The sequence below is a fragment of the Chiloscyllium plagiosum genome, unplaced genomic scaffold (genome assembly GCF_037043375.1).
Source record: "Chiloscyllium plagiosum isolate Xiang-an unplaced genomic scaffold, Cpla_swu_hap1 HiC_scaffold_24, whole genome shotgun sequence".
In the NCBI taxonomy this organism is placed as follows: domain Eukaryota; kingdom Metazoa; phylum Chordata; class Chondrichthyes; order Orectolobiformes; family Hemiscylliidae; genus Chiloscyllium; species Chiloscyllium plagiosum.
Window position 1 is genome coordinate 63,329,305 of NW_028270162.1, and position 64,090 is coordinate 63,393,394.

Below are 64,090 nucleotides of genomic sequence, written 5' to 3' on the forward strand. Positions count from 1 at the left end.
GGTGTGTGCTTGTGCGTGCGTGTGGTGTGTTCGTGCGTGTGGTGTGTGCTTGTGCGTGCGTGTGGTGTGTGCCTGTGCGTGTGGTGTGTGGTGTGTGCTTGTGTGTGTGTGGTGTGTGCTTGTGTCTGTATGTGTTGTGTGTGGTGTGTGCTTGTGTCTGTGTGTGTTGTGTGTGGTGTGTGCTTGTGTCTGTGTGTGTTGTGTGTAGTGTGTGCTTGTGTATGTTTGTGTTGTGTGCTTGTGTTTGTGTGTGGTGTGTGTCTGTGGTTTGTGTGTGTGGCGTGTGTTTGTGTGTGTGTGTGTGTGTCTGTGGTGTGTGCTGGTGTGTGTAGTGTGTGCTGTGTGTGGTGTGTGCTTGTGTCTGTGTGTGGTGTGTACTTGTGGCTGTGTGTGTTGTGTGTACTTGTGTCTGTGTGTGTGGTGTGTACTTGTGTCTGTGTGTGTGGTGTGTACTTGTGTCTATGTGTGTGGTGTGTACTTGTGTCTGTGTGTGTGGTGTGTACTTGTGTCTGTGTGTGTGGTGTGTACTTGTGTCTGTGTGTGTGGTGTGTACTTGTGTCTGTGTATGTGGTGTGTACTTGTGTCTGTGTGTGTGGTGTGTACTTGTGTCTGTGTGTGTGGTGTGTACTTGTGTCTGTGTGTGTGGTGTGTGCTTGTGTCTGTGTGTGTGGTGAGTGTTTGGTGTGTGGTGTGTGCTTGTGTCTGTGTGGTGTGTGGTGTGTGCTTGTGTCTGTGTGGTGTGTGGTGTGTGCTTGTGTCTGTGTGGTGTATGGTGTGTGCGTGTGCGTGTGTGTGTGGTGTATGGTGTGTGCTTGTGTGTGTTTGTGGTGTGTGCTTGTGTCTGTGTGTGTGGTGTGTGTGTGTGTGGTGTGTGCTTGTGTCTGTGTGCGTTGTGTGTGGTGTGTGCTTGTGTGTGTGGTGTGTGCTTGTGTGTGGGTGTGTGGTGTGTGCGTGGGTGTGTGGTGTGTGCTTGTGTGTGTGGTGTGTGCTTGTGTGTGTGTGTGTGTGGTGTGTGCTTGTGTGTGTGTGTGTGTGGTGTGTGCTTGTGTGTGTGTGTGTGTGGTGTGTGCTTGTGTGTGTGTGGTGTGTGCTTGTGTGTGTGTGGTGTGTGCTTGTGTGTGTGTGGTGTGTGCTTGTGTGTGTGTGGTGTGTGCTTGTGTTTGTGTGTGTGGTGTGTGCTTGTGTCTGTGTGTGTGTGTGGTGTGTGCTTGTGTCTGTGTGTGTGTGGTGTGTGCTTGTGTCTGTGTGTGTTGTGTGTGGTGTGTGCTTGTGTATGTTTGTGTTGTTTGCTTGTGTTTGTGTGTGGTGTGTGCTTGTGTCTGTGTGTGTGGCGTGTGTTTGTGTGTGTGGTGTGTGTGTGGTGTGTGCTTGTGCATGTGTGTGGTGTGTGTGGTGTGTGCTTGTGTGTGTGTGTGTGGTGTGTGCTTGTGTGTGTGTGTGTGGTGTGTGCTTGTGTGTGTGTGGTGTGTGCTTGTGTGTGTGTGGTGTGTGCTTGTGTTTGTGTGTGTGGTGTGTGCTTGTGTCTGTGTGTGTGTGTGGTGTGTGCTTGTGTCTGTGTGTGTGTGGTGTGTGCTTGTGTCTGTGTGTGTTGTGTGTGGTGTGTGCTTGTGTATGTTTGTGTTGTTTGCTTGTGTTTGTGTGTGGTGTGTGCTTGTGTCTGTGTGTGTGGCGTGTGTTTGTGTGTGTGGTGTGTGTGTGGTGTGTGTGTGGTGTGTGCTTGTGCATGTGTGTGGTGTGTGTGGTGTGTGCTTGTGCGTGTGGTGTGTGCTTGTGCGTGTGGTGTGTGCTTGTGTGTGTGCTTGTGTGTGTGGTGTGTGCTTGTGCGTGTGTGTGGTGTGTGTGTGGTGTGTGCTTGTGCATGTGTGTGGTGTGTGTGGTGTGTGCTTGTGCGTGTGGTGTGTGCTTGTGTGTGTGGTGTGTGCTTGTGCGTGTGTGTGTGTTGTGTGTGCTTGTGCGTGTGGTGTGTCCATGTGCGTGTGGTGTGTGTGTGGTGTGTGCTTGTGCGTGTGTGTGGTGTGTGCTTGTGTGTGTGGTGTGTGCTTGTGTCTGTGTGTGTGGTGTGTGCTTGTGTCTGTGTGTGTGGTGTGTGCTCGTGTCTGTGTGTGTGGTGTGTGGTGTGTGCGTGTGTGTTGTGTGCTTGTGTGTGTGTGGTGTGCGTGTGGTGTATGTTTGTGTGTGGCGTGTGTTTGTGTGTGTGGTGTGTGTTTGTGTGCTTGTGTGTGTTTGGCGTGTGTTTGAGTCTGTGTAGTCTGTTGGTGTATGTATTGTGTGTGCTTGTGTCTGTGCGTGTTGTGTGCTGGTGTGTGGGGTGTGTGCTGTGTGTGGTGTGTGCTTGTGTCTGTGTGTGTGGTGTGTACTTGTGTCTGTATGTGTGGTGTGTGCTTGTGTGTGTGGTGTGTGCTTATGTGTGTGGTGTGTGCTTGTGTGTGTGGTGTGTGCTTCTGTGTGTGGTGTGTGTCTGTGTGTGTGGTGTGTGCTCGTGTCTGTGTGTGTGGTGTGTGGTGTGTGCGTGTGTGTTGTGTGCTTGTGTGTGTGTGGTGTGCGTGTGGTGTATGTTTGTGTGTGGCGTGTGTTTGTGTGTGTGGTGTGTGTTTGTGTGCTTGTGTGTGTTTGGCGTGTGTTTGAGTCTGTGTAGTCTGTTGGTGTATGTATTGTGTGTGCTTGTGTCTGTGCGTGTTGTGTGCTGGTGTGTGGGGTGTGTGCTGTGTCTGGTGTGTGCTTGTGTCTGTGTGTGTGGTGTGTACTTGTGTCTGTATGTGTGGTGTGTACTTGTGTGTGTGGTGTGTGCTTGTGTGTGTGGTGTGTGCTTGTGTGTGTGGTGTGTGCTTGTGTGTGTGGTGTGTGCTTGTGTGTGTGGTGTGTGCTTGTGTGTGTGGTGTGTGCTTCTGTGTGTGGTGTGTGTGGTGTGTGTGGTGTGTGTGGTGTGTGCTCGTGTGTGTGGTGTGTGCTTGTCCGTGTGTGTGGTGTGCGCTTGTGCGTTTGTGTGGTGTGTGCTTGTGCGTGTGTGTGGTGTGTGCTTGTGTCTGTGTGTGTTGTGTGTGTTTGTGTGCTTGTGTGTGTGTGGTGTGTGCTTGTGTGTGTTTGGCGTGTGTTTGAGTCTGTGGTCTGTGTAGTCTGTTGGTGTATGTATTTTGTGTGCTTGTGTCTGTGCGTGTTGTGTGCTGGTGTGTGCTGTGTGAGGTGTGCGCTTGTGTCTGTGTGTGTGGTGTGTACTTGTGTCTGTATGTGTGGTGTGTACTTGTGTGTGTGGTGTGTACTTGTGTGTGTGGTGTGTGCTTGTGTGTGTGGTGTGTGCTTGTGTGTGTGGTGTGTGCTTCTGTGTGTGGTGTGTGTGGTGTGTGTGGTTTGTGTGCTTGTGCGTGTGTGTGGTGTGTGCTTGTGTCTGTGTGTTGTGTGTGGTGTGTGCTTGTGTGTGTGTGGGGTGTGTGCTTGTGTATGTGTGTGGTGTGTGCTTGTGTATGTGTGTGGTGTGTGCTTGTGTATGTGTGTGGTGTGTGCTTGTGTATGTTTGTGTTGTGTGCTTGTGTATGTTTGTGTTGTGTGCTTGTGTTTGTGTGTGGCGTGTGCTTGTGTCTGTGTGTGTGGCGTGTGTTTGTGTGTGTGGTGTGTGTTTGTGTGTGGTGTGTCCTTGTGTGTGTGGTGTGTCCTTGTGTGTGTGGTGTGTCCTTGTGTGTGTGGTGTGTCCTTGTGTGTGTGGTGTGTGCTTGTGTGCGTGTGGTGTGTCCTTGTGTGTGTGGTGTGTCCTTGTGTGTGTGGTGTGTCCTTGTGTGTGTGGTGTGTGCTTGTGTGTGTGGTGTGTGCTCGTGTGTGTGGTGTGTGCTTGTGCGTGTGTGTGGTGTGTGCTTGTGCTTGTGTGTGTGTGCTTGTGTCTGTGTGTGTTGTGTGTGGTGTGTGCTTGTGTATGTTTGTGTTGTGTGCTTGTGTTTGTGTGTGTTGTGTGCTTGTGTTTGTGTGTGGTGTGTGCTTGTGTCTGTGTGTGTGGCGTGTGTTTGTGTGTGTGGCGTGTGTGTGTGTCTGTGGTGTGTGTTTGTGTGTGGTGTGTGCGTGTGTGTGTGGTGTGTGCTTGTGCGTGTGGTGTGTGCTTGTGCGTGTGTGTGAGTTGTGTGTGCGTGTGTGAGAGTTGTGTGTGCGTGTGTGAGAGTTGTGTGTGCGTGTGTGTGAGTTGTGTGTGCGTGTGTGTGTGTGCATGTGTGTGTGTTGTGTGTGCTTGTGCATGTGGTGTGTGCTTGTGCGTGCATGTGGTGTGTGCTTGTGCGTGCGTGTGGTGTGTGCTTGTGCGTGTGTGTGGTGTGTGCTTGTGTGTGTGTGTGGTGTGTGCTTGTGTGTGTGTGGTGTGTGCTTGTGTCTGTGTGTGTTGTGTGTGGTGTGTGCTTGTGTCTGTGTGTGTTGTGTGTAGTGTGTGCTTGTGTATGTTTGTGTTGTGTGCTTGTGTTTGTGTGTGGTGTGTGGCGTGTGTTTGTGTGTGTGGCGTGTGTTTGTGTGTGTGGTGTGTGTGTCTGTGGTGTGTGCTTGTGTGTGTGGTGTGTGCTTGTGTGTGTTTGGTGTGTGTTTGTGTCTGTGGTCTGTGTAGTCTGTTGGTGTGTGTATTGTGTGCTGCTGTGTGCTGGTGTGTGTAGTGTGTGCTGTGTGTGGTGTGTGCTTGTGTCTGTGTGTGGTGTGTACTTGTGTCTGTGTGTGTTGTGTGTACTTGTGTCTGTGTGTGTGGTGTGTACTTGTGTCTGTGTGTGGTGTGTACTTGTGTCTGTGTGTGTGGTGTGTACTTGTGTCTGTGTGTGTGGTGTGTACTTGTGTCTGTGTGTGTGGTGTGTACTTGTGTATGTGTGTGTGGTGTGTGCTTGTGTCTGTGTGTGTGGTGTGTGCTTGTGTGTGTGTGTGTGGTGAGTGTTTGGTGTGTGGTGTGTGTGTGGTGTATGGTGTGTGCGTGTGTGTGTGGTGTATGGTGTGTGCGTGTGCTTGTGTGTGTGGTGTATGGTGTGTGCTTGTGTGTGTGTGTGTGGTGTGTGCTTGTGTCTGTGTGTGTGTGTGGTGTGTGGTGTGTGCTTGTGTGTGTGGTGTGTGCTTGTGTGTGTGGTGTGTGCTTGTGTGTGGTGTGTGCGTGTGTGTGTGGTGTATGGTGTGTGCTTGTGTCTGTGTGTGGTGTGTGCTTGTGTCTGTGTGTGTGGTGTGTGCTTGTGTCTGTGTGTGTGGTGTGTGCTTGTGTCTGTGTGTGTGGTGTGTGCTTGTGTCTGTGTGTTGTGTGTGCTTGTGTGTGTTTGTGTTGTGTGCTTGTGTGTGTGGTGTGCGTGTGCTTGTGGTGTGTGTTTGTGTGTGGTGTGTGTCTGTGTGTGTGGCGTGTGTTTGTGTGTGTGGTGTGTGTTTGTGTGCTTGTGTGTGTGGTGTGTGCTTTTGTGTGTTTGGCGTATGTTTGAGTCTGTGCTCTGTGTTGTCTGTTGGTGTATGTATTGTGTGTGCTTGTGTCTGTGCGTGTTGTGTGCTGGTGTGTGGGGTGTGTGCTGTGTGTGGTGTGTGCTTGTGTCTGTGTGTGTGGTGTGTGTTTGTGTCTGTGTGTGTGGTGTGTGCTTGTGTGTGTGGTGTGTGCTTGTGTGTGTGGTGAGTGTGTGGTGTGTGCTTGTGTGTGTGTGTGTGTGTTGAGTGTTTGGTGTGTGGTGTGTGCGTGTGTGTGTGGTGTATGGTGTGTGCTTGTGTCTGTGTGTGGTGTGTGCTTGTGCCTGTGTGTGGTGTGTGCTTGTGCCTGTGTGTGGTGTGTGTTTGTGTCTGTGGTCTGTGTAGTCTGTTGGTGTGTGTATTGTGTGCTGCTGTGTGCTGGTGTGTGTAGTGTGTGCTGTATGTGGTGTGTGCTTGTGTCTGTGTGTGTGGTGTGTACTTGTGTCTGTGTGTGTTGTGTGTACTTGTGTCTGTGTGTGTGGTGTGTACTTGTGTCTGTGTGTGGTGTGTACTTGTGTCTGTGTGTGTGGTGTGTACTTGTGTCTCTGTGTGTGGTGTGTACTTGTGTCTGTGTGTGTGTGGTGTGTACTTGTGTCTGTGTGTGTGTGGTGTGTACTTGTGTCTGTGTGTGTGGTGTGTGCTTGTGTCTGTGTGTGTGGTGTGTGCTTGTGTCTGTGTGTGTGGTGTGTGCTTTGTGTGTGTGTGGTGAGTGTTTGGTGTGTGGTGTGTGTATGGTGTGTGCGTGTGTGTGTGGTGTATGGTGTGTGCTTGTGTGTGTGGTGTATGGTGTGTGCTTGTGTGTGTGTGGTGTGTGCTTGTGTCTGTGTGTGTGGTGTGTGTGTGTGGTGTGTGGTGTGTGCTTGTGTGTGTGGTGTGTGCTTGTGTGTGTGGTGTGTGCTTGTGTGTGGTGTGTGCGTGTGTGTGTGGTGTATGGTGTGTGCTTGTGTCTGTGTGTGGTGTGTGCTTGTGTCTGTGTGTGTGGTGTGTGCTTGTGTCTGTGTGTGTGGTGTGTGCTTGTGTCTGTGTGTGTGGTGTGTGCTTGTGTCTGTGTGTTGTGTGTGCTTGTGTGTGTTTGTGTTGTGTGCTTGTGTGTGTGGTGTGCGTGTGCTTGTGGTGTGTGTTTGTGTGTGGCGTGTGTTTGTGTGTGTGGTGTGTGTTTGTGTGCTTGTGTGTGTGGTGTGTGCTTTTGTGTGTTTGGCGTATGTTTGAGTCTGTGGTCTGTGTTGTCTGTTGGTGTATGTATTGTGTGTGCTTGTGTCTGTGCGTGGTGTGTGCTGTGTGTGGTGTGTGCTTGTGTCTGTGTGTGTGGTGTGTGCTTGTGTCTGTGTGTGTGGTGTGTGCTTGTGTCTGTGTGTGTGGTGTGTGCTTGTGTGTGTGGTGTGTGCTTGTGTGTGTGGTGAGTGTGTGGTGTGTGCTTGTGTGTGTGTGTGTTGAGTGTTTGGTGTGTGGTGTGTGCGTGTGTGTGTGGTGTATGGTGTGTGCTTGTGTCTGTGTGTGGTGTGTGCTTGTGTCTGTGTGTGGTGTGTGCTTGTGTCTGTGTGTGTGGTGTGTGCTTGTGTCTGTGTGTGTGGTGTGTGCTTTTGTGTGTGTGTGTGGTGTGTGCTTGTGTTTGTGTGTGTGGTGTGTGCTTGTATTTGTGTGTGTGGTGTGTGCTTGTGTTTGTGTGTGGTGTGTGCTTGTGTCTGTGTGTGTTGTGTGTGCTTGTGTCTGTGTGTGGTGTGTGCTTGTGTCTGTGTCTGTGTGTGTGTGGTGTGTGCTTGTGTCTGTGTCTGTGTGTGTGGTGTGTGCTTGTGTCTGTGTCTGTGTGTGTGGTGTGTGCTTGTGTCTGTGTGTGTGGTGTGTGCTTGTGTCTGTGTGTGTGGTGTGTGCTTGTGTCTGTGTGTGTGGTGTCTGTGTGTGGTGTGTGTGTGTGTGTGTGTGGTGTGTGCTTGTGTCTGTGTGTGCTTGTATGTGCTTGTGTCTGTGTGTGCTTGTATGTGCTTGTGTCTGTGTGTGTGGTGTGTGCTTGTGTCTGTGTGTGTTGTGTGCTTGTGTGTGTTTGTGTTGTGTGCTTGTGTTCGTGTTGTGTGCTTGTGTGTGTGGTGTGTGTTTGTGTGTGGTGTGTGCTTGTGTCTGTGTGTGTGGCGTGTGTTTGTGTGTGTGGCGTGTGTGTGTGTGGTGTGTGTTTGTGTGTGGTGTGTGCTTGTGTGTGTTTGGCGTGTGTTTGTGTCTGTGGTCTGTGTAGTCTGGTGTGTGTATTGTGTGCTGTAGTGTGCCTTCTGTGTGTGGTGTGTGCTTGTGTGTGTGGTGTGTGCTTGTGTCTGTGCGTGCTGTGTGCTGGTGTGTGTGGAGTGTGTGCTGTGTGTGGTGTGTGCTTGTGGTGCGTCTTTGTGTGTGTTGCGTGTTTGTGTCTGTGCCTGTGTGTGTGGTGTTTGCTTGTGTCTGTGTCTGTGCCTGTGTGTGGTGTTTGCTTGTGTTTGTGCCTGTGTGTGTGTTTGCTTGTGTCTGTGAATGTGTGTGAGGTGTTTGCTTCTGCCTATGCCTGTGTGTATGTGTGTGTGTGTGTGTGTGTGTGTGTGTGTCTGTGCTTGTGTGTGTGGTGTTTGCTTGTGTCTGTGCCTGTGTGTGTGGTGTTTGCTTCTGTCTGTGCCTGTGTGTGTGGTGTTTGCTTGTGTCTGTGCCTATGTGTGTGGTGTTTGCTTGTGTCTGTGCCTGTGTGTGTGGTGTTTGATTGTGTCTGTGCCTGTGTGTGTGGTGTTTGCTTGTGCCTGTGCCTGTGTGTGTGTGGTGTTTGCCTGTGTCTGTGCCTGTGCGTGTGTGGTGTTTGCCTGTGTCTGTGCCTGTGTGTGTGTGGTGTTTGCCTGTGCCTGTGTGTGTGTGGTGTTTGCTTGTGTCTGTGCCTGTGTGTATGTGGTGTTTGCTTGTGTCTGTGCGTGTGTGTGTGGTGTTTGCTTGTGTCTGTGTCTGTGTGTGTGTGTGTCTATGTGGTGTTTGCTTTTGTCTATGTCTGTGTGTGTGTGGTGTTTGCTTGTGTGTGTGTGTGGTGTTTGCTTGTGCGTGTGTGTTGTGTGGTGTTTGCTTGTGTCAGTGCCTGTGTGTATGTGGTGTTTGCTTGTGTCTGTGCCTGTGTGTGTGGGTGTGTTTGCTTGTGTCTGTGCCTGTGTGTGTGGTGTTTGCTTGTGTGTGTATGGTGTGTGCGTGTGTGGTGTGTGCTTGTGTGTGTGTGTGGTGTGTGTGTGTGTGGTTTGTGTGTGTGTGTGTGGTGTGTGCTTGTGTCTGTGTGTGGTGTGTGCTTGTGTCTGTGTGTGTGGTGTGTGCTTTTGTCTGTGTGTGTGGTGTGTGCTTGTGTCTGTGTGTGTGGTGTGTGTGCTTGTGTGTGTGGTCTGTGTGTGTGCTTGTGTGTGTGGTGTGTGTTTGTGTGGTGTGTGCGTGTGTCTGTGTGTGTGGTGTGTGGTTGTGTCTGTGTGTGTTGTGTGTGTTGTGTGTGGTGTGTGTCTGTGTGTGGTGTGTGTCTGTGTGTGATGTGTGTGTCTGTGTGTGTTGTGTGTGTCTGTGTGTGTTGTGTGTGGTGTGTGCTTGTGTGTGTGTGTGGTGTGTGCTTGTGTGTGTGGTGTGTGCATGTGTCTGTGTGTGTGGTGTGTGCTTGTGCGTGTGGTGTGTGTTTGTGTGGTGTGTGCATGTGTCTGTGTGTGTGGTGTGTGCTTGTGTGTGTGTGTGGTGTGTGCTTGTGTCTGTGTGGTGTGTTTGTGTGGTGTGTGCGGTGTCTGTGTGTGTGGTGTGTGCTTGTGTGTGTGTGTGGTGTGTGCTTGTGTCTGTGTCTGTGTGTGTGGTGTGTGTTTGTGTGTGTGTGTGGTGTGTGCTTGTGTGTGGTGTGTGCTTGTGTGTGTGGTGTGTGTTTGTGTGGTGTGTGCTTGTGTCTGTGGTGTGTGCTTGTGTCTGTGTGTGTGGTGTGTGCTTGTGTCTGTGTGTGTGGTGTGTGCTTGTGTCTGTGTGTGTGGTGTGTGCTTTTGTCTGTGTGTGGTGTGTGCTTTTGTTTGTGTGTGTGGTGTGTGCTTTTGTTTGTGTGTGTGGTGTGTGTGGTGTGTGCTTGTGTGTGTGGTGTGTTCTTGTGTGTGCTTTTGTCTGTGTGTGTGGTGTGTGCTTGTGTCTGTGTGTGTGGTGTGTGCTTGTGTGTGTGTGGTGTGTGCTTGTGCGTGTGTGTGGTGTGTGCTTGTGCGTGTGTGTGGTGTGTGTTTGTGGTGTTGCTTGTGTTTGTGGTGTTGCTTGTGTTTGTGGTGTGTGTTTGTGGTGTGTGCTTGTGTTTGTGGTGTTGCTTGTGTTTGTGGTGTTGCTTGTGTTTGTGGTGTGTGCTTGTGTCTGTGTCTGTGCCTGTGTGTGAGAGTGTGTGTGGTGTTTGCTTGTGTCTGTGCCTGTGCCTGTGTGTGAGACTGTGTGTGGTGTTTGCTTGTGCCTGTGCCTGTGTGTATGTGGTGTTTGCTTGTGTCTGTGCCTGTTTGTATGTGGTGTTTGCTTGTGTCTGTGCCTGTGTGTGTGTGGTATTTGCTTGTGTCTGTGCCTGTGTGTGTGCCTGTGTGTGGTGTTTGCTTGTGTGTGTGCCTGTGTGGTGTTGCTTATGCCTCTGTGTGGCGAGTGCTTGTGTGTGTGCCTGTGTGGTGTTGCTTGTGCCTGTGTGTGTGTGCGTGTGTGTGATGTGTGTGTGTGGTGTGTGCTTGTGTCTGTGTGTGTGTGGTGTGTGCTTGTGTCTGTGTGTGTGTGGTGTGTGCTTGTGTCTGTGTGGTGTGTGCTTGTGTCTGTGTGTGTGTGGTGTGTGCTTGTGTCTGTGTGTGTGTGGTGTGTGCTTGTGTCTGTGTGTGTGTGGTTTGTGCTTGTGTCTGTGTGTGTGTGGTGTGTGCTTGTATCTGTGTGTGGGGTGTGTGCTTGTGTCTGTGTGTGGGGTGTGTGTGGTGTGTGCTTGTGTATGTGCATGTGGTGTGCGCTTGTGTCTGTGCATGTGATGTGTGCTTGTGTCTGTGTGTGTTGTGTGCTGGTGTGTGGTGTGTGCTGGTGTTTGTGTGTGTGGTGTGTGTTTGTGTGTGTGGTGTGTATGGTGTGTGTGGTGTGTCTGTGTGTGTGGTGCATCTTTGTGTGTGTGGTGCATCTTTGTGTGTGTGATGCATGTTTGTGTGTGTTGCGGGTTTGTGTCTGTACCTGTGTGTGTGATGTTTGCTTGTGTCTGTGCCTGTGTGTGGTGTTTGCTTGTGTCTGTGCCTGTGTGTGGTGTTTGCTTGTGTTTGTGCCTGTATGTGTGGTGTTTGCTCGTGTCTGTGTCTGTGCCTGTGTGTGTGTGTGTGTGTGTGTGTGTGTGTGTGGTGTTTGCTTGTGTCTGTGTCTGTGCCTGTGTGTGTGTGGTGTTTGCTTGTGTCTGTGCCTGTGCGTCTGTGGTGTTTGCCTGTGCCTGTGCGTCTGTGGTGTTTGCTGGTGTCTGTGCCTGTGTGTATGGGTGTGTTTGCTTGTGTCTGTGCCTGTGTGTGTGTGTGGTGTTGCTTGTGTGTGTGTGGCGTGTGCTTGTGTGTGTGTGGTGTGTGCTTGTGTGTGTGTGTGGCGTGTGCTTGTGTGTGTGTGGCGTGTGCTTGTGTGTGGTGTGTGTGTGGTGTGTGTTTGGTGTGTGCTTGTGTGTGTGTGTGTGTGTGGTGTGTGTGTGTGTGTGGTGTTTGCTTGTGCCTGTGCCTGTGTGTGTGTGGTGTTTGCTTGTGCTTGTGCCTGTGTGTGTGTGAGTGTGTGGTGTTTGCTTGTGTCTGTGTGTGTGGTGTGTGCTTGTGTCTGTGTGTGTGGTGTGTGCTTGTGCCTGTGTGTGTGGTGTGTGCTTGTGTCTGTGTGTGTGGTGTGTGCTTGTGTCTGTGTGTGTGGTGTGTGCTTGTGTCTGTGTGTGTGGTGTGTGCTTGTGCCTGTGTGTGTGGTGTGTGCCTGTGTGTGTGGTGTGTGCTTGTGTCTGTGTGTGTGGTGTGTGCTTGTGTCTGTGCGTGTGGTGTGTGGTGTGTGCTTGTGTCTGTGTCTGTGTCTGTGTGTGTGGTGTGTGCTTGTGTCTGTGTCTGTGTGTGTGGTGTGTGCTTCTGTCTGTGTCTGTGTGTGTGGTGTGTGCTTGTGTCTGTGTGTGTGGTGTGTGCTTGTGTCTGTGTGTGTGGTGTGTGCTTGTGCCTGTGTGTGTGGTGTGTGTTGTGCCTCTGCGTGTGGTGTGTGCTTGTGCCTGTGTGTGGTGTGTGTGCTTGTGTCTGTGTGTGGTGTGTGTGCTTGCGTGTGTGTGGAGTGTGTGTTTGTGTGGTGTGTGGTGTGTGTTTGTGTGGTGTGTGTTTGTGTGGTGTGTGTGGGTGTGTGTTTGTGTGGTGTGTGCGTGTGTCTGTGTGTGGTGTTTACTTGTGTGTGTGGTGTGTGCTTGTGTGTGTGTGTGTGTGGTGTGTGCGTGTGTGTGTGTGTGTGTGGTGTGTGCTTGTGTGTGTGTGTGGTGTGTGCTTGTGTCTGTGAGTTTGGTGTGTGCTTGTGTGTGTTTGTGGTGTGTGCTTGTGTGCGTGTGCTTGTGTGCGTGTGTTTGTGGTGTGTGCTTGTGTTTGTGGTGTTGCTTGTGTGTGTGGTGTGTGTTTGTGTGTGTGTGGTGTGTTTGTGTGTGTGTGGTGTGTGCGTGTGTGTGTGGTGAATGCGTGTGGTGTGTGCGTGTGTGTGTGGTGTGTGCGTGTGTGTGTGTTGTGTGCGTGAGTCTGTGTGTGTGGTGTGTGTTTGTGGTGTGTGCGTGTGTCTGTGTGTGTGGTGTGTGCTTGTGTCTGTGTGTGTGGTGTGTGCTTGTGTCTGTGTGTGTGGTGTGTGCTTGTGCCTGTGTGTGTGGTGTGTGCTTGTGTCTGTGTGTGTGGTGTGTGCTTGTGTCTGTGCGTGTGGTGTGTGGTATGTGCTTGTGACTGTGTCTGTGTGTGTGGTGTGTGCTTGTGTCTTTGTCTGTGTGTGTGGTGTGTGCTTGTGTCTGTGTGTGTGGTGTGTGCTTGTGTCTGTGTGTGTGGTGTGTGCTTGTGCCTGTGTGTGTGGTGTGTGCTTGTGCCTGTGTGTGTGGTGTGTGCTTGTGCCTGTGTGTGGTGTGTGTGCTTGTGTTTGTGTGGTGTGTGGTGTGTGTTTGTGTGGTGTGTGTTTGTGTGGTGGGTGTGTGTTTGTGTGGTGTGTGCTTGTGTGTGTGGTGTGTGCTTGTGTGTGTGGTGTGTGCTTGTGTGTGTGGTGTGTGCTTGTGTCCGTGTGTGTTGTGTGTGGTGTTTGCTTGTGTGTGTTTGTGGTGTGTGCTTGTGTGTGTTTGTGGTGTGTGCTTGTGTGTGTTTGTGGTGTGTGCTTGTGTGTGTTTGTGGTGTGTGCTTGTGTGTCTGTGGTGTGTGCTTGTGTCTGTGTGTGGTGTGTGTGTGTGGTGTGTGTGGTGTGTGCGTGTGTGTGTGTGTGTGGTGTGTGCGTGTGTGTGTGCGTGTGGTGTGTGCGTGTGTCTGTGTGTGTGTGTGTTGTGTGCTTGTGTGTGTGTGTGGTGTGTGCTTGTGTGTGTGCTTGTGTGTGTTTGTGGTGTGTGCTTGTGTGTGTTTGTGGTGTGTGCTTGTGTGTGTTTGTGGTGTGTGCTTGTGTCTGTGTGTGTGGTGTGTGCTTGTGTCTGTGTGTGTGGTGTGTGCTTGTGTCTGTGTGTGTGGTGTGTGCTTGTGTGTGTGTGTGGTGTGTGTGCGTGTGTGTGTGTGGTGTGTGTGCTTGTGTGTGTGCTTGTGTGGTGTGTTTGTGTGGTGTGTGTGTGGTGTGTGTGTGCTTGTGTCTGTGTCTGTGTGTGTGTGGTGTGTGCGTGTGTCTGTGTGTGTGGTGTGTGCTTGTGTCTGTGTCTGTGTGTGTGGTGTGTGCTTGTGTCTGTGTCTGTGCGTGTGGTGTATTCTTGTGTCTGTGTCTGTGCGTGTGGTGTGTGCTTGAGTCTGTGCGTGTGGTGTGTGCTTGTGTCTGTGCGTGTGGTGTGTGCTTGTGTCTGTGTCTGTGTGTGTGGTGTGTGCTTGTGTCTGTGTGTGTGGTGTGTGCTTGTGTCTGTGTGTGTGGTGTGTGTGGAGTGTGTGTTTGTGTGGTGTGTGGTGTGTGCGTGGGTGTGTGCGTGTGTCTGTGTGTGTGGTGTGTGCATGTGTCTGTGTGTGTGTCTGTGTGTGTGGTGTGTGCGTGTGTCTGTGTGTGTGGTGTGTGCTTGTGTCTGTGTGTGTGGTGTGTGCGTGTGTCTGTGTGTGTGGTGTGTGCGTGTGTCTGTGTGTGTGGTGTGTGCGTGTGTCTGTGTGTGTGGTGTGTGCTTGTGTCTGTGTGTGTGGTGTGTGCTTGTGTCTGTGTGTGTTGTGTGTGGTGTGTGCTTGTGTGTGGTGTGTGCTTGTGTGTGTGTGTGGTGTGTGCTTGTGTGTGGTGTGTGGTGTGTGCTTGTGTGTGTTTGTGGTGTGTGCTTGTGTGTGTTTGTGGTGTGTGCTTGTGTCTGTGTTTGTGGTGTGTGCTTGTGTCTGTGTGTGTGGTGTGTGCTTGTGTCTGTGTGTGTGGTGTGTGCTTGTGTCTGTGTGTGGTGTGTGTGCTTGTGTCTGTGTGTGTGGTGTGTGCTTGTGTCTGTGTGTGGTGTGTGTGTGTGTGGTGTGTGTGCTAGTGTGTGTGTTTGTGTGGTGTTTGTGTGGTGTGTGTGTGGTGTGTGTGTGCTTGTGTCTGTGTCTGTGTGTGTGTGGTGTGTGCGTGTGTCTGTGTGTGTGGTGTGTGCTTGTGTCTGTGTCTGTGTGTGTGGTGTGTGCTTGTGTCTGTGTCTGTGCGTGTGGTGTTTTCTTGTGTCTGTGTCTGTGCGTGTGGTGTGTGCTTGTGTCTGTGCGTGTGGTGTGTGCTTGTGTCTGTGCGTGTGGTGTGTGCTTGTGTCTGTGTCTGTGTGTGTGGTGTGTGCTTGTGTCTGTGTGTGTGGTGTGTGCTTGTGTCTGTGTGTGTGGTGTGTGTGGAGTGTGTGTTTGTGTGGTGTGTGGTGTGTGCGTGGGTGTGTGCGTGTGTCTGTGTGTGTGGTGTGTGCATGTGTCTGTGTGTGTGTCTGTGTGTGTGGTGTGTGCGTGTGTCTGTGTGTGTGGTGTGTGCTTGTGTCTGTGTGTGTGGTGTGTGCGTGTGTCTGTGTGTGTGGTGTGTGCGTGTGTCTGTGTGTGTGGTGTGTGCGTGTGTCTGTGTGTGTGGTGTGTGCTTGTGTCTGTGTGTGTGGTGTGTGCTTGTGTCTGTGTGTGGTGTGTGCTTGTGTGTGGTGTGTGCTTGTGTGTGTGTGTGGTGTGTGCTTGTGTGTGGTGTGTGGTGTGTGCTTGTGTGTGTTTGTGGTGTGTGCTTGTGTGTGTTTGTGGTGTGTGCTTGTGTCTGTGTTTGTGGTGTGTGCTTGTGTCTGTGTGTGTGGTGTGTGCTTGTGTCTGTGTGTGTGGTGTGTGCTTGTGTCTGTGTGTGGTGTGTGTGCTTGTGTCTGTGTGTGTGGTGTGTGCTTGTGTCTGTGTGTGGTGTGTGTGTGTGTGTGGTGTGTGTGCTAGTGTGTGTGTTTGTGTGGTGTGTGTGTGGTGTGTGTGTGCTTGTGTCTGTGTCTGTGTGTGTGTGGTGTGTGCGTGTGTCTGTGTGTGTGGTGTGTGCTTGTGTCTGTGTGTGTGGTGTGTGCTTGTGTCTGTGTCTGTGCGTGTGGTGTGTGCTTGTGTCTGTGCGTGTGGTGTGTGCTTGTGTCTGTGCGTGTGGTGTGTGCTTGTGTCTGTGCGTGTGGTGTGTGCTTGTGTCTGTGTGTGTGGCGTGTGCTTGTGTCTGTGTGTGTGGTGTGTGCTTGTGTCTGTGTGTGTGGTGTGTGCTTGTGTCTGTGTCTGTGTGTGTGGTGTGTGCTTGTGTCTGTGTGTGTTGTGTGTGGTGTGTGCTTGTGTGTGTTTGTGGTGTGTGCTTGTGTGTGTTTGTGGTGTGTGCTTGTGTCTGTGTGTGTGGTGTGTGCTTGTGTCTGTGTGTGTGGTGTGTGCTTGTGTCTGTGCGTGTGGTGTTTGCTTGTGTCTGTGCGTGTGGTGTGTGCTTGTGTCTGTTTGTGGTGTGTGCTTGTGTCTGTGTGTGGTGTGTGCTTGTGTCTGTGTGTGGTGTGTGCTTGTGTCTGTGTGTGTGGTGTGTGCTTGTGTCTGTGTGTGTGGTGTGTGCTTGTGTCTGTGTGTGGTGTGTGTGTGTGTTTGGTGTGTGTGCTTGTGTGTGTGGTGTGTGTTTGTGTGGTGTGTGCGTGTGTGTGTGTGGTGTGTGCGTGTGTCTGTGTGTGTGGTGTGTGCGTGTGTCTGTGTCTGTGTGTGTGTCTGTGTCTGTGTGTGTGGTGTGTGCTTGTGTCTGTGTGTGTGGGGTGTGCTTGTGTCTGTGTGTGTGGTGTCTGCTTGTGTCTGTGCGTGTGGTGTGTGCTTGTGTCTGTGCGTGTGGTGTGTGCTTGTGTCAGTGCGTGTGGTGTGTGCTTGTGTCTGTATGTGTGTGGTGTGTGCTTGTGTCTGTGTGTGTGGTGTGTGCTTGTGTCTGTGTGTGTGGTGTGTGCTTGTGTCTGTGGGTGTTGTGTGAGGTGTGTGACTGTGTGTGTTTGTGGTGTGTGCTTGTGTGTGTTTGTGGTGTGTGCTTGTGTGTGTTTGTGGAGTGTGCTTGTGTGTGTTTGTGGTGTGTGCTTGTGTGTGTTTGTGGTGTGTGGTTGTGTGTGTTTGTGGTGTGTGCATGTGTGTGTTTGTGGTGTGTGCTTGTGTCTGTGTGTGTTTGTGGTGTGTGCTTGTGTCTGTGTGTGTGGTGTTTGCTTGTGTCTGTGTGTGTGGTGTGTGCTTGTGTCTGTGCGTGTGGTGTGTGCTTGTGTCTGTGCGTGTGGTGTGTGCTTGTGTCTGTTTGTGGTGTGTGCTTGTGTGTGTTTGTGGTGTGTGCTTGTGTCTGTGTGTGGTGTGTGTGTGTGTGGTGTGTGCGTGTGTGTGGTGTGTGCGTGTGTGTGTGCGTGGGTTTGTGGTGTGTGCGTGTGTCTGTGTGTGTGGTGTGTGCTTGTGTCTGTGTGTGTGGTGTGTGTGTGTGTGTTGTGTGTGGTGTGTGCTTGTGTGTGTGTGTGGTGTGTGCTTGTGTGTGTGTGGTGTGTGCTTGTGTGTGTTTGTGGTGTGTGCTTGTGTGTGTTTGTGGTGTGTGCTTGTGTGTGTTTGTGGTGTGTGCTTGTGTCTGTGTTTGTGGTGTGTGCTTGTGTCTGTGTGTGTGGTGTGTGCTTGTGTCTGTGTGTGTGGTGTGTGCTTGTGTCTGTGTGTGTGGTGTGTGCTTGTGTGTGTGTGTGGTGTGTGTGCTTGTGTGTGTGCTTGTGTGTGTGCTTGTGTGGTGTGTTTGTGTGGTGTGTGTGTGGTGTGTGTGTGCTTGTGTCTGTGTCTGTGTGTGTGTGGTGTGTGCGTGTGTCTGTGTGTGTGGTGTGTGCTTGTGTCTGTGTCTGTGTGTGTGGTGTGTGCTTGTGTCTGTGTGCGTGTGGTGTTTTCTTGTGTCTGTGTCTGTGCGTGTGGTGTGTGCTTGTGTCTGTGCGTGTGGTGTGTGCTTGTGTCTGTGCGTGTGGTGTGTGCTTTTGTCTGTGCGTGTGGTGTGTGCTTGTGTCTGTGTGTGTGGTGTGTGCTTGTGTCTGTGTCTGTGTGTGTGGTGTGTGCTTGTGTCTGTGTGTGTGGTGTGTGCTTGTGCCTGTGTGTGTGGTGTGTGCTTGTGCCTGTGTGTGTGGTGTGTGCTTGTGCCTGTGTGTGTGGTGTGTGCTTGTGTCTGTGTGTGTGGTGTGTGCTTGTGTCTGTGTGTGTGGTGTGTGCTTGTGTCTGTGCGTGTGGTGTGTTGTGTGTGCTTGTGTCTGTGTGTGTGGTGTGTGCTTGTGTCTGTGTGTGTGGTGTGTGTGGAGTGTGTGTTTGTGTGGTGTGTGGTGTGTGCGTGGGTGTGTGCGTGTGTCTGTGTGTGTGGTGTGTGCATGTGTCTGTGTGTGTGTCTGTGTGTGTGGTGTGTGCGTGTGTCTGTGTGTGTGGTGTGTGCTTGTGTCTGTGTGTGTGGTGTGTGCGTGTGTCTGTGTGTGTGGTGTGTGCGTGTGTCTGTGTGTGTGGTGTGTGCGTGTGTCTGTGTGTGTGGTGTGTGCGTGTGTCTGTGTGTGTGGTGTGTGCTAGTGTCTGTGTGTGTGGTGTGTGCTTGTGTCTGTGTGTGTTGTGTGTGGTGTGTGCTTGTGTGTGGTGTGTGCTTGTGTGTGTGTGTGGTGTGTGCTTGTGTGTGGTGTGTGGTGTGTGCTTGTGTGTGTTTGTGGTGTGTGCTTGTGTCTGTGTTTGTGGTGTGTGCTTGTGTCTGTGTGTGTGGTGTGTGCTTGTGTCTGTGTGTGTGGTGTGTGCTTGTGTCTGTGTGTGTGGTGTGTGCTTGTGTCTGTGTGTGGTGTGTGTGCTTGTGTCTGTGTGTGTGGTGTGTGCTTGTGTCTGTGTGTGGTGTGTGTGTGTGTGGTGTGTGTGCTAGTGTGTGTGTTTGTGTGGTGTGTGTGTGGTGTGTGTGTGCTTGTGTCTGTGTCTGTGTGTGTGTGGTGTGTGCGTGTGTCTGTGTGTGTGGTGTGTGCTTGTGTCTGTGTGTGTGGTGTGTGCTTGTGTCTGTGTCTGTGCGTGTGGTGTGTGCTTGTGTCTGTGCGTGTGGTGTGTGCTTGTGTCTGTGCGTGTGGTGTGTGCTTGTGTCTGTGCGTGTGGTGTGTGCTTGTGTCTGTGTGTGTGGCGTGTGCTTGTGTCTGTGTGTGTGGTGTGTGCTTGTGTCTGTGTGTGTGGTGTGTGCTTGTGTCTGTGTCTGTGTGTGTGGTGTGTGCTTGTGTCTGTGTCTGTGTGTGTGGTGTGTGCTTGTGTCTGTGTGTGTTGTGTGTGGTGTGTGCTTGTGTGTGTTTGTGGTGTGTGCTTGTGTGTGTTTGTGGTGTGTGCTTGTGTCTGTGTGTGTGGTGTGTGCTTGTGTCTGTGTGTGTGGTGTGTGCTTGTGTCTGTGCGTGTGGTGTTTGCTTGTGTCTGTGCGTGTGGTGTGTGCTTGTGTCTGTGTGTGGTGTGTGCTTGTGTCTGTGTGTGGTGTGTGCTTGTGTCTGTGTGTGGTGTGTGCTTGTGTCTGTGTGTGTGGTGTGTGCTTGTGCCTGTGTGTGTGGTGTGTGCTTGTGTCTGTGTGTGGTGTGTGTGTGTGTTTGGTGTGTGTGCTTGTGTGTGTGGTCTGTGTTTGTGTGGTGTGTGCGTGTGTGTGTGTGTGTGGTGTGTGCGTGTGTCTGTGTGTGTGGTGTGTGCTTGTGTCTGTGTGTGTGGGGTGTGCTTGTGTCTGTGTGTGTGGTGTCTGCTTGTGTCTGTGCGTGTGGTGTGTGCTTGTGTCTGTGCGTGTGGTGTGTGCTTGTGTCAGTGCGTGTGGTGTGTGCTTGTGTCTGTATGCGTGTGGTGTGTGCTTGTGTCTGTGTGTGTGGTGTGTGCTTGTGTCTGTGTGTGTGGTGTGTGCTTGTGTCTGTGGGTGTTGTGTGAGGTGTGTGACTGTGTGTGTTTGTGGTGTGTGCTTGTGTGTGTTTGTGGAGTGTGCTTGTGTGTGTTTGTGGAGTGTGCTTGTGTGTGTTTGTGGTGTGTGCTTGTGTGTGTTTGTGGTGTGTGGTTGTGTGTGTTTGTGGTGTGTGCATGTGTGTGTTTGTGGTGTGTGCTTGTGTCTGTGTGTGTTTGTGGTGTGTGCTTGTGTCTGTGTGTGTGTTGTGTGTGCTTGTGTCTGTGTGTGTGGTGTGTGCTTGTGTCTGTGCGTGTGGTGTGTGCTTGTGTCTGTGCGTGTGGTGTGTGCTTGTGTCTGTTTGTGGTGTGTGCTTGTGTCTGTGTGTGTGGTGTGTGCTTGTGTCTGTGTGTGTGGTGTGTGCTTGCGTCTGTGTGTGTGGTGTGTGCTTGTGTGTGTGGTGTGTGCACTTGTGTGTGTGGTGTGTGTTTGTGTGGTGTGTGCGTCTGTCTGTGTGTGTGGTGTGTGCGTCTGTCTGTGTGTGTGGTGTGTGCGTGTGTCTGTGTGTGTGGTGTGTGCGTGTGTCTGTGTGTGTTGTGTGTGGTGTTTGCTTGTGTGTGTTTGTGGTGTGTGCTTGTGTGTGTTTGTGGTGTGTGCTTGTGTGTGTTTGTGGTGTGTGCTTGTGTTTGTGGTGTGTGCTTGTGTCAGTGTCTGTGTGTGTGGTGTGTGCTTGTGTCTGTGTCTGTGTGTGTGGTGTGTGCTTGTGTGTGGGTGTGTGCTTGTGTGTGTGTGGTGTGTGCTTGTGTGTGTGGTGTGTGGTGTGTGCTTGTGTCTGTGTGTGGTGTGTGCTTGTGTCTGTGTGTGGTGTGTGCTGGTGACTGTGTGTGTTGTGTGTGGTGTGTGCTTGTGTGTGTTTGTGGTGTGTGCTTGTGTGTGTTTGTGCTGTGTGGTTGTGTGTGTTTGTGCTGTGTGGTTGTGTGTGTTTGTGGTGTGTGCTTGTGTTTGTGCGTGTGGTGTGTGCTTGTGTCTGTGCGTGTGGTGTGTGCTTGTGTCTGTGCGTGTGGTGTGTGCTTGTGTCTGTGCGTGTGGTGTGTGCTTGTGTCTGTGCGTGTGGTGTGTGCTTGTGTCTGTGCGTGTGGTGTGTGCTTGTGTCTGTGCGTGTGGTGTGTGCTTGTGTGTGTGGTGTGTGCTTGTGTCTGTGTCTGCGTGTGTGGTGTGTGCTTGTGTCTGTGTGTGGTGTGTGCTTGTGTCTGTGTGTGTTGTGTGTGGTGTGTGCTTGTGTGTGTTTGTGCTGTGTGGTTGTGTGTGTTTGTGGTGTGTGCTTGTGTGTGTTTGTGGTGTGTGCTTATGTTTGTGGTGTGTGCTTGTGTCTGTGCGTGTGGTGTGTGCTTGTGTCTGTGCGTGTGGTGTGTGCTTGTGTCTGTGCGTGTGGTGTGTGCTTGTGTCTGTGCGAGTGGTGTGTGCTTGTGTCTGTGCGTGTGGTGTGTGCTTGTGTCTGTGTGTGTGGTGTGTGCTTGTGTCTGTGTCTGTGTGTGTGGTGTGTGCTTGTGTCTGTGTGTGGTGTGTGCTTGTGTCTGTGTGTGTTGTGTGTGGTGTGTGCTTGTGTGTGTTTGTGCTGTGTGGTTGTGTGTGTTTGTGGTGTGTGCTTGTGTGTGTTTGTGGTGTGTGCTTATGTTTGTGGTGTGTGTCTGTGCGTGTGGTGTGTGCTTGTGTCTGTGCGTGTGGTGTGTGCTTGTGTCTGTGCGTGTGGTGTGTGCTTGTGTCTGTGCGTGTGGTGTGTGCTTGTGTCTGTGCGTGTGGTGTGTGCTTGCTTGTGTCTGTGCGTGTGGTGTGTGCTTGTGTCTGTGTGTGTGGTGTGTGGTTGTGTCTGTGTGTGTGGTGTGTGCTTGTGTCTGTGTCTGTGTGTGTGGTGTGTGCTTGTGTCTGTGTGTGTGGTGTGTGCTTGTGTCTGTGTGTGTTGTGTGTGCTTGTGTCTGTGTGTGTTGTGTGTGCTTGTGTCTGTGTGTGTTGTGTGTGGTGTGTGCTTGTGTGTGGTGTGTGCTTGTGTGTGTGTGTGGTGTGCGCTTTGTGTGTGTGTGTGGTGTGTGCTTGTGTGTTAGTGTGTGTGGTGTGTGCTTGTGTGTGTTTGTGGTGTGTGCTTGTGTGTGTTTGTGGTGTGTGCTTGTCTGTGTGTGTGGTGTGTGCTTGTGTCTGTGTGTGTGGTGTGTGCTTGTGTCTGTGTGTGTGGTGTGTGCTTGTGTCTGTGTGTGTGGTGTGTGCTTGTGTGTGTGTGTGGTGTGTGTGCTTGTGTGTGTGCTTGTGTGTGTGCTTGTGTGTGTGCTTGTGTGGTGTGTTTGTGTGGTGTGTGTGTGGTGTGTGTGTGCTTGTGTCTGTGTCTGTGTGTGTGTGGTGTGTGCGTGTGTCTGTGTGTGTGGTGTGTGCTTGTGTCTGTGTCTGTGTGTGTGGTGTGTGCTTGTGTCTGTGTCTGTGCGTGTGGTGTTTTCTTGTGTCTGTGTCTGTGCGTGTGGTGTGTGCTTGTGTCTGTGTGTGTGGTGTGTGCTTGTGTCTGTGCGTGTGGTGTGTGCTTGTGTCTGTGCGTGTGGTGTGTGCTTGTGGTGTGTGCTTGTGTCTGTGCATGTGGTGTGTGCTTGTGTCTGTGTGTGGTGTGTGCTTGTGTCTGTGTGTGTGGTGTGTGCTTGTGTGCTTGTGTCTGTGTGTGTGGTGTGTGCTTGTGGGTGTGTGCTTGTGTGTGTGTGTGGTGTGTGTGGTGTGTGTGCTTGTGTGTGTGGTGGTGTGTGTGTGGTGTGTGTGTGCTTGTGCCTGTGTCTGTGTGTGTGTGGTGTGTGCGTGTGTCTGTGTGTGTGGTGTGTGCTTGTGTCTGTGTCTGTGTGTGTGGTGTGTGCTTGTGTCTGTGTGTGTGGTGTGTGCTTGTGCCTGTGTGTGTGGTGTGTGCTTGTGCCTGTGTGTGGTGTGTGTGCTTGTGTCTGTGTGTGGTGTGTGTGCTTGTGTGTGTTTGGAGTGTGTGTTTGTGTGTGTGTGGAGTGTGTGTTTGTGTGGTGTGTGTTTGTGTGGTGTGTGTGGTGTGTGTTTGTGTGGTGTGTGTGGGTGTGTGTTTGTGTGGTGTGTGCGTGTGTCTGTGTGTGGTGTGTGCTTGTGTGTGTGGTGTTTGCTTGTGTGTGTTTGTGGTGTGTGCTTGTGTGTGTTTGTTGTGTGTGCTTGTGTGTGTTTGTGGTGTGTGCTTGTGTGTGTTTGTGGTGTGTGCTTGTGTGTGTTTGTGGTGTGTGCTTGTGTGTGTTAGTGGTGTGTGCTTGTGTGTCTGTGTGTGGTGTGTGTGTGGTGTGTGTGTGTGTGGTGTGTGTGTGTGTGCGTGTGTGTGTGTGGTGTGTGCGTGGGTGTGTGGTGTGTGCGTGTGTCTGTGTGTGTGGTGTGTGCGTGTGTCTGTGTGTGTGGTGTGTGCTTGTGTCTGTGTGTGTGGTGTGTGCGTGTGTCTGTGTGTGTGGTGTGTGCTTGTGTGTGTGCGTGTGGTGTGTGCTTGTGTGTGTTTGTGGTGTGTGCTTGTGTGTGTGTGGTGTGTGTGTGTGTGTGTTGTGTGTGCTTGTGTGTGTGTGGTGTGTGTGTGTGTGTTGTGTGTGCTTGTGTGTGTGTGGTGTGTGTGTGTGTGTTGTGTGTGCTTGTGTGTGGTGTGTGCTTGTGTGTGTTTGTGGTGTGTGCTTGTGTGTGTTTGTGGTGTGTGCTTGTGTGTGTTTGTGGTGTGTGCTTGTGTGTGTTTGTGGTGTGTGCTTGTGTCTGTGTGTGTGGTGTGTGCTTGTGTCTGTGTGTGTGGTGTGTGCTTGTGTCTGTCTGTGTGGTGTGTGCTTGTGTCTGTGTGTGTGGTGTGTGCTTGTGTCTGTGTGTGTGGTGTGTGCTTGTGTCTGTGTGTGTGGTGTGTGCTTGTGTCTGTGTGTGTGGTGTGTGCTTGTGTCTGTGTGGTGTGTGTGTGTGTGTGTGTGTGTGGTGTGTGTGCTTGTGCGTGTGTTTGTGTGCTGTGTGTGTGGTGTGTGCTTGTGTCTGTGTCTGTGCGTGTGGTGTGTGCTTGTGTCTGTGTCTGTGCGTGTGGTGTGTGCTTGTGTCTGTGTCTGTGCGTGTGGTGTGTGCTTGTGTCTGTGCGTGTGGTGTGTGCTTGTGTCTGTGCGTGTGGTGTGTGCTTGTGTCTGTGCGTGTGGTGTGTGCTTGTGTCTGTGCGTGTGGTGTGTGCTTGTGTCTGTGCGTGTGGTGTGTGCTTGTGTCTGTGTGTGTGGTGTGTGCTTGTGTCTGTGTCTGTGCGTGTGGTGTGTGCTTGTGTCTGTGTCTGTGCGTGTGGTGTGTGCTTGTGTCTGTGTCTGTGTGTGTGGTGTGTCTGTGTCTGTGTGTGCGGTGTGTGCTTGTGTCTGTGTCTGTGTGTGTGGTGTGTGCTTGTGCCTGTGTGTGTGGTGTGTGCTTGTGCCTGTGTGTGGTGTGTGTGCTTGTGTCTGTGTGTGGTGTGTGTGCTTGTGTGTGTTTGGAGTGTGTGTGTGTGTGGTGTGTGTGTGTGGAGTGTGTGTTTGTGTGGTGTGTGGTGTGTGTTTGTGTGGTGTGTGTTTGTGTGGTGTGTGGTGTGTGTTTGTGTGGTGTGTGGTGTGTGTTTGTGTGGTGTGTGTTTGTGTGGTGTGTGTGGGTGTGTGTGTGTGTGGTGTGTGCGTGTGTCTGTGTGTGGTGTGTGCTTGTGTGTGTGTTGTGTGCTTGTGTCTGTGCGTGTGGTGTGTGCTTGTGTCTGCGTGTGTGGTGTGTGCTTGTGTCTGTGCGTGTGGTGTGTGCTTGTGTCTGTGTCTGTGTGTTCGGTGTGTGCTTGTGTCTGTGTCTGTATGTGTGGTGTGTGCTTGTGTCTGTGTGTGTGGTGTGTGCTTGTGCCTGTGTGTGTGGTGTGTGCTTGTGCCTGTGTGTGGTGTGTGTGCTTGTGCCTGTGTGTGGTGTGTGTGCTTGTGTCTGTGTGTGGTGTGTGTGCTTGTGTGTGTTTGGAGTGTGTGTTTGTGTGGTGTGTGTGTGTGGAGTGTGTGTTTGTGTGGTGTGTGGTGTGTGTTTGTGTGGTGTGTGGTGTGTGTGTGTGGAGTGTGTGTTTGTGTGGTGTGTGGTGTGTGTTTGTGTGGTGTGTGTTTGTGTGGTGTGTGTGGGTGTGTGTTTGTGTGGTGTGTGCGTGTGTCTGTGTGTGTTGTGTGCTTGTGTCCGTGTGTGTTGTGTGTGGTGTTTGCTTGTGTGTGTTTGTGGTGTGTGCTTGTGTGTGTTTGTGGTGTGTGCTTGTGTGTCTGTGGTGTGTGCTTGTGTCTGTGTGTGGTGTGTGTGTGTGTGTGTGTGTGGTGTGTGCGTGTGTGTGTGCGTGTGTGTGTGTGTGGTGTGTGTGTTTGTGTGGTGTGTGGTGTGTGTTTGTGTGGTGTGTGTTTGTGTGGTGTGTGGTGTGTGCGTGTGTCTGTGTGTGGTGTGTGCTTGTGTGTGTGGTGTGTGCTTGTGTGTGTGTTGTGTGCTTGTGTCCGTGTGTGTTGTGTGTGGTGTTTGCTTGTGTGTGTTTGTGGTGTGTGCTTGTGTGTGTTTGTGGTGTGTGCTTGTGTGTGTTTGTGGTGTGTGCTTGTGTCTGTGTTTGTGGTGTGTGCTTGTGTCTGTGTGTGTGGTGTGTGCTTGTGTCTGTGTGTGTGGTGTGTGCTTGTGTCTGTGTGTGTGGTGTGTGCTTGTGTCTGTGTGTGGTGTGTGTGTGTGTGTGTGTGTGTGTGTGTGGTGTGTGTGCTTGTGCGTGTGTTTGTGTGCTGTGTGTGTGGTGTGTGTGCTTGTGCGTGTGTTTGTGTGCTGTGTGTGTGGTGTGTGTGTGCTTGTGTCTGTGTCTGTGTGTGTGTGGTGTGTGCGTGTGTCTGTGTGAGTGGTGTGTGCTTGTGTCTGTGTGTGTGGTGTGTGCTTGTGTCTGTGTGTGTGGTGTGTGCTTGTGTCTGTGTCTGTGCGTGTGGTGTGTCCTTGTGTCTGTGTCTGTGCGTGTGGTGTGTGCTTGTGTCTGTGCGTGTGGTGTGTGCTTGTGTCTGTGCGTGTGGTGTGTGCTTGTGTCTGTGCGTGTGGTGTGTGCTTGTGTCTGTGCGTGTGGTGTGTGCTTGTGTCTGTGCGTGTGGTGTGTGCTTGTGTCTGTGTCTGTGCGTGTGGTGTGTGCTTGTGTCTGTGTCTGTGCGTGTGGTGTGTGCTTGTGTCTGTGTCTGTGCGTGTGGTGTGTGCTTGTGTCTGTGTCTGTGTGTGTGTGGTGTGTCTGTGTCTGTGTGTGTGGTGTGTGCTTGTGTCTGTGTCTGTGTGTGTGGTGTGTGCTTGTGTCTGTGTGTGTGGTGTGTGCTTGTGCCTCTGTGTGTGGTGTGTGCTTGTGCCTGTGTGTGTGGTGTGTGCTTGTGCCTGTGTGTGGTGTGTGTGCTTGTGCCTGTGTGTGGTGTGTGTGCTTGTGCCTGTGTGTGGTGTGTGTGCTTGTGTCTGTGTGTGGTGTGTGTGCTTGTGTGTGTTTGGAGTGTGTGTGGTGTGTGTGTGTGCAGTGTGTGTTTGTGTGGTGTGTGGTGTGTGTTTGTGTGGTGTGTGGTGTGTGTTTGTGTGGTGTGTGTTTGTGTGGTGTGTGTGGGTGTGTGTTTGTGTGGTGTGTGCGTGTGTCTGTGTGTGTTGTGTGCTTGTGTCCGTGTGTGTTGTGTGTGGTGTTTGCTTGTGTGTTTTTGTGGTGTGTGCTTGTGTGTGTTTGTGGTGTGTGCTTGTGTGTCTGTGGTGTGTGCTTGTGTCTGTGTGTGGTGTGTGTGTGTGTGTGTTTGGTGTGTGCGTGTGTGTGTGTGTGTGGTGTGTGCGTGTGTGTGTGTGTGTGTGTGTGGTGTGTGCGTGGGTGTGTGGTGTGTGCGTGTGTCTGTGTGTGTGTGTGGTGTGTGCTTGTGTCTGTGTGTGTGGTGTGTGCGTGTGTCTGTGTGTGTGGTGTGTGCGTGTGTGTGTGCTTGTGTGTGTGTGTGGTGTGTGCTTGTGTGTGTTTGTGGTGTGTGCTTGTGTGTGTTTGTGGTGTGTGCTTGTGTGTGTTTGTGGTGTGTGCTTGTGTGTGTTTGTGGTGTGTGCTTGTGTCTGTGTTTGTGGTGTGTGCTTGTGTCTGTGTTTGTGGTGTGTGCTTGTGTCTGTGTGTGTGGTGTGTGCTTGTGTCTGTGTGTGTGGTGTGTGCTTGTGTCTGTGTGTGTGGTGTGTGCTTGTGTCTGTGTGTGTGGTGTGTGCTTGTGTCTGTGTGTGGTGTGTGTGCTTGTGCGTGTGTTTGTGTGCTGTGTGTGTGGCGTGTGTGTGCTTGTGTCTGTGTCTGTGTGTGTGTGGTGTGTGCGTGTGTCTGTGTGTGTGGTGTGTGCTTGTGTCTGTGTGTGTGGTGTGTGCTTGTGTCTGTGTCTGTGCGTGTTGTGTGTGCTTGTGTCTGTGTCTGTGTCTGTGCGTGTGGTGTGTGCTTGTGTCTGTGCGTGTGGTGTGTGCTTGTGTCTGTGCGTGTGGTGTGTGCTTGTGTCTGTGCGTGTGGTGTGTGCTTGTGTCTGTGCGTGTGGTGTGTGCTTGTGTCTGTGCGTGTGGTGTGTGCTTGTGTCTGTGCGTGTGGTGTGTGCTTGTGTCTGTGCGTGTGGTGTGTGCTTGTGTCTGTGCGTGTGGTGTGTGCTTGTGTCTGTGTGTGTGGTGTGTGCTTGTGTCTGTGTGTGTGGTGTGTGCTTGTGTCTGTGTCTGTGTGTGTGGTGTGTGCTTGTGCCTGTGTCTGTGTGTGTGCTTGTGTCTGTGTGTGTGGTGTGTGCTTGTGTCTGTGCGTGTGGTGTGTGGTGTGTGCTTGTGTCTGTGTCTGTGTGTGCGGTGTGTGCTTGTGTCTGTGTGTGTGGTGTGTGCTTGTGCCTCTGTGTGTGGTGTGTGCTTGTGCCTGTGTGTGTGGTGTGTGCTTGTGCCTGTGTGTGGTGTGTGTGCTTGTGTCTGTGTGTGGTGTGTGTGCTTGTGTGTGTTTGGAGTGTGTGTTTGTGTGGTGTGTGGTGTGTGTGTGTGGAGTGTGTGTTTGTGTGGTGTGTGGTGTGTGTTTGTGTGGTGTGTTGTGTGTGTTTGTGTGGTGTGTGGTGTGTGTTTGTGTGGTGTGTGTGGGTGTGTGTTTGTGTGGTGTGTGCTTGTGTGTGTAGTGTGTGCTTGTGTGTGTGTTGTGTGCTTGTGTCCGTGTGTGTTGTGTGTGGTGTTTGCTTGTGTGTGTTTGTGGTGTGTGCTTGTGTGTGTTTGTGGAGTGTGCTTGTGTGTGTTTGTGGTGTGTGCTTGTGTGTGTTTGTGGTGTGTGCTTGTGGGTGTTTGTGGTGTGTGCTTGTGTGTGTTTGTGGTGTGTGCTTGTGTGTGCTTGTGTGTGTTTGTGGTGTGTGCTTGTGTGTGTTTGTGGTGTGTGCTTGTGTGTGTTTGTGGTGTGTGCTTGTGTGTGTTTGTGGTGTGTGCTTGTGTGTCTGTGGTGTGTGCGTGTGTGTGTGTGTGGTGTGTGTGTGTGTGGTGTGTGCGTGTGTCTGTGTGTGTGGTGTGTGCGTGTGTCTGTGTGTGGTGTGTGCTTGTGTCTGTGTGTGTGGTGTGTGCGTGTGTCTGTGTGTGTGGTGTGTGCTTGTGTGTGTGTGTGGTGTGTGCTTGTGTGTGTGTGGTGTGTGTGTGTGTGTGGTGTGTGCTTGTGTGTGTGTGTGGTGTGTGCTTGTGTGTGGTGTGTGCTTGTGTGTGTTTGTGGTGTGTGCTTGTGTGTGTTTGTGGTGTGTGCTTGTGTGTGTTTGTGGTGTGTGCTTGTGTGTGTTTGTGGTGTGTGCTTGTGTGTGTTTGTGGTGTGTGCTTGTGTCTGTGTTTGTGGTGTGTGCTTGTGTCTGTGTGTTTGGTGTGTGCTTGTGTCTGTGTGTTTGGTGTGTTCTTGTGTCTGTGTGTGTGGTGTGTGCTTGTGTCTGTGTGTGTGGTGTGTGCTTGTGTCTGTGTGTGTGGTGTGTGCTTGTGTCTGTGTGGTGTGTGTGCTTGTGTGTGTTTGGAGTGTGTGTTTGTGTGGTGTGTGGTGTGTGTGTGTGGAGTGTGTGTTTGTGTGGTGTGTGGTGTGTGTTTGTGTGGTGTGTGGTGTGTGTTTGTGTGGTGTGTGGTGTGTGTTTGTGTGGTGTGTGTGGGTGTGTGTTTGTGTGGTGTGTGCTTGTGTGTGTAGTGTGTGCTTGTGTGTGTGTTGTGTGCTTGTGTCCGTGTGTGTTGTGTGTGGTGTTTGCTTGTGTGTGTTTGTGGTGTGTGCTTGTGTGTGTTTGTGGAGTGTGCTTGTGTGTGTTTGTGGTGTGTGCTTGTGTGTGTTTGTGGTGTGTGCTTGTGGGTGTTTGTGGTGTGTGCTTGTGTGTGTTTGTGGTGTGTGCTTGTGTGTGTTTGTGGTGTGTGCTTGTGTGTGTTTGTGGTGTGTGCTTGTGTGTGTTTGTGGTGTGTGCTTGTGTGTGTTTGTGGTGTGTGCTTGTGTGTCTGTGGTGTGTGCGTGTGTGTGTGTGTGGTGTGTGTGTGTGTGGTGTGTGCGTGTGCGTGTGTCTGTGTGTGTGGTGTGTGCGTGTGTCTGTGTGTGGTGTGTGCTTGTGTCTGTGTGTGTGGTGTGTGCGTGTGTCTGTGTGTGTGGTGTGTGCTTGTGTGTGTGTGTGGTGTGTGCTTGTGTGTGTGTGGTGTGTGTGTGTGTGTGGTGTGTGCTTGTGTGTGTGTGTGGTGTGTGCTTGTGTGTGGTGTGTGCTTGTGTGTGTTTGTGGTGTGTGCTTGTGTGTGTTTGTGGTGTGTGCTTGTGTGTGTTTGTGGTGTGTGCTTGTGTGTGTTTGTGGTGTGTGCTTGTGTCTGTGTTTGTGGTGTGTGCTTGTGTCTGTGTGTTTGGTGTGTGCTTGTGTCTGTGTGTTTGGTGTGTTCTTGTGTCTGTGTGTGTGGTGTGTGCTTGTGTCTGTGTGTGTGGTGTGTGCTTGTGTCTGTGTGTGTGGTGTGTGCTTGTGTCTGTGTGGTGTGTGTGTGTGTGGTGTGTGTGCTTGTGTGTGTGTTTGTGTGCTGTCTGTGTGGTGTGTGTGCTTGTGTCTGTGTCTGTGTGTGTGTGGTGTGTGCGTGTGTCTGTGTGTGTGGTGTGTGTGCTTGTGTCTGTGTGTGTGGTGTGTGCTTGTGTCTGTGTCTGTGCGTGTGGTGTGTGCTTCTGTCTGTGCGTGTGGTGTGTGCTTGTGTCTGTGCGTGTGGTGTGTGCTTGTGTCTGTGCGTGTGGTGTGTGCTTGTGTCTGTGCGTGTGGTGTGTGCTTGTGTCTGTGCGTGTGGTGTGTGCTTGTGTCTGTGTGTGCGGTGTGTGCTTGTGTCTGTGTCTGTGTGTGTGGTGTGTGCTTGTGTCTGTGTCTGTGTTGTGTGTGGTGTGTGCTTGTGTGTGTTTGTGGTGTGTGCTTGTGTGTGTTTGTGGTGTGTGCTTGTGTGTGTTTGTGGTGTGTGCTTGTGTGTGTTTGTAGTGTGTGTTTGTGGTGTGTGCTTGTGTGTGTTTGTGGTGTGTGCTTGTGTCTGTGTGTGTGGTGTGTGCTTGTGTCTGTGTGTGTGGTGTGTGCTTGTGTCTGTGTGTGTGGTGTGTGCTTGTGTCTGTGTATGTGGTGTGTGTGTGTGTTTGGTGTGTGTGCTTGTGTGAGTGGTGTGTGCTTGTGTGGTGTGTGCGTGTGTGGTGTGTGCTTGTGTCTGTGTGTGTGGTGTGTGCTTGTGTCTGTGTGTGTTGTGTGAGGTGTGTGCCTATGTGTGTTTGTGGTGTGTGCTTGTGTGTGTTTGTGGTGTGTGCTTGTGTGTGTTTGTGGTGTGTGCTTGTGTGTGTTTGTGGTGTGTGCTTGTGTGTCTGTGGTGTGTGCTTGTGTCTGTGTGTGGTGTGTGTGTGTGTGGTTTGTGTGTGTGTGGTGTGTGCGTGTGTGTGTGGTGTGTGCGTGTGTGTGTGTGTGTGTGTGTGTGCGTGTGTGTGTGTGTGGTGTGTATCTGTGTGTGTGGTGTGTGCGTGTGTCTGTGTGTGTGGTGTGTGCGTGTGTCTGTGTGTGTGGTGTGTGCTTGTGTCTGTGTGTGTGGTGTGTGCGTGTGTCTGTGTGTATGGTGTGTGGTGTGTGTGTGTGTGGTGTGTGCTTGTGTGTGTGGTGTGTGCTTGTGTGTGTGGTGTGTGCTTGTGTGTGTTTGTGGTGTGTGCTTGTGTGTGTTTGTGGTGTGTGCTTGTGTGTGTTTGTGGTGTGTGCTTGTGGTGTGTGCTTGTGTGTGTTTGTGGTGTGTGCTTGTGTGTGTTTGTGGTGTGTGCTTGTGTGTGTTTGTGGTGTGTGCTTGTGTGTGTTTGTGGTGTGTGCTTGTGTCTGTGTTTGTGGTGTGTGCTTGTGTCTGTGTTTGTGGTGTGTGCTTGTGTCTGTGTTTGTGGTGTGTGCTTGTGTCTGTGTGTGTGGTGTGTGCTTGTGTCTGTGTGTGTGGTGTGTGCTTGTGTCTGTGTGGTGTGTGCTTGTGTCTGTGTGTGTGGTGTGTGCTTGTGTCTGTGTGTGGTGTGTGTGTTTTTGGTGTGTGTGCTTGTGCGTGTGTTTGTGTGCTGTGTGTGTGGTGTGTGTGTGCTTGTGTCTGTGTGTGGTGTGTGTGTGTGCGTGTGTGTGTGTGGTGTGTGCGTGGGTGTGTGCGTGTGTCTGTGTGTGTGGTGTGTGCGTGTGTGTGTGCGTGTGTCTGTGTGTGTGGTGTGTGCGTGTGTCTGTGTGTGTGGTGTGTGCTTGTGTCTGTGTGTGTGGTGTGTGCGTGTGTCTGTGTGTGTGGTGTGTGCGTGTGTCTGTGTGTGTGGTGTGTTCTTGTGTGTGTGTGTGGTGTGTGCTTGTGTCTGTGTCTGTGCGTGTGGTGTGTGCTTGTGTCTGTGTCTGTGCGTGTGGTGTGTGCTTGTGTCTGTGTGTGTGGTGTGTGCTTGTGTCTGTGCGTGTGGTGTGTGCTTGTGTCTGTGCGTGTGGTGTGTGCTTGTGTCTGTGTGTGTGGTGTGTGCTTGTGTCTGTGCGTGTGGTGTGTGCTTGTGTCTGTGCGTGTGGTGTGTGCTTGTGTCTGTGTCTGTGCGTGTGGTGTGTGCTTGTGTCTGTGTCTGTGTGTGTGGTGTGTCTGTGTCTGTGTGTGCGGTGTGTGCTTGTGTCTGTGTCTGTGTGTGTGGTGTGTGCTTGTGTCTGTGTGTGTGGTGTGTGCTTGTGCCTCTGTGTGTGGTGTGTGCTTGTGCCTGTGTGTGTGGTGTGTGCTTGTGCCTGTGTGTGGTGTGTGTGCTTGTGCCTGTGTGTGCTTGTGTCTGTGTGGTGTGTGTGTGCTTGTGTGTGTTTGGAGTGTGTGTTTGTGTGGTGTGTGGTGTGTGTGTGTGGAGTGTGGTGTGTGTTTGTGTGGTGTGTGGTGTGTGTTTGTGTGGTGTGTGTGGGTGTGTGTTTGTGTGGTGTGTGCGTGTGTCTGTGTGTGGTGTGTGCTTGTGTGTGTCGTGTGTGCTTGTGTGTGTGTTGTGTGCTTGTGTCCGTGTGTGTTGTGTGAGGTGTTTGCTTGTGTGTGTTTGTGGTGTGTGCTTGTGTGTGTTTGTGGTGTGTGCTTGTGTGTGTTTGTGGTGTGTGCTTGTGTCTGTGTTTGTGGTGTGTGCTTGTGTCTGTGTGTGTGGTGTGTGCTTGTGTCTGTGTGTGTGGTGTGTGCTTGTGTCTGTGTGTGTGGTGTGTGCTTGTGTCTGTGTGTGTGGTGTGTGCTTGTGTCTGTGTGTGTGGTGTGTGTGTGTGTGTGTGGTGTGTGTGCTTGTGCGTGTGTTTGTGTGCTGTGTGTGTGGTGTGTGTGTGCTTGTGTCTGTGTCTGTGTGTGTGTGGTGTGTGCGTGTGTCTGTGTGTGTGGTGTGTGCTTGTGTCTGTGTCTGTGGTGTGTGCTTGTGTCTGTGTCTGTGCGTGTGGTGTGTGCTTGTGTCTGTGTCTGTGCGTGTGGTGTGTGCTTGTGTCTGTGCGTGTGGTGTGTGCTTGTGTCTGTGCGTGTGGTGTGTGCTTGTGTCTGTGCGTGTGGTGTGTGCTTGTGTCTGTGCGTGTGGTGTGTGCTTGTGTCTGTGCGTGTGGTGTGTGCTTGTGTCTGTGCGTGTGGTGTGTGCTTGTGTCTGTGTCTGTGTGTGTGGTGTGTCTGTGTCTGTGTGTGCGGTGTATGCTTGTGTCTGTGTCTGTGTGTGTGGTGTGTGCTTGTGTCTGTGTGTGTGGTGTGTGCTTGTGCCTCTGTGTGTGGTGTGTGCTTGTGCCTGTGTGTGTGGTGTGTGCTTGTGCCTGTGTGTGTGGTGTGTGCTTGTGCCTGTGTGTGTGGTGTGTGCTTGTGCCTGTGTGTGGTGTGTGTGCTTGTGTCTGTGTGTGGTGTGTGTGCTTGTGTGTGTTTGGAGTGTGTGTTTGTGTGGTGTGTGGTGTGTGTGTGTGGAGTGTGTGCGTGTGTGGTGTGTGTTTGTGTGGTGTGTGTTTGTGTGGTGTGTGTGGGTGTGTGTTTGTGTGGTGTGTGCGTGTGTCTGTGTGTGGTGTGTGATTGTGTGCTTGTGTGTGTGTTGTGTGGTTGTGTCCGTGTGTGTTGTGTGTGGTGTTTGCTTGTGTGTGTTTGTGGTGTGTGCTTGTGTGTGTTTGTGGTGTGTGCTTGTGTGTCTGTGGTGTGTGCTTGTGTCTGTGTGTGGTGTGTGTGTGTGTGTGTGTGGTGTGTGCGTGTGTGTGTGTGGTGTGTGCGTGTGTGTGTGGTGTGTGCGTGTGTCTGTGTGTGTGGTGTGTGCGTGAGTCTGTGTGTGTGGTGTGTGTCTGTGTGTGTGGTGTGTGCGTGTGTGTGTGGTGTGTGCGTGTGTCTGTGTGTGTGGTGTGTGTCTGTGTGTGTGGTGTGTGCGTGTGTGTGTGGTGTGTGCGTGTGTCTGTGTGTATGGTGTGTGGTGTGTGTGTGTGTGGTGTGTGCTTGTGTGTGTGGTGTGTGCTTGTGTGTGTGGTGTGTGCTTGTGTGTGTTTGTGGTGTGTGCTTGTGTGTGTTTGTGGTGTGTGCTTGTGTGTGTTTGTGGTGTGTGCTTGTGGTGTGTGCTTGTGATGTGTGCTTGTGTGTGTTTGTGGTGTGTGCTTGTGTGTGTTTGTGGTGTGTGCTTGTGTGTGTTTGTGGTGTGTGCTTGTGTGTGTTTGTGGTGTGTGCTTGTGTGTGTTTGTGGTGTGTGCTTGTGTCTGTGTTTGTGGTGTGTGCTTGTGTCTGTGTGTGTGGTGTGTGCTTGTGTCTGTGTGTGTGGTGTGTGCTTGTGTCTGTGTGGTGTGTGCTTGTGTCTGTGTGTGGTGTGTGCTTGTGTCTGTGTGTGGTGTGTGTGTGTGTGGTGTGTGTGCTTGTGCGTGTGTTTGTGTGCTGTGTGTGTGGTGTGTGTGTGCTTGTGTCTGTGTGTGGTGTGTGCGTGTGTGTGTGTGTGCGTGTGTGTGTGGTGTGTGCGTGGGTGTGTGCGTGTGTCTGTGTGTGTGGTGTGTGCGTGTGTGTGTGGTGTGTGCGTGTGTCTGTGTGTGTGGTGTGTGCGTGTGTCTGTGTGTGTGGTGTGTGCGTGTGTCTGTGTGTGTGGTGTGTGCTTGTGTCTGTGTGTGTGGTGTGTGCGTGTGTCTGTGTGTGTGGTGTGTGCTTGTGTGTGTGTGTGGTGTGTGCTTGTGTCTGTGTCTGTGCGTGTGGTGTGTGCTTGTGTCTGTGTCTGTGCGTGTGGTGTGTGCTTGTGTCTGTGTTTGTGCGTGTGGTGTGTGCTTGTGTCTGTGCGTGTGGTGTGTGCTTGTGTCTGTGCGTGTGGTGTGTGCTTGTGTCTGTGCGTGTGGTGTGTGCTTGTGTCTGTGCGTGTGGTGTGTGCTTGTGTCTGTGTGTGTGGTGTGTGCTTGTGTCTGTGTCTGTGCGTGTGGTGTGTGCTTGTGTCTGTGTCTGTGTGTGTGGTGTGTCTGTGTCTGTGTGTGCTTGTGTCTGTGTCTGTGTGTGTGGTGTGTGCTTGTGTCTGTGTGTGTGGTGTGTGCTTGTGCCTCTGTGTGGTGTGTGCTTGTGCCTGTGTGTGTGGTGTGTGCTTGTGCCTGTGTGTGGTGTGTGTGCTTGTGCCTGTGTGTGCTTGTGTCTGTGTGTGGTGTGTGTGCTTGTGTGTGTTTGGAGTGTGTGTTTGTGTGGTGTGTGGTGTGTGTGTGTGGAGTGTGGTGTGTGTTTGTGTGGTGTGTGGTGTGTGTTTGTGTGGTGTGTGTGGGTGTGTGTTTGTGTGGTGTGTGCGTGTGTCTGTGTGTGGTGTGTGCTTGTGTGTGTCGTGTGTGCTTGTGTGTGTGTTGTGTGCTTGTGTCCGTGTGTGTTGTGTGTGGTGTTTGCTTGTGTGTGTTTGTGGTGTGTGCTTGTGTGTGTTTGTGGTGTGTGCTTGTGTGTGTTTGTGGTGTGTGCTTGTGTCTGTGTTTGTGGTGTGTGCTTGTGTCTGTGTGTGTGGTGTGTGCTTGTGTCTGTGTGTGTGGTGTGTGCTTGTGTCTGTGTGTGTGGTGTGTGTGTGTGTGTGTGTGTGTGGTGTGTGTGCTTGTGCGTGTGTTTGTGTGCTGTGTGTGTGGTGTGTGTGTGCTTGTGTCTGTGTCTGTGTGTGTGTGGTGTGTGCGTGTGTCTGTGTGTGTGGTGTGTGCTTGTGTCTGTGTCTGTGGTGTGTGCTTGTGTCTGTGTCTGTGCGTGTGGTGTGTGCTTGTGTCTGTGTCTGTGCGTGTGGTGTGTGCTTGTGTCTGTGCGTGTGGTGTGTGCTTGTGTCTGTGCGTGTGGTGTGTGCTTGTGTCTGTGCGTGTGGTGTGTGCTTGTGTCTGTGCGTGTGGTGTGTGCTTGTGTCTGTCTGTGTGGTGTGTGCTTGTGTCTGTGCGTGTGGTGTGTGCTTGTGTCTGTGTCTGTGTGTGTGGTGTGTCTGTGTCTGTGTGTGCGGTGTGTGCTTGTGTCTGTGTCTGTGTGTGTGGTGTGTGCTTGTGTCTGTGTGTGTGGTGTGTGCTTGTGCCTCTGTGTGTGGTGTGTGCTTGTGCCTGTGTGTGTGGTGTGTGCTTGTGCCTGTGTGTGTGGTGTGTGCTTGTGCCTGTGTGTGTGGTGTGTGCTTGTGCCTGTGTGTGGTGTGTGTGCTTGTGTCTGTGTGTGGTGTGTGTGCTTGTGTGTGTTTGGAGTGTGTGTTTGTGTGGTGTGTGGTGTGTGTGTGTGGAGTGTGTGCGTGTGTGGTGTGTGTTTGCGTGGTGTGTGTTTGTGTGGTGTGTGTGGGTGTGTGTCTGTGTGTGGTGTGTGATTGTGTGTGTGGTGTGTGCTTGTGTGTGTGTTGTGTGGTTGTGTCCGTGTGTGTTGTGTGTGGTGTTTGCTTGTGTGTGTTTGTGGTGTGTGCTTGTGTGTGTTTGTGGTGTGTGCTTGTGTGTCTGTGGTGTGTGCTTGTGTCTGTGTGTGGTGTGTGTGTGTGTGTGTGTGTGTGTGTGGTGTGTGCGTGTGTGTGTGTGGTGTGTGTGCGTGTGTGTGTGTGGTGTGTGCGTGTGTGTGTGTGTGGTGTGTGCGTGTGTGTGTGGTGTGTGCGTGTGTGTGTGGTGTGTGTGTGTGTCTGTGTGTGTGGTGTGTGCGTGTGTCTGTGTGTGTGGTGTGTGCTTGTGTCTGTGTGTGTGGTGTGTGCGTGTGTCTGTGTGTGTGGTGTGTGCGTGTGTCTGTGTGTGTGGTGTGTGCGTGTGTCTGTGTGTGTGGTGTGTGCTTGTGTGTGTGTGTGGTGTGTGCTTGTGTGTGTGTGTGGTGTGTGCTTGTGTGTGTGTGTGGTGTGTGCTTGTGTGTGTGTGTGGTGTGTGCTTGTGTGTGTGTGTGGTGTGTGCTTGTGTGTGTGTGTGGTGTGTGCTTGTGTGTGTTTGTGGTGTGTGCTTGTGTGTGTTTGTGGTGTGTGTTTGTGGTGTGTGCTTGTGTGTGTTTGTGGTGTGTGCTTGTGTGTGTTTGTGGTGTGTGCTTGTGTCTATGTGTGTGGTGTGTGCTTGTGTCTGTGTGTGTGGTGTGTGCTTGTGTCTGTGTGTGTGGTGTGTGCTTGTGTCTGTGTGTGTGGTGTGTGCTTGTGTCTGTGTGTGTGGTGTGTGCTTGTGTCTGTGTGTGTGGTGTGTGCTTGTGTCTGTGTGTGGTGTGTGTGTGTGTGTCTGGTGTGTGTGCTTGTGCGTGTGTTTGTGTGCTGTGTGTGTGGTGTGTGTGTGCTTGTGTCTGTGTGTGTGTGGTGTGTGCGTATGTCTGTGTGTGTGGTGTGTGCGTGTGTCTGTGTGTGTGGTGTGTGCTTGTGTCTGTGTGTGTGGTGTGTGCTTGTGTCTGTGTCTGTGCGTGTGGTGTGTGCTTGTGTCTGTGCGTGTGGTGTGTGCTTGTGTCTGTGCGTGTGGTGTGTGCTTGTGTCTGTGCGTGTGGTGTGTGCTTGTGTCTGTGTGTGGGGTGTGTGCTTGTGTCTGTGCGATTGGTGTGTGCTTGTGTCTGTGTCTGTGCGTGTGGTGTGTGCTTGTGTCTGTGTGTGTGTGGTGTGTGCTTGTGCCTGTGTGTGTGGTGTGTGCTTGTGTCTGTGTGTGTGGTGTGTGCTTGTGTCTGTGCGTGTGGTGTGTGGTGTGTGCTTGTGTCTGTGTCTGTGTGTGCGGTGTGTGCTTGTGTCTGTGTGTGTGGTGTGTGCTTGTGTCTGTGTGTGTGGTGTGTGCTTTTGCCTCTGTGTGTGGTGTGTACTTGTGCCTGTGTGTGTGGTGTGTGCTTGTGCCTGTGTGTGGTGTGTGTGCTTGTGTCTGTGTGTGGTGTGTGTGCTTGTGTGTGTTTGGAGTGTGTGTTTGTGTGGTGTGTGGTGTGTGGTGTGTGTGTGTGGAGTGTGTGTTTGTGTGGTGTGTGTTTGTGTGGTGTGTGTGGGTGTGTGTTTGTGTGGTGTGTGCGTGTGTCTGTGTGTGGTGTGTGCTTGTGTGTGTGGTGTGTGCTTGTGTGTGTGTTGTGTGCTTGTGTCCGTGTGTGTTGTGTGTGGTGTTTGCTTGTGTGTGTTTGTGGTGTGTGCTTGTGTGTGTTTGTGGTGTGTGCTTGTGTGTGTTTGTGGTGTGTGCTTGTGTGTGTTTGTGGTGTGTGCTTGTGTGTGTTTGTGGTGTGTGCTTGTGTGTGTTTGTGGTGTGTGCTTGTGTGTCTGTGGTGTGTGCTTGTGTCTGTGTGTGGTGTGTGTGTGTGTGGTGTGCGTGTGTGTGTGCGTGTGTCTGCGTGTGTGGTGTGTGCGTGTGTCTGTGTGTGTGGTGTGTGCTTGTGTCTGTGTGTGTGGTGTGTGCGTGTGTCTGTGTGTGTGGTGTGTGCTTGTGTGTGTGTGTGGTGTGTGCTTGTATGTGTGTGGTGTGTGTGTGTGGTGTGTGCTTGTGTGTGTGTGGTGTGTGCTTGTGTGTGTGTGTGGTGTGTGCTTGTGTGTGTGTGGTGTGTGCTTGTGTGTGTTTGTGGTGTGTGCTTGTGTGTGTTTGTGGTGTGTGCTTGTGTGTGTGTTTGTGGTGTGTGCTTGTGTGTGTTTGTGGTGTGTGCTTGTGTCTGTGTTTGTGGTGTGTGCTTGTGTCTGTGTGTGTGGTGTGTGCTTGTGTATGTGTGTGTGGTGTGTGCTTGTGTCTGTGTGTGGTGTGTGCTTGTGTGTGTTTGTGGTGTGTGCTTGTGTCTGTGTTTGTGGTGTGTGCTTGTGTCTGTGCGTGTGGTGTGTGCTTGTGTCTGCGTGTGGTGTGTGCTTGTGTCTGTGCGTGTGGTGTGTGCTTGTGTCTGTGTGTGTGGTGTGTGCTTGTGTCTGTGTCTGTGTGTGTGGTGTGTGCTTGTGTCTGTGTCTGTGTGTGTGGTGTGTGCTTGTGTCTGTGTCTGTGTGTGTGGTGTGTGCTTGTGTCTGTGTCTGTGTTGTGTGTGGTGTGTGCTTGTGTGTGTTTGTGGTGTGTGCTTGTGTGTGTTTGTGGTGTGTGCTTGTGAGTGTTTGCGGTGTGTGCTTGTGTGTGTTTGTGGTGTGTGCTTGTGTCTGTGTGTGTGGTGTGTGCTTGTGTCTGTGTGTGTGGTGTGTGCTTGTGTCTGTGTGTGTGGTGTGTGCTTGTGTCTGTGTGTGTGGTGTGTGTGTGTGTTTGGTGTGTGTGCTTGTGTGTGTGGTGTGTGTTTGTGTGGTGTGTGTGTGTGTGTGTTGTGTGTGTGTGGTGTGTGTGTGTGTCTGTGTGTGTGGTGTGTGCTTGTGTCTGTGTGTGTGGTGTGTGCTTGTGTCTGTGTGTGTGGTGTGTGCTTGTGTCTGTGTGTGTGGTGTGTGCTTGTGTCTGTGTGTGTGGTGTGTGTGTGTGTTTGGTGTGTGTGCTTGTGTGTGTGGTGTGTGTTTGTGTGGTGTGTGCGTGTGTGTGGTGTGTGTGTGTGTCTGTGTGTGTGGTGTGTGCGTGTGTCTGTGTGTGTGGTGTGTGCGTGTGTCTGTGTCTGTGTGTGTGGAGTGTGCTTGTGTCTGTGCGTGTGGGGAGTGCTTGTGTCTGTGTCTGTGTGTGTGGTGTCTGCTTGTGTCTGTGCGTGTGGTGTGTGCTTGTGTCTGTGCGTGTGGTGTGTGCTTGTGTCTGTGCGTGTGGTGTGTGCTTGTGTCTGTGTGTGTGGTGTGTGCTTGTGTTTGTGTGTTTGGTGTGTGCTTGTGTCTGTGTGTGTGGTGTGTGCTTGTGTCTGTGTGTGTGGTGTGTGCTTGTGCCTGTGTGTGTTGTGTGTGGTGTGTGCCTTTGTGTGTTTGTGGTGTGTGCTTGTGTCTGTGTGTGGTGTGTGTGTGTGTGTGTGTGGTGTGTGTGCTTGTGTGTGTGTTTGTGTGCGGTGTGTGTGCTTGTGTCTGTGTCTGTGTGTGTGTGGTGTGTGCGTGTGTCTGTGTGTGGTGTGTGCTTGTGTCTGTGTGTGTAGTTTGTGCTTGTGTCTGTGTCTGTGCGTGTGGTGTGTGCTTGTGTCTGTGTGTGTTGTGTGTGGTGTGTGCTTGTGTCTGTGCGTGTGGTGTGTGCTTGTGTCTGTGCGTGTGGTGTGTGCTTGTGTCTGTGCGTGTGGTGTGTGCTTGTGTCTGTGCGTGTGGTGTGTGCTTGTGTCTGTGCGTGTGGTGTGTGCTTGTGTCTGTGTGTGTGGTGTGTGCTTGTGTCTGTGTCTGTGTGTGTGGTGTGTGCTTGTGTCTGTGTCTGTGTGTGTGGTGTGTGCTTGTGTCTGTGTCTGTGTTGTGTGTGGTGTGTGCTTGTGTGTGTTTGTGGTGTGTGTTTGTGTGTGTTTGTGGTGTGTGCTTGTGTCTGTGTGTGGTGTGTGCTTGTGTCTGTGTGTGTGGTGTGTGCTTGTGTCTGTGTGTGTGGTGTGTGCTTGTGCCTGTGTGTGTGGTGTGTGCTTGTGTCTGTGTGTGTGGTGTGTGTGTGTGTTTGGTGTGTGTGCTTGTGTGTGTGGTGTGTGTGTGTGTTTGGTGTGTGTGCTTGTGTGTGTGGTGTGTGTTTGTGTGGTGTGTGCGTGTGTGTGTGTGTGTTGTGTGTGTGTGGTGTGTGTGTGTGTCTGTGTGTGTGGTGTGTGCGTGTGTCTGTGTCTGTGTGTGTGGAGTGTGCGTGTGGGGTGTGCTTGTGTCTGTGTGTGTGGTGTGTGCTTGTGTCTGTGTCTGTGTGTGTGGTGTGTGCTTGTGTCTGTGTCTGTGTGTGTGGTGTGTGCTTGTGTCTGTGTCTGTGTTGTGTGTGGTGTGTGCTTGTGTGTGTTTGTGGTGTGTGCTTGTGTCTGTTTGTGGTGTGTGCTTGTGTCTGTGTGTGTGGTGTGTGCTTGTGTCTATGTGTGTGGTGTGTGCTTGTGTCTGTGTGTGTGGTGTGTGCTTGTGTCTGTGTGTGTGGTGTGTGCTTGTGCCTGTGTGTGTGGTGTGTGCTTGTGTCTGTGTGTGTGGTGTGTGTGTGTGTTTGGTGTGTGTGCTTGTGTGTGTGGTGTGTGTGTGTGTTTGGTGTGTGTGCTTGTGTGTGTGGTGTGTGTTTGTGTGGTGTGTGCGTGTGTGTGTGTGTGTTGTGTGTGTGTGGTGTGTGTGTGTGTCTGTGTGTGTGGTGTGTGCGTGTGTCTGTGTCTGTGTGTGTGGAGTGTGCGTGTGGGGTGTGCTTGTGTCTGTGTGTGTGGTGTCTGCTTGTGTCTGTGCGTGTGGTGTGTGCTTGTGTCTGTGCGTGTGGTGTGTGCTTGTGTCAGTGCGTGTGGTGTGTGCTTGTGTCTGGGTGTGTGCTTGTGTTTGTGTGTGTGGTGTGTGCTTGTGTCTGTGTGTGTGGTGTGTGCTTGTGTCTGTGTGTGTGGTGTGTGCTTGTGTCTGTGTGTGTTGTGTGAGGTGTGTGCCTTTGTGTGTTTGTGGTGTGTGCTTGTGTGTGTTTGTGGTGTGTGCTTGTGTGTGTTTGTGGTGTGTGCTTGTGTGTGTTTGTGGTGTGTGCTTGTGTGTGTTTGTGGTGTGTGCTTGTGTGTGTTTGTGGTGTGTGCTTGTGTCTGTGTGTTTGTGGTGTGTGCTTGTGTCTGTGCGTGTGGTGTGTGCTTGTGTCTGTGTGTGTGGTGTGTGCTTGTGTCTGTGTCTGTGTGTGTGGTGTGTGCTTGTGTCTGTGTGTGTGGTGTGTGCGTGTGTCTGTGTGTGGTGTGTGCTTGTGTCTGTGTGTGTGGTGTGTGCTTGTGTCTGTGTGTGTGGTGTGTGCGTGTGTCTGTGTGTGGTGTGTGCTTGTGTCTGTGTGTGTGGTGTGTGCTTGTGTCTGTGTGTGTGGTGTGTGCTTGTGTCTGTGTGTGTGGTGTGTGCTTGTGTCTGCGTGTGGTGTGTGCTTGTGTCTGTGCGTGTGGTGTGTGCTTGTGTCTGTGTCTGTGTGTGCTTGTGTGTGCTTGTGTCTGTGTGTGTGGTGTGTGCTTGTGTGTGTGGTGTGTGCTTGTGTGTGGTGTATGCTTGTGTCTGTGTGTGGTGTGTGTGCTTGTGTGTGTGGTGTGTGTGGTGTGTGTGCTTGTGTGTGTGGTGTGTGCGCTTGTGTGTGTGGTGTGTGTTTGTGTGGTGTGTGCGTCTGTCTGTGTGTGTGGTGTGTGCGTCTGTCTGTGTGTGTGGTGTGTGCGTGTGTCTGTGTGTGTTGTGTGTGGTGTTTGCTTGTGTGTGCTTGTGTGTGTTTGTGGTGTGTGCTTGTGTGTGTTTGTGGTGTGTGCTTGTGTGTGTTTGTGGTGTGTGCTTGTGTGTGTTTGTGGTGTGTGCTTGTGTCTGTGCATGTGGTGTGTGCTTGTGTCTGTGTGTGTGGTGTGTGCTTGTGTCTGTGTGTGTGGTGTATGCTTGTGTCTGTGCGTGTGGTGTGTGCTTGTGTCTGTGCGTGTGGTGTGTGCTTGTGTCTGTGTCTGTGTGTGTGGTGTGTGCTTGTGTCTGTGTGTGTGGTGTGTGCTTGTGTCTGTGTGTGTGGTGTGTGCTTGTGTCTGTGTGTGTGGTGTGTGCTTGTGTGCTTGTGTCTGTGTGTGTGGTGTATGCTTGTGTCTGTGTGTGGTGTGTGTGCTTGTGTGTGTGGTGTGTGTGGTGTGTGTGCTTGTGTGTGTGGTGTGTGTGGTGTGTGTGCTTGTGTGTGTGGTGTGTGCGCTTGTGTGTGTGGTGTGTGTTTGTGTGGTGTGTGCGTCTGTCTGTGTGTGTGGTGTGTGCGTCTGTCTGTGTGTGTGGTGTGTGCGTCTGTCTGTGTGTGTGGTGTGTGCGTGTGTCTGTGTGTGTTGTGTGTGGTGTTTGCTTGTGTGTGTTTCTGGTGTGTGCTTGTGTGTGTTTGTGGTGTGTGCTTGTGTGTGTTTGTGGTGTGTGCTTGTGTGTGTTTGTGGTGTGTGCTTGTGTGTGTTTGTGGTGTGTGCTTGTGTTTGTGGTGTGTGCTTGTGTTTGTGGTGTGTGCTTGTGTCTGTGTCTGTGTGTGTGGTGTGTGCTTGTGTGTGGGTGTGTGCTTGTGTGTGTGTGGGTGTGTGCTTGTGTGTGTGTGGTGTGTGCTTGTGTCTGTGTGTGTGGTGTGTGCTTGTGTCTGTGTGTGGTGTGTGCTTGTGTCTGTGTGTGGTGTGTGCTTGTGTCTGTGTGTGTTGTGTGTGGTGTGTGCTTGTGTGTGTTTGTGGTGTGTGCTTGTGTGTGTTTGTGGTGTGTGCTTGTGTGTGTTTGTGCTGTGTGGTTGTGTGTGTTTGTGGTGTGTGCTTGTGTGTGTTTGTGCTGTGTGGTTGTGTGTGTTTGTGGTGTGTGCTTGTGTCTGTGCGTGTGGTGTGTGCTTATGTTTGTGGTGTGTGCTTATGTCTGTGCGTGTGGTGTGTGCTTGTGTCTGTGCGTGTGGTGTGTGCTTGTGTCTGTGCGTGTGGTGTGTGCTTGTGTCTGTGCATGTGGTGTGTGCTTGTGTCTGTGCGTGTGGTGTGTGCTTGTGTCTGTGCGTGTGGTGTGTGCTTGTGTCTGTGTCTGTGTGTGTGGTGTGTGCTTCTGTCTGTGTCTGTGTGTGTGGTGTGTGCTTGTGTCTGTGTCTGTGTGTGTGGTGTGTGCTTGTGTCTGTGTCTGTGTGTGTGGTGTGTGCGTGTGTCTGTGTGTGTGGTGTGTGCGTGTGTCTGTGCGTGTGGTGTGTGCTTGTGTCTGTGCGTGTGGTGTGTGCTTGTGTCTGTGCGTGTGGTGTGTGCTTGTGTCTGTGCGTGTGGTGTGTGCTTGTGTCTGTGTGTGTGGTGTGTGCTTGTGTCTGTGTCTGTGTGTGTGGTGTGTGCTTGTGTCTGTGTCTGTGTTGTGTGTGGTGTGTGCTTGTGTGTGTTTGTGGTGTGTGTTTGTGTGTGTTTGTGGTGTGTGCTTGTGTCTGTGTGTGTGGTGTGTGCTTGTGTCTGTGTGTGTGGTGTGTGCTTGTGTCTGTGTGTGTGGTGTGTGCTTGTGCCTGTGTGTGTGGTGTGTGCTTGTGTCTGTGTGTGTGGTGTGTGTGTGTGTTTGGTGTGTGTGCTTGTGTGTGTGGTGTGTGTGTGTGTTTGGTGTGTGTGCTTGTGTGTGTGTGTTTGGTGTGTGTGCTTGTGTGTGTGGTGTGTGTTTGTGTGGTGTGTGCGTGTGTGTGTGTGTGTTGTGTGTGTGTGGTGTGTGTGTGTGTCTGTGTGTGTGGTGTGTGCGTGTGTCTGTGTCTGTGTGTGTGGAGTGTGCGTGTGGGGTGTGCTTGTGTCTGTGTGTGTGGTGTGTGCTTGTGTCTGTGTCTGTGTGTGTGGTGTGTGCTTGTGTCTGTGTCTGTGTGTGTGGTGTGTGCTTGTGTCTGTGTCTGTGTGTGTGGTGTGTGCTTGTGTCTGTGTCTGTGTTGTGTGTGGTGTGTGCTTGTGTGTGTTTGTGGTGTGTGCTTGTGTGTGTTTGTGGTGTGTGCTTGTGTCTGTGTGTGTGGTGTGTGCTTGTGTCTATGTGTGTGGTGTGTGCTTGTGTCTGTGTGTGTGGTGTGTGCTTGTGCCTGTGTGTGTGGTGTGTGCTTGTGTCTGTGTGTGTGGTGTGTGTGTGTGTTTGGTGTGTGTGCTTGTGTGTGTGGTGTGTGTGTGTGTTTGGTGTGTGTGCTTGTGTGTGTGTGTTTGTGTGGTGTGTGCGTGTGTGTGTTGTGTGTGTGTGTGTGTGTCTGTGTGTGTGGTGTGTGCGTGTGTCTGTGTCTGTGTGTGTGGAGTGTGCGTGTGGGGTGTGCTTGTGTCTGTGTGTGTGGTGTCTGCTTGTGTCTGTGCGTGTGGTGTGTGCTTGTGTCTGTGCGTGTGGTGTGTGCTTGTGTCAGTGCGTGTGGTGTGTGCTTGTGTCTGGGTGTGTGCTTGTGTTTGTGTGTGTGGTGTGTGCTTGTGTCTGTGTGTGTGGTGTGTGCTTGTGTCTGTGTGTGTGGTGTGTGCTTGTGTCTGTGTGTGTTGTGTGAGGTGTGTGCTTGTGTGTGTTTGTGGTGTGTGCTTGTGTGTGTTTGTGGTGTGTGCTTGTGTGTGTTTGTGGTGTGTGCTTGTGTGTGTTTGTGGTGTGTGCTTGTGTCTGTGTGTTTGTGGTGTGTGCTTGTGTCTGTGCGTGTGGTGTGTGCTTGTGTCTGTGTGTGTGGTGTGTGCTTGTGTCTGTGTCTGTGTGTGTGGTGTGTGCTTGTGTCTGTGTGTGTGGTGTGTGCGTGTGTCTGTGTGTGGTGTGTGCTTGTGTCTGTGTGTGTGGTGTGTGCTTGTGTCTGTGTGTGTGGTGTGTGTGGTGTGTGCTTGTGTCTGTGTGTGTGGTGTGTGCGTGTGTCTGTGTGTGGTGTGTGCTTGTGTCTGTGTGTGTGGTGTGTGCTTGTGTCTGTGTGTGTGGTGTGTGCTTGTGTCTGTGTGTGTGGTGTGTGCTTGTGTCTGCGTGTGGTGTGTGCTTGTGTCTGTGCGTGTGGTGTGTGCTTGTGTCTGTGTCTGTGTGTGTGGTGTGTGCTTGTGTCTGTGTGTGTGGTGTGTGCTTGTGTGTGTGGTGTGTGCTTGTGTGTGGTGTATGCTTGTGTCTGTGTGTGCTTGTGTGTGTGGTGTGTGTGGTGTGTGTGCTTGTGTGTGTGGTGTGTGCGCTTGTGTGTGTGGTGTGTGTTTGTGTGGTGTGTGCGTCTGTCTGTGTGTGTGGTGTGTGCGTCTGTCTGTGTGTGTGGTGTGTGCGTGTGTCTGTGTGTGTTGTGTGTGGTGTTTGCTTGTGTGTGCTTGTGTGTGTTTGTGGTGTGTGCTTGTGTGTGTTTGTGGTGTGTGCTTGTGTGTGTTTGTGGTGTGTGCTTGTGTGTGTTTGTGGTGTGTGCTTGTGTGTGTTTGTGGTGTGTGCTTGTGTCTGTGCGTGTGGTGTGTGCTTGTGTCTGTGTGTGTGGTGTGTGCTTGTGTGTGGTGTGTGCTTGTGTCTGTGTGTGTGGTGTATGCTTGTGTCTGTGCGTGTCGTGTGTGCTTGTGTCTGTGCGTGTGGTGTGTGCTTGTGTCTGTGTCTGTGTGTGTGGTGTGTGCTTGTGTCTGTGTGTGTGGTGTGTGCTTGTGTCTGTGTGTGTGGTGTGTGCTTGTGTCTGTGTGTGTGGTGTGTGCTTGTGTGCTTGTGTCTGTGTGTGTGGTGTATGCTTGTGTCTGTGTGTGGTGTGTGTGCTTGTGTGTGTGGTGTGTGTGGTGTGTGTGCTTGTGTGTGTGGTGTGTGTGGTGTGTGTGCTTGTGTGTGTGGTGTGTGCGCTTGTGTGTGTGGTGTGTGTTTGTGTGGTGTGTGCGTCTGTCTGTGTGTGTGGTGTGTGCGTCTGTCTGTGTGTGTGGTGTGTGCGTCTGTCTGTGTGTGTGGTGTGTGCGTGTGTCTGTGTGTGTTGTGTGTGGTGTTTGCTTGTGTGTGTTTCTGGTGTGTGCTTGTGTGTGTTTGTGGTGTGTGCTTGTGTGTGTTTGTGGTGTGTGCTTGTGTGTGTTTGTGGTGTGTGCTTGTGTGTGTTTGTGGTGTGTGCTTGTGTGTGTTTGTGGTGTGTGCTTGTGTTTGTGGTGTGTGCTTGTGTTTGTGGTGTGTGCTTGTGTCTGTGTCTGTGTGTGTGGTGTGTGCTTGTGTGTGGGTGTGTGCTTGTGTGTGTGTGGTGTGTGCTTGTGTCTGTGTGTGTGGTGTGTGCTTGTGTCTGTGTGTGGTGTGTGCTTGTGTCTGTGTGTGGTGTGTGCTTGTGTCTGTGTGTGTTGTGTGTGGTGTGTGCTTGTGTGTGTTGTGTGTGGTGTGTGCTTGTGTGTGTTTGTGGTGTGTGCTTGTGTGTGTTTGTGCTGTGTGGTTGTGTGTGTTTGTGGTGTGTGCTTGTGTGTGTTTGTGCTGTGTGGTTGTGTGTGTTTGTGGTGTGTGCTTGTGTCTGTGCGTGTGGTGTGTGCTTATGTTTGTGGTGTGTGCTTATGTCTGTGCGTGTGGTGTGTGCTTGTGTCTGTGCGTGTGGTGTGTGCTTGTGTCTGTGCGTGTGGTGTGTGCTTGTGTCTGTGCGTGTGGTGTGTGCTTGTGTCTGTGCGTGTGGTGTGTGCTTGTGTCTGTGTCTGTGTGTGTGGTGTGTGCTTCTGTCTGTGTCTGTGTGTGTGGTGTGTGCTTGTGTCTGTGTCTGTGTGTGTGGTGTGTGCTTGTGTCTGTGTCTGTGTGTGTGGTGTGTGCGTGTGTCTGTGTGTGTGGTGTGTGCGTGTGTCTGTGTGTGTGGTGTGTACGTGTGTCTGTGTGTGTGGTGTGGGCTTGTGTCTGTGTGTGTGGTGTGTGTGGGTGTGTGCGTGTGTCTGTGTGTGGTGTGTGCTTGTGTGTGTGTGGTGTGTGCTTGTGTGTGTTTGTGGTGTGTGCTTGTGTGTGTTTGTGGTATGTGCTTGTGTGTGTTTGTGGTGTGTGCTTGTGTCTGTGTTTGTGGTGTGTGCTTGTGTTTGTGTGTGTGGTGTGTGCTTGTGTCTGTGTGTGTGGTGTGTGCTTGTGTCTGTGTGTGTGGTGTGTGCTTGTGTCTGTGTGTGTGTGGTTTGTGCTTGTGTCTGTGTGTGTGGTGTGTGCTTGTGTCTGTGTCTGTGCGTGTGGTGTGTGCTTGTGTCTGTGACTGTGCGTGTGATGTGTGCTTGTGTCTGTGCGTGTGATGTGTGCTTGTGTCTGTGCGTGTGGTGTGTGTTTGTGCCTGTGGGTGTGGTGTGTGCTTGTGTCTGTGCGTGTGGTGTGTGCTTGTGTCTGTGCGTGTGGTGTGTGCTTGTGTCTGTGCGTGTGGTGTGTGCTTGTGTCTGTGCATGTGGTGTGTGCTTGTGTCTGTGCGTGTGGTGTGTGTTTGTGTCTGTGTGTGTGGTGTGTGCTTGTGCCTGTGTGTGTGGTGTGTGCTTGTGCCTGTGTGTGTGGTGTGTGCTTGTGCCTGTGTGTGTGGTGTGTGCTTGTGTCTGTGTGTGTGGTGTGTGCTTGTGTCTGTGCGTGTGGTGTGTGGTGTGTGCTTGTGTCTGTGTCTGTGTGTGTGGTGTGTGCTTGTGTCTGTGTGTGTGGTGTGTGCTTGTGCCTGTGTGTGTGGTGTGTGCTTGTGCCTGTGTGTGTGGTGTGTGCTTGTGCCTGTGTGTGTGGTGTGTGCTTGTGCCTGTGTGTGGTGTGTGTGCTTGTGTCTGTGTGTGGTGTGTGTGCTTCTGTGTGTGTGGAGTGTGTGTTTGTGTGGTGTGTGGTGTGTGTTTGTGTGGTGTGTGTGGGTGTGTGCGTGTGTCTGTGTGTGGTGTGTGCTTGTGTGTGTGGTGTGTGCTTGTGTCTGTGTGTGTGGTGTGTGCTTGTGTGTGTGTGTGGTGTGTGCGTGTGTGTGTGTGGTGTGTGCTTGTGTGTGTGTGTGGTGTGTGCTTGTGTGTGTTTGTGGTGTGTGCTTGTGTTTGTTTGTGGTGTGTGCTTGTGTGTCTGTGGTGTGTGCTTGTGTCTGTGTGTGGTGTGTGCGTGTGTGTGTGGTGTGTGTGTGTGTGGTGTGTGCGTGTGTGTGGTGTGTGTGTGTGTGTGTGCGTGGGTGTGTGTGGTGTGTGCGTGGGTGTGGTGTGTGTGGTGTGTGCGTATGTCTGTGTGTGTGGTGTGTGCGTGTGTCTGTGTGTGTGGTGTGTGCGTGTGTCTGTGTGTGTGGTGTGTGCGTGTGTCTGTGTGTGTGGTGTGTGCTTGTGTCTGTGTGTGTGGTGTGTGCTTGTGTCTGTGTGTGTTGTGTGTGGTGTGTGCTTGTGTGTGTGTGTGTGTGTGGTGTGTGCTTGTGTGTGGTGTGTGCTTGTGTGTGTGTGTGTGTGGTGTGCTTGTGTGTGGTGTGTGCTTGTGTGTGTGTGTGTGTGGTGTGTGCTTGTGTGTGGTGTGTGCTTGTGTGTGGTGTGTGCTTGTGTGTGTGTGTGGTGTGTGCTTGTGTGTGTTTGTGCTGTGTGCTTGTGTGTGTTTGTGCTGTGTGCTTGTGTGTGTTTGTGCTGTGTGCTTGTGTGTGTTTGTGCTGTGTGCTTGTGTGTGTTTGTGCTGTGTGCTTGTGTGTGTTTGTGCTGTGTGCTTGTGTGTGTTTGTGCTGTGTGCTTGTGTGTGTTTGTGCTGTGTGCTTGTGTGTGTTTGTGCTGTGTGCTTGTGTGTGTTTGTGCTGTGTGCTTGTGTGTGTTTGTGGTGTGTGCTTGTGTGTGTTTGTGCTGTGTGCTTGTGTCTGTGTGGGTGGTGTGTGCTTGTGTGTGTGTGGTGTGTGCTTGTGTGTGTTTGTGCTGTGTGCTTGTGTGTGTTTGTGGTGTGTGCTTGTGTGTGTTTGTGGTGTGTGCTTGTGTGTGTTTGTGGTGTGTGCTTGTGTCTGTGTGGGTGGTGTGTGCTTGTGTCTGTGTGGGTGGTGTGTGCTTGTGTCTGTGTGTGTGGTGTGTGCTTGTGGTGTGTGTGCTTGTGTGTGTGTTTGTGTGGTGTGTGTGTGCTTGTCCCTGTGTCTGTGTGTGTGTGGTGTGTGCGTGTGTCTGTGTGTGTGGTGTGTGCTTGTGTCTGTGTCTGTGTGTGTGTGGTGTGTGCGTGTGTCTGTGTGTGTGGTGTGTGCTTGTGTCTGTGTCTGTGCGTGTGGTGTGTGCTTGTGTCTGTGCGTGCGGTGTGTGCTTGTGTCTGTGCGTGCGGTGTGTGCTTGTGTCTGTGCGTGCGGTGTGTGCTTGTGTCTGTGCGTGTGGTGTGTGCTTGTGTCTGTGCGTGTGGTGTGTGCTTGTGTCTGTGCGTGTGGTGTGTGCTTGTGTCTGTTTGTGGTGTGTGCTTGTGTCTGTGCGTGTGGTGTGTGCTTGTGTCTGTTTGTGGTGTGTGCTTGTGTCTGTGTGTGTGGTGTGTGCTTGTGTCTGTGTGTGGTGTGTGTGTGTGTTTGGTGTGTGTGCTTGTGTGTGTGGTGTGTGTTTGTGTGGTGTGTGTGTGTGTTTGTGTGTGGTGTGTGGTGTGTGCGTGTGTCTGTGTGTGTGGTGTGTGCGTGTGACTGTGTCTGTGTGTGTGGTGTGTGCTTCTGTCTGTGTGTGTGGTGTGTGCTTGTGTCTGTGCGTGTGGTGTGTGCTTGTGTCAGTGCGTGTGGTGTGTGCTTGTGTCAGTGCGTGTGGTGTGTGCTTGTGTGTGTTTGTGCTGTGTGCTTGTGTGTGTTTGTGCTATGTGCTTGTGTGTGTTTGTGCTGTGTGCTTGTGTGTGTGTGTGCTTGTGTGTGTTTGTGGTGTGTGCTTGTGTGTGTTTGTGGTGTGTGCTTGTGTGTGTTTGTGGTGTGTGCTTGTGTGTGTTTGTGGTGTGTGCTTGTGTCTGTGTGTGTGGTGTGTGCTTGTGTCTGTGTGTGGGGTGTGTGCTTGTGTCTGTGTGTGGTGTGTGTGTGCTTGTGTGTGTGGTGTGTGTTTGTGTGGTATGTGCGTGTGTGTGGTGTGTGTTTGTGTGGTGTGTGTGTGTGTGTGGTGTGTGCGTGTGCCTGTGTGTATGGTGTGTGCGTGTGTGTGGTGTGTGCTTGTGCCTGTGTGTGTTGTGTGTGGTGTGTGCTTGTGTGTGTGGTGTGTGTTTGTGTGGTGTGTGCGTGTGTGTGGTGTGTGTGTGTGTGGTGTGTGCGTGTGCGTGTGTCTGTGTGTGGTGTGTGCGTGTGTGTGGTGTGTGCTTGTGTCTGTGTGGGTTGTGTGCTTGTGTGTGTTTGTGCTGTGTGCTTGTGTGTGTTTGTGCTGTGTGCTTGTGTGTGTTTGTGCTGTGTGCTTGTGTGTGTTTGTGGTGTGTGCTTGTGTGTGTTTGTGGTGTGTGCTTGTCTGTGCGTGTGGTGTGTGCTTGTGTCTGTGCGTGTGGTGTGTGCTTGTGTCTGTGTCTGTGCGTGTGGTGCATGTCTGTGTCTGTGCGTGTGGTGTGTGTCTGTGTCTGTGCGTGTGTTGTGTGCTTGTGTCTGTGCGTGTGGTGTGTGCTTGTGTCTGTGCGTGTGGTGAGTGCTTGTGTCTGTGCGTGTGGTGTGTGCTTGTGTCTGTGCGTGTGATGTGTGCTTGTGTCTGTGTGTGTGGTGTGTGCTTGTGCCTGTGTGTGGTGTGTGCTTGTGTCTGTGTCTGTGTGTGTGGTGTGTGCTTGTGTCTGTGTGTGTGGTGTGTGCTTGTGTCTGTGTGTGTGGTGTGTGCTTGTGTCTGTGTATGTGGTGTGTGCTTGTGTCTGTGTGTGTGGTGTGTGCTTGTGTCTGTGTGTGTGGTGTGTGCTTGTGTCTTTGTGTGTGGTGTGTGCTTGTGTCTGTGTGTGGTGTGTGTGCTTGTGTGTGTGGTGTGTGTGCTTGTGTGTGTGGTGTGTGTGCTTGTGTGTGTTTGTGGTGTGTGCTTGTGTGTGTTTGTGGTGTGTGCTTGTGTGTGTTTGTGTTTGTGGTGTGTGCTTGTGTCTGTGTGTGTTTGTGGTGTGTGCTTGTGTCTGTGTGTGTGGTGTGTGCTTGTGTCTGTGTGTGTGGTGTGTGCTTGTTTCTGTGTGTGTGGTGTGTGCTTGTGTCTGTTTGTGGTGTGTGCTTGTGTTTGTGGTGTGTGCTTGTGTCTGTGTTTGTGGTGTGTGCTTGTGTCTGTGTCTGTGTGTGTGGTGTGTGCTTGTGTCTGTGTCTGTGTGTGTGGTGTGTGCTTGTGTCTGTGTGTGTGGTGTGTGCTTGTGTCTGTGTGTGTGGTGTGTGCATGTGTCTGTGTGTGTGGTGTGTGCATGTGTCTGTGTTTGTGGTGTGTGCTTGTGTCTGTGTGTGTTGTGTGCTTGTGTGTGTTTGTGGTGTGTGCTTGTGTTTGTGGTGTGTGCTTGTGTGTGTGGTGTGTGCTTGTGTATGTGGTGTGTGCTTGTGTGTGTGGTGTGTGCTTGTGTCTGTGTGCGGTGTGTGCTTGTGTCTGTGTGTGTGGTGTGTGCTTGTGTCTGTGTTTGTGGTGTGTGCTTGTGTCTGTGTTTTTGGTATGTGTGTGGTGTGTGCTTGTGTCTGTGTGTGGTGTGTGTGCTTGTGTGTGTGGTGTGTGTGCTTGTGTGTGTGGTGTGTGTGCTTGTGTGTGTGGTGTGTGTGCTTGTCTGTTTGTGTGGTGTGTGCGTGTGTCTGTGTTTGTGGTGTGTGCTTGTGTCTGTGTGTGTTGTGTGTGGTGTGTGCTTGTGTGTGTTTGTGGTGTGTGCTTGTGTGTGTTTGTGGTGTGTGCGTGTGTTTGAGGTGTGTGCTTGTGTTTGTGGTGTGTGCTTGTGTGTGTGGTGTGTGGTGTGTGCTTGTGTATGTGGTGTGTGCTTGTGTGTGTGGTGTGTGCTTGTGTCTGTGTGTGCGGTGTGTGCTTGTGTCTGTGTGTGTGGTGTGTGCTTGTGTCTGTGTGCGGTGTGTGCTTGTGTCTGTGTGTGTGGTGTGTGCTTGTGTCTGTGTGTGGTGTGAGCTTGTGTGTGTGGTGTGTGTTTGTGTGGTGTGTGCGTGTGTGTGGTGTGTGTTTGTGTGGTGTGTGCGTGTGTGTGTGTATGGTGTGTGCATTGTCTGTGTGTGTGGTGTTTGCGTGTGTGTGGTGTGTGTGGTGTTTGCATGTGTGTGGTGTTTGCGTGTGTGTGGGGTGTGCTTGTGTCGTTGTGTGTGGTGTGTGCTTGTGTGTGTTTGTGCTGTGTGCTTGTTTGTGTTTGTGGTGTGTGCTTGTGTGTGTTTGTGGTGTGTGCTTGTGTGTGTTTGTGGTGTGTGCTTGTCTGTGCGTGTGGTGTGTGCTTGTGTCGGTGCGTGTGGTGTGTGCTTGTGTCTGTGCATGTGGTGTGTGCTTGTGTCTGTGCGTGGTGTGTGCTTGTGTCTGTGCGTGTGATATGTGCTTGTGTCTGTGCGTGTGGTGTGTGCTTGTGTCTCTGTCTGTGCGTGTGGTGTGTGTCTGTGTCTGTGCGTGTGGTGTGTGCTTGTGTCTGTGCGTGTGGTGTGTGCTTGTGTCTGTGCGTGTGGTGTGTCTCTGTGTCTGTGCGTGTGGTGTGTGCTTGTGTCTGTGCGTGTGGTGTGTGCTTGTGTCTGTGTCTGTGCGTGTGGTGTGTGCTTGTGTCTGTGTGTGTGGTGTGTGCTTGTGTCTGTGTGTGTGGTGTGTGCTTGTGTCTGTGCGTGTGGTGTGTGCTTGTGTCTGTGCGTGTGGTGTGTGCTTGTGTCTGTGCGTGTGGTGTGTGCTTGTGTCTGTGCGTGTGGTGTGTGCTTGTGTCTGTGTGTGTGGTGTGTGCTTGTGTCTGTGCGTGTGGTGTGTGGTGTGTGCTTGTGTCTGTGTCTGTGGTGTGTGGTGTGTGCTTGTGTCTGTGTGTTTGTGTGTGCTTGTGTCTGTGTCTGTGTGTGTGGTGTGTGCTTGTGTCTGTGTGTGTGGTGTGTGCTTGTGTCTGTGTGTGTGGTGTGTGCGCTTTTGTGTGTGGTGTGTGCGCTTGTGTGTGTGGTGTGTGCGCTTGTGTGTGTGGTGTGTGTTTGTGTCGTGTGTGCGTGTGCCTGTGTGTGTGGTGTGTGCTTGTGTGTGTGGTGTGTGCTTGTGTCTGTGTGTGTTGTGTGTGGTGTGTGCTTGTGTGTATTTGTGGTTTGTGCTTGTGTGTGTTTGTGGTGTGTGCTTGTGTGTGTTTGTGGTGTGTGCTTGTGTGTGTTTGTGGTGTGTGCTTGTGTGTGTTTGTGGTGTGTGCTTGTGTTTGTGGTGTGTGCTTGTGTCTGTGTGTGTGGTGTGTGCTTGTGTCTGTGTGTGGTGTGTGTGTGTGTGTGTGTGTGCTGTGTGTTTGTGTGGTGTGTGCGTGTGTGTGTATGTGGTGTGTGCGTGTGGTGTGTGCGTGTGGTGTGTGCTTGTGTCTGTGCGTGTGTTGTGTGCTTGTGTCTGTGCGTGTGGTGTGTGCTTGTGTCTGCGTGTGGTGTATGCTTGTGTCTGTGCGTGTGGTGTGCGGTGTGTGCTTGTGTCTGTGTCTGTGGTGTGTGGTGTGTGCTTGTGTCTGTGTCTGTGTGTGTGGTGTGTGCTTGTGTCTGTGTCTGTGTGTGTGGTGTGTGCGCTTGTGTGTGTGGTGTGTGCGCTTGTGTGTGTGGTTTGTGCGCTTGAGTCGTGTGTGCGTGTGCCTGTGTGTGTGGTGTGTGCTTGTGTGTGTGGTGTGTGCTTGTGTCTGTGTGTGTTGTGTGTGGTGTGTGCTTGTGTGTATTTGTGGTTTGTGCTTGTGTGTGTTTGTGTTTGTGGTGTGTGCTTGTGTGTGTTTGTGTTTGTGGTGTGTGCTTGTGTGTGTTTGTGGTGTGTGCTTGTGTGTGTTTGTGGTGTGTGCTTGTGTGTATTTGTGCTGTGTGCTTGTGTGTGTTTGTGGTGTGTGCTTGTGTGTGTTTGTGGTGTGTGCTTGTGTGTGTTTGTGGTGTGTGCTTGTGTGTGTTTGTGGTGTGTGCTTGTGTTTGTGGTGTGTGCTTGTGTTTGTGGTGTGTGCTTGTGTCTGTGGTGTGTGCTTGTGTCTGTGTGTGTGGTGTGTGCTTGTGTCTGTGTGTGGTGTGTGTTTGTGTGGTGTGTGCGTGTGGTGTGTGCTTGTGTCTGTGCGTGTGGTGTGTGCTTGTGTCTGTGCGTGTGGTGTGTGGTGTGTGCTTGTGTCTGTGTCTGTGTGTGTGGTGTGTGCTTGTGTCTGTGTGTGTGGTGTGTGCTTGTGTCTGTGTGTGTGGTGTGTGCTTGTGTCTGTGTGTGGTGTGTGTGCTTGTGTGTGTGGTGTGTGTTTGTGTGGTGTGTGTTTGTGTGGTGTGTGTGTGTGGTGTGTGTGTGTGGTGTGTGGTGTGTGTGTGTGGTGTGTGCTTGTGTGTGTGGTGTGTGCTTGTGTGTGTGGTGTGTGCTTGTGTCTGTGTGTGGTGTGTGCTTGTGTGTTTTTGTGGTGTGTGCTTGTGTGTATTTGTGGTGTGTGCTTGATTGTGTTTGCTGTGTGCTTGTGTTTGTGGTGTGTGCTTGTGTCTGTGCATGTGTGTGAGGTGTGTGCTTGTGTCTGTGTGTGTGGTGTGTGCTTGTGTCTGTGTGTGTGGTGTGTGCTTGTGTCTGTGTGTGTGGTGTGTGCGTGTGTGTGTGTGGTGTGTGCGTGTGTCTGTGTGTGTAGTGTGTGCCTGTGTCTGTGTGTGTGGTGTGTGCGTGTGTCTGTGTGTGTGGTGAGTGCTTGTGTCTGTGTGTGTGGTGTGTGCTTGTGTCTGTGTGTGGTGTGTGTGCTTGTGTGTGTGGTGTGTGTTTGTGTGGTGTGTGTGCTTGTGTGTGTGGTGTGTGTTTGTGTCTGTGTGTGTGGTGTGTGGTGTGTGTTTGTGTCTGTGTGTGTGGTGTGTGCGTGTGCCTGTGTCTGTGTGTGTGGTGTGTGCTTGTGTCTGTGTGTTTTGTGTGTGGTGTGTTGTGTGTGTTTGTGGTGTGTGCTTGTGTGTGTGGTGTGTGCTTGTGTGTGTGGTGTGTTCTTGTGTGTGTGGTGTGTGCTTGTGTCTGTGTGTGTGGTGTGTGCTTGTGCCTGAGTGTGTGGTGTGTGCTTGTGTGTGTGTGGTGTGTGCTTGTGTGTGTGTGTGGTGTGTGCTTTTGTGTGTGGTGTGTGTCTGTGTCTGTTTGTGTGGTGTGTGCTAGTGTCTGTGTGTGTGGTGTGTGCTTTTGTCTGTGTGTGGTGTGTGTGCTTGTGTGTGTGGTGTGTGTTTGTGTGGTGTGTGAGTGGGTCTGTGTGTGTGGTGTGTGCGTGTGTCTGTGTGTGTGGTGTGTGCTTGTGTCTGTGTGTGCTTGTGTTTGTGGTGTGTGCTTGTGTCTGTGTGTGGTGTGTGCTTGTGTGTGTGTGGTGTGTGCTTGTGTCTGTGTGTGGTGTGTGTGTGTGTGTGCTGTGTGTTTGTGTGGTGTGTGCTTGTGTCTGTGTGTGTGGTGTGTGCTTGTGTCTGTGTGTGGTGTGTGTGTGTGTGTGTGCTGTGTGTTTGTGTGTGTGTGTGTGTGCTGTGTGTGTGTGGTGTGTGCGTGTGTGTGTGTATGTGGTGTGTGCGTGTGGTGTGTGCGTGTGGTGTGTGCTTGTGTCTGTGCGTGTGGTGTGTGCTTGTGTCTGTGCGTGTGGTGTGTGCTTGTGTCTGTGCGTGTGGTGTATGCTTGTGTCTGTGCGTGTGGTGTGCGGTGTGTGCTTGTGTCTGTGCGTGTGGTGTGTGGTGTGTGCTTGTGTCTGTGCGTGTGGTGTGTGGTGTGTGCTTGTGTCTGTGTCTGTGGTGTGTGGTGTGTGCTTGTGTCTGTGTGTTTGGTGTGTGCTTGTGTCTGTGTGTGTGGTGTGTGCTTGTGTCTGTGTGTGTGGTGTGTGCTTGTGTCTGTGTCTGTGTGTGTGGTGTGTGCGCTTGTGTGTGTGGTGTGTGCGCTTGTGTGTGTGGTGTGTGTTTGAGTCGTGTGTGCGTGTGCCTGTGTGTGTGGTGTGTGCTTGTGTGTGTGGTGTGTGCTTGTGTCTGTGTGTGTTGTGTGTGGTGTGTGCTTGTGTGTATTTGTGGTTTGTGCTTGTGTGTGTTTGTGTTTGTGGTGTGTGCTTGTGTGTGCTTGTGGTGTGTGCTTGTGTGTGTTTGTGGTGTGTGCTTGTGTGTGTTTGTGGTGTGTGCTTGTGTGTATTTGTGCTGTGTGCTTGTGTGTGTTTGTGGTGTGTGCTTGTGTGTGTTTGTGGTGTGTGCTTGTGTGTGTTTGTGGTGTGTGCTTGTGTGTGTTTGTGGTGTGTGCTTGTGTGTGTTTGTGGTGTGTGCTTGTGTTTGTGGTGTGTGCTTGTGTCTGTGTGTGTGGTGTGTGCTTGTGTCTGTGTGTGTGGTGTGTGCTTGTGTCTGTGTGTGGTGTGTGTGTGTGTGGTGTGTGTTTGTGTGGTGTGTGCATGTGGTGTGTGCTTGTGTCTGTGCGTGTGGTGTGTGCTTGTGTCTGTGCGTGTGGTGTGTGGTGTGTGCTTGTGTCTGTGTCTGTGTGTGTGGTGTGTGCTTGTGTCTGTGTGTGTGGTGTGTGCTTGTGTCTGTGTGTGTGGTGTGTGCTTGTGTCTGTGTGTGGTGTGTGTGCTTGTGTGTGTGGTGTGTGTTTGTATGGTGTGTGTTTGTGTGGTGTGTGTGTGTGGTGTGTGCTTGTGGTCTGTGTGTGTGGTGTGTGCTTGTGTCTGTGTGTGTGATGTGTGCTTGTGTCTGTGTGTGTGGTGTGTGCGTGTGTCTGTGTGTGGTGTGTGCTTGTGTCTGTGTGTGTGGTGTGTGCTTGTGTCTGTGTGTGTGGTGTGTGCTTGTGTCTGTGTGTGGTGTGTGTGCTTGTGTGTGTGGTGTGTGTTTGTATGGTGTGTGCTTGTGTCTGTGTGTGGTGTGTGCTTGTGTGTTTTTGTGGTGTGTGCTTGTGTGTTTTTGTGGTGTGTGCTTGTGTGTATTTGTGGTGTGTGCTTGTGTGTTTTTGTGGTGTGTGCTTGTGTGTATTTGTGGTGTGTGCTTGATTGTGTTTGTGGTGTGTGCTTGTGTCTGTGCATGTGTGTGAGGTGTGTGCTTGTGTCTGTGTGTGGTGTGTGCTTGTGTCTGTGTGTGTGGTGTGTGCTTGTGTCTGTGTGTGTGGTGTGTGCGTGTGTGTGTGTGGTGTGTGCGTGTGTCTGTGTGTGTGGTGTGTGCTTGTGTCTGTGTGTGTGGTGTGTGCGTGTGTGTGTGTGGTGTGTGCGTGTGTCTGTGTGTGTGGTGTGTGCTTGTGTGTGTGGTGTGTGCTTGTGTCTGTGCGTGTGGTGTGTGTTTGTGTCTGTGCGTGTGGTGTGTGCTTGTGTCTGTGCGTGTGGTGTGTGGTGTGTGCTTGTGTCTGTGTCTGTGTGTGTGGTGTGTGCTTGTGTCTGTGTCTGTGTGTGTGGTGTGTGCTTGTGTCTGTGTCTGTGTGTGTGGTGTGTGCTTGTGTCTGTGTCTGTGTGTGTGGTGTGTGCTTGTGTCTTTGTCTGTGTGTGTGCTTGTGTCTGTGTGTGGTGTGTGTGCTTGTGTGTGTGGTGTGTGCGCTTGTGTGTGTGGTGTGTGTTTGTGTGGTGTGTGCGTGTGTCTGTGTGTGTGTGGTGTGTGCGCTTGTGTGTGTGGTGTGTGTTTGTCTGATGTGTGCGTGTGTCTGTGTGTGTGGTGTGTGCTTGTGTGTGTGGTGTGTGCTTGTGTCTGTGTGTGTGGTGTGTGCTTGTGTCTGTGTGTGTGGTGTGTGCTTGTGTCTGTGTGTGTTGTGTGTGGTGTGTGCTTGTGTGGATTTGTGGTGTGTGCTTGTGTGTATTTGTGGTGTGTGCTTGTGTGTGTTTGTGCTGTGTGCTTGTGTTTGTGCTGTGTGCTTGTGTCTGTGTCTGTGCGTGTGATGTGTGCTTGTGTCTGTGTCTTTGCGTGTGGTGTGTGCTTGTGTCTGTGCGTGTGGTGTGTGGTGTGTGCTTGTGTCTGTGCGTGTGGTGTGTGCTTGTGTCTGTGTGTGTGGTGTGTGCTTGTGTCTGTGTCTGTGCGTGTGGTGTGTGCTTGTGTCTGTGTCTGTGCGTGTGGTGTGTGCTTGTGTCTGTGCGTGTGGTGTGTGCTTGTGTCTGTGCGTGTGGTGTGTGCTTGTGTCTGTGCGTGTGTTTTGTGCTTGTGTCTGTGCGTGTGGTGTGTGGTGTGTGCTTGTGTCTGTGGTGTGTGCTTGTGTCTGTGTCTGTGTGTGTGGTGTGTGCTTGTGTCTGTGTCTGTGTGTGTGGTGTGTGCTTGTGTCTGTGTGTGGTGTGTGTGCTTGTGTTTGTGGTGTGTGCGCTTGTGTGTGTGGTGTGTGTTTGTGTGGTGTCTGTGTGTGTGGTGTGTGCTTGTGTGTGTGGTGTGTGCTTGTGTGTGTGGTGTGTGCTTGTGTCTGTGTGTGTTGTGTGTGGTGTGTGCTTGTGTGTGTTTGTGCTGTGTGCTTGTGTGTGTTTGTGCTGTGTGCTTGTGTGTGTTTGTGCTGTGTGCTTGTGTTTGTGGTGTGTGCTTGTGTCTGTGCTTGTGTGTGGTGTGTGCTTGTGTCTGTGTGTGGTGTGTGCTTGTGTCTGTGTTTGTGGTGTGTGCTTGTGTCTGTGTGTGTGGTGTGTGCTTGTGTCTGTGTGTGTGGTGTGTGCTTGTGTCTGTGTGTGGTGTGTGCTTGTGTCTGTGTGTGGTGTGTGCGTGTGTCTGTGTGTGGTGTGTGCGTGTGTCTGTGTGTGGTGTGTGCTTGTGTGTGGTGTGTGCTTGTGTGTGGTGTGTGCTTGTGTGTGGTGTGTGTTTGTGTGTGGTGTGTGCGTGTGTGTGGTGTGTGGCTGTGCCTGTGTGTGTGGTGTGTGCTTGTGTCTGTGTGTGTTGTGTGTGGTGTGTGGTTGTGTGTGTTTGTGGTGTGTGCTTGTGTGTGTGGTGTGTGTCTGTGTCTGTTTGTGTGGTGTGTGCTTGTGTCTGTGTGTGTGGTGTGTGTCTGTGTCTGTGTGCGGTGTGTGTGTTTGTGTGGTGTGTGCGTGTGTCTGTGTGTGTGGTGTGTGCTTGTGTCTGTGTGTGGTGTGTGCGTGTGTCTGTGTGTGGTGTGTGCGTGTGTGGTGTGTGCTTGTGTGTGGTGTGTGCTTGTGTGTGTGTGTGGTGTGTGCTTGTGTGTGTGTGTGGTGTGTGCTTGTGTGTGTGTGTGGTGTGTGCTTGTGTGTGTGTGTGGTGTGTGCTTGTGTGTGTTTGTGGTGTGTGCTTGTGTGTGTTTGTGGTGTGTGCTTGTGTGTGTGGTGTGTGTCTGTGTCTGTTTGTGTGGTGTGTGCTTGTGTCTGTGTGTGTGGTGTGTGTCTGTGTCTGTGTGTGGTGTGTGTGTGTGTGGTGTGTGCGTGTGTCTGTGTGTGTGCGTGTGTGTGTGTGTCTGTGTGTGTGGTGTGTGCTTGTGTCTGTGTGTGGTGTGTGTGCTTGTGTGTGTGGTGTGTGCGCTTGTGTGTGTGGTGTGTGTTTGTGTGGTGTGTGCGTGTGTCTGTGTGTGTGGTGTGTGCTTGTGTGTGTGGTGTGTGCTTGTGTCTGTGTGTGTTGTGTGTGGTGTGTGCTTGTGTCTGTGTGTGTTGTGTGTGGTGTGTGCTTGTGTGGATTTGTGGTGTGTGCTTGTGTGTATTTGTGGTGTGTGTTTGTGCTGTGTGCTTGTGTTTGTGGTGTGTGCTTGTGTCTGTGTCTGTGCGTGTGGTGTGTGCTTGTGTCTGTGTCTGTGCGTGTGGTGTGTGCTTGTGTCTGTGCGTGTGGTGTGTGCTTGTGTCTGTGCGTGTGGTGTGTGCTTGTGTCTGTGCGTGTGTTGTGTGCTTGTGTCTGTGCGTGTGGTGTGTGGTGTGTGCTTGTGTCTGTGGTGTGTGCTTGTGTCTGTGCCTGTGTGTGTGGTGTTTGCTTGTGTCTGTGCCTGTGTGTGTGGTGTTTGCTTGTGTCTGTGCCTGTGTGTGTGGTGTTTGATTGTGTCTGTGCCTGTGTGTGTGGTGTTTGCTTGTGTCTGTGCCTGTGTGTGTGGTGTTTGCTTGTGCCTATGCCTGTGTGTATGTGGTGTTTGCTTGTGCCTGTGCCTGTGTGTATGTGGTGTTTGCTTGTGCCTGTGCCTGTGTGTGTGTGGTATTTGCTTGTGTCTGTGCCTGTGTGTGTGGTGTTTGCTTGTGTGTGTGACTGTATGGTGTTGCTTATGCCTGTGTGTGGTGAGTGCTTGTGTGTGTGCCTGTGTGGTGTTGCTTGTGCCTGTGTGTGGTGTGTGCTTGTGTGTGTGCGTGGTGTGTGCTTGTGTCTGTGTGTGTGGTGTGCGCTTGTGTCTGTGCGTGTCGTGTGCGCTTGTGTCTGTGCGTGTGGTGTGTGCTTGTGTCTGTGTGTGTGGTGTGTGCTTGTGTCTGTGCCTGTGTGTATGTGGTGTTTGCTTGTGCCTGTGCCTGTGTGTGTGTGGTATTTGCTTGTGTCTGTGCCTGTGTGGTGTTGCTTATGCCTGTGTGTAGTGAGTGCTTGTGTGTGTCTGTGTGGTGTTGCTTGTGCCTGTGTGTGGTGTGTGCTTGTGTCTGTGTGTGTTGTGTGTGGTGTGTGCTTGTGTGGATTTGTGGTGTGTGCTTGTGTGTATTTGTGGTGTGTGCTTGTGTGTGTTTGTGCTGTGTGCTTGTGTTTGTGGTGTGTGCTTGTGTCTGTGTCTGTGCGTGTGGTGTGTGCTTGTGTCTGTGTCTGTGCGTGTGGTGTGTGTCTGTGTCTGTGCGTGTGGTGTGTGCTTGTGTCTGTGCGTGTGGTGTGTGCTTGTGTCTGTGCGTGTGGTGTGTGCTTGTGTCTGTGCGTGTGGTGTGTGCTTGTGTCTGTGCGTGTGTTTTGTGCTTGTGTCTGTGCGTGTGGTGTGTGGTGTGTGCTTGTTTCTGTGGTGTGTGCTTGTGTCTGTGTCTGTGGTGTGTGCTTGTGTCTGTGTCTGTGTGTGTGGTGTGTGCTTGTGTCTGTGTGTGGTGTGTGTGCTTGTGTTTGTGGTGTGTGCGCTTGTGTGTGTGGTGTCTGTGTGTGTGGTGTGTGCTTGTGTGTGTGGTGTGTGCTTGTGTGTGTGGTGTGTGCTTGTGTCTGTGTGTGTTGTGTGTGGTGTGTGCTTGTGTGTATTTGTGGTGTGTGCTTGTGTGGATTTGTGCTGTGTGCTTGTGTGTGTTTGTGCTGTGTGCTTGTGTTTGTGGTGTGTGCTTGTGTCTGTGCTTGTGTGTGGTGTGTGCTTGTGTCTGTGTGTGTGGTGTGTGCTTGTGTCTGTGTGTGTGGGTTGTGTGCTTGTGTCTGTGTGTGTGGTGTGTGCTTGTGTCTGTGTTTGTGGTGTGTGCTTGTGTCTGTGTGTGTGGTGTGTGCTTGTGTCTGTGTGTGTGGTGTGTGCTTGTGTCTGTGTGTGTGGTGTGTGCTTGTGTCTGTGTGTGGTGTGTCTGCTTGTGTGTGTGGTGTGTGTTTGTGTGGTGTGTGTGGTGTGTGTTTGTGTGTGGTGTGTGCGTGTGTGTGGTGTGTGCCTGTGCCTGTGTGTGTGGTGTGTGCTTGTGTCTGTGTGTGTTGTGTGTGGTGTGTGGTTGTGTGTGTTTGTGGTGTGTGCTTGTGTGTGTGGTGTGTGTCTGTGTCTGTTTGTGTGGTGTGTGCTTGTGTCTGTGTGTGGTGTGTGCGTGTGTCTGTGTGTGGTGTGTGCTTGTGTGTGTGGTGTGTGCTTGTGTGTGTGTGTGTGGTGTGTGCTTGTGTGTGTGTGTGGTGTGTGCTTGTGTGTGTGTGTGGTGTGTGCTTGTGTGTGTGTGTGGTGTGTGCTTGTGTGTGTGTGTGGTGTGTGCTTGTGTGTGGTGTGTGCTTGTGTGTGTTTGTGTGTGTGCTTGTGTGTGTTTGTGGTGTGTGCTTGTGTGTGTTTGTGGTGTGTGCTTGTGTTTGTGGTGTGTGCTTGTGTGTGTGGTGTGTGTCTGTGTCTGTTTGTGTGGTGTGTGCTTGTGTCTGTGTGTGTGGTGTGTGTCTGTGTCTGTGTGTGGTGTGTGTGTGTGGTGTGTGTGGTGTGTGCGTGTGTGTGTGTGTGTGTGTGTCTGTGTGTGTGGTGTGTGCTTGTGTCTGTGTGTGGTGTGTGTGCTTGTGTGTGTGGTGTGTGCGCTTGTGTGTGTGGTGTGTGTTTGTGTGGTGTGTGCGTGTGTCTGTGTGTGTGGTGTGTGCTTGTGTCTGTGTGTGTTGTGTGTGGTGTGTGCTTGTGTCTGTGTGTGTTGTGTGTGGTGTGTGCTTGTGTGGATTTGTGGTGTGTGCTTGTGTGTATTTGTGGTGTGTGCTTGTGTGTGTTTGTGCTGTGTGCTTGTGTTTGTGGTGTGTGCTTGTGTCTGTGTCTGTGCGTGTGGTGTGTGCTTGTGTCTGTGTCTGTGCGTGTGGTGTGTGCTTGTGTCTGTGCGTGTGGTGTGTGCTTGTGTCTGTGCGTGTGGTGTGTGCTTGTGTCTGTGCGTGTGTTGTGTGCTTGTGTCTGTGCGTGTGTTGTGTGCTTGTGTCTGTGCGTGTGGTGTGTGGTGTGTGCTTGTGTCTGTGGTGTGTGCTTGTGTCTGTGCCTGTGTGTGTGGTGTTTGCTTGTGTCTGTGCCTGTGTGTGTGGTGTTTGCTTGTGTCTGTGCCTGTGTGTGTGGTGTTTGCTTGTGTCTGTGCCTGTGTGTGTGGTGTTTGCTTGTGCCTATGCCTGTGTGTATGTGGTGTTTGCTTGTGCCTGTGCCTGTGTGTATGTGGTGTTTGCTTGTGCCTGTGCCTGTGTGTGTCTGGTATTTGCTTGTGTCTGTGCCTGTGTGTGTGGTGTTTGCTTGTGTGTGTGACTGTATGGTGTTGCTTATGCCTGTGTGTGTTGAGTGCTTGTGTGTGTGCCTGTGTGGTGTTGCTTGTGCCTGTGTGTGGTGTGTGCTTGTGTGTGTGCGTGTGTGTGTGGTGTGTGCTTGTGTCTGTGTGTGTGGTGTGCGCTTGTGTCTGTGCGTGTCGTGTGCGCTTGTGTCTGTGCGTGTGGTGTGTGCTTGTGTCTGTGTGTGTGGTGTGTGCTTGTGTCTGTGCCTGTGTGTATGTGGTGTTTGCTTGTGCCTGTGCCTGTGTGTGTGTGGTATTTGCTTGTGTCTGTGCCTGTGTGGTGTTGCTTATACCTGTGTGTAGTGAGTGCTTGTGTGTGTCTGTGTGGTGTTGCTTGTGCCTGTGTGTGGTGTGTGCTTGTGCGTGTGCGTGTGGTGAGTGCTTGTGTCTGTGCGTGTGGTGTGTGCTTGTGTCTGTGTGTGTGGTGTGCGCTTGTGTCTGTGCGTGTCGTGTGCGCTTGTGTCTGTGTGCTGTGTGCTGGTGTGTGGTGTGTGCTGGTGTTTGTGTGTGTGGTGTGTATGGTGTGTGTGTGTGGTGTGTCTATGTGTGTGGTGCGTGTTTGTGTGTGTGGTGCATCTTTGTGTGTGTGTTGCGGGTTTGTGTCTGTGCCTGTGTGTGTGATGTTTGCTTGTGTCTGTGCCTGTGTGTGATGTTTGCTTGTGTTTGTGCCTGTGTGTGATGTTTGCTTGAGCCTGTGCCTGTGTGTGATGTGTGCTTGTGTCTGTGCCTGTGTGTGTGGGTAGGCTTGCATGTGTCTGTGCCTGTGTGTGTGGGTGTGTGCTTGTGTCTGTGCCTGTGTGTGTGGTGTTTGCTTGTGTCTGTGCCTGTGTGTGTGTGTGGTGTTTGCTTGTGTCTGTGCCTGTGTGTGTGTGTGGTGTTTGCTTGTGTCTGTGCCTGTGTGTGTGTGTGGTGTTTGCTTGTGTCTGTGCCTGTGCGTGTGTGGTGTTTGTCTGTGTCTGTGCCTGTGTGCATGTGGTGTTTGCTTGTGTCTGTGCCTGTGTGTGTGGTGTTTGCTTGTGTCTGTGCCTGTGTGTGTGTGTGTGGCGTTTGCTTGTGTCTGTGCCTGTGTGTGTGGTGTTTGCTTGTGTCTGTGCCTGTGTTTGTGGTGTTTGCTTGTGCCTGTGCCTGTGTGTATGTGGTGTTTGCTTGTGTCTGTGCCTGTGTGTATGTGGTGTTTGCTTGTGTCTGTGCCTGTGTGTGTGGTGTTTGCTTGTGTGTGTGCCTGTGTGGTGTTGCTTATGCCTGTGTGTGGTGAGTGCTTGTGTGTGTGCCTGTGTGGTGTTGCTTGTGCCTGTGTGTGGTGTGTGCTTGTGTCTGTGTGTGTGGTGTGTGCTTGTGTCTGTGTATGTGGTGTGCGCTTGTGTCTGTGCGTGTGGTGTGCGATTGTGTCTGTGCGTGTGGTGTGCGATTGTGTCTGTGCGTGTGGTGTGCGCTTGTGTCTGTGCGTGTGGTGTGTGGTGTGTGCCTGTGTGTGTGGTGTGTGCGTGTGTGGTGTTTGCTTGTGCCTGTGCCTGTGTGTGTGGTGTTTGCTTGTGTCTGTGTGTGTGTGTGTGTATGTGGTGTTTGCTTGTGTCTGTGTGTGTGTGTGTGGTGTTTGTGTGTGTGTGTGTGTGCGGTGTTTGCTTGTGTCTGTGTGTGTGTGTGTGTGTATGTGGTGTTTGCTTGTGTCTGTGTGTGTGTGTGGTGTGTGTGTGTGTGGTGTTTGCGTGTGTGTGTGTGGTGTTTGCGTGTGTGTGTGTGGTGTTTGCGTGTGTGTGTGTGGTGTTTGCGTGTGTGTGTGTGTGGTGTTTGCGTGTGTGTGTGTGTGGAGTTTGCGTGTGTGTAGTTTGCGTGTGTGTGTGTGTGTGTGGTGTTTATGTGTGTGCGTGTGTGTGTGGTGTTTGCGTGTGTATGTGTGTGTGGTGTTTGTGTGTGTGTGGTGTTTGCGTGTGTGTGTGTGTGTGGTGTTTGCGTGTGTGTGTGTGTGGTGTTTGCATGTGTGTGTGTGTGTGTGTGGTGTTTGCGTGTGTGTGTGTGGTGTTTGCGTGTGTGTGTGGTGTTTGCGTGTGTATGTGTGTGTGGTGTTTGTGTGTGTGTGGTGTTTGCGTGTGTGTGTGTCTGTGGTGTTTGCGTGTGTGTGTGTGTGGTGTTTGCATGTGTGTGTGTGTGTGTGGTGTTTGCGTGTGTGTGTGTGTGTGTGTGGTGTTTGCTTGTGTGTGTGTGTGGTGTTTGCTTGTTTGTGTGTGTGTGTGGTGTTTGCTTGTTTGTGTGTGTGTGTGGTGTTTGCTTGTGTGTGTGTGTGTGGTGTTTGCTTGTGTGTGTGTGTGTGGTGTTTGCTTGTGTGTGTGTGTGTGTGGTGTTTGCTTGTGTGTGTGTGTGGTGTTTGCTTGTGTGTGT